The 72,089-nt window shown below is 33.3% G+C and overlaps 1 pseudogene; it reads left to right on the top strand.

Annotated features, from left to right (window-relative positions):
* Positions 1–6,315: 6,315 nt before the first annotated feature.
* On the top strand, positions 6,316–13,874 carry LOC109452036 (PC4 and SFRS1-interacting protein pseudogene; annotated as a pseudogene).
* Positions 13,875–72,089: the final 58,215 nt, after the last annotated feature.

Below are 72,089 nucleotides of genomic sequence, written 5' to 3' on the forward strand. Positions count from 1 at the left end.
GATCACAATGAGTATATATGAGAGTAAGAATATCTAAAAATAATTTTGGGAGTAAATTAATAGGAATTTATTCAGAACAAAGGAGAGATGTAAAACAAGACCTTTAAGGACACACGTCTTTATAGTTTTGTTAACTCCTCTTGAAAACTTACTTCAAAACATAATGTGTGGCTTATTAATTGGCATTTCAAACTATTACATACCCAAAGCATATGAAGTACTTTTTAAAGTAGAAGAAATGGAAGAAGAGAAAATGCGTATAAGTAAAATTAAGATTATAAGAGAGGAAAATTTTTGATACTAATGATGACAATATAGGAAATTCCATTTTAAAATAGTAGAATCCTACCATATTTAAATGTCAAATTTATTTCTCCCAAAAATTCCATGTATATATTAAAACTTATTGCAAAACTCAATTAGTCTGAGTTGCATATTGTACAAACAAGACCAAGACCAAGACGCTCTTAAAAGAGGAGGCATGGTTTTTCCTGTGCATGTCACAGAGAACTGTGAGCTGCACTTCTATCTGATTCCTCCACAGACAGTGGCTCAGACTAGCTCCTTCCCGATGATACTTTGCAAAGTAAAGGGAGATACACTTACCCTTCACAGACAGGCAGAATCCTGAACAGCAATAAATGCATTCCTCTTTGTCCTGTATACTCTGCTTAAGTGTTTGTGTGAGGAATAATTCCATTTACCTCTCCTCTTTGTCTTCCTCCTCCTCTTCCTCCTGTGCTTCTTATTGTTATGAGATATAATTAACTGTAATTCAACATTATATTTCTTGGTTATTACCGTATACAATCAGTTCTGACCAATAAATTCATGTTGATTCAAGAACAAATTAAAGAATTTGTCATCACCTTACTTGGTAGAAAATTCTGGAGCGACCAAATCATCGTTAAAGAATTCAATTTCAGTGATTTGATGATCAGCTATTCAAAAAACTTGAGTGTTATATGTAAACAATGGGCACTTAGATTTCATCACTATCTATATGACAGGCGGTAGAACCTTTCATCCACTTCGGTGTATATTCTCTAAGCTCTGTAATAACCTGTTGTGATTTCTCCTTCCTTCAAGTTCTTTAAAACCTGATGATACCTGGATAAAAACCTTGGTGTGGGCTGAAAGGAACTAAAAAAAGTACAGAGGGGAATTTTGATTGGCTCTAAGTTCTGTCTGGCATACTGTTTATAAATGTGAATTTTTTAAAAGAAGTTTAATCCTAAATCATATTTTAAAAATTCTACTCCTGCTGTGTAAGTTATAAAGCTGAAAGCAACAAAGGAACAAGACAAACAAATAAACTCATAGACACAGACAATAGTTTAGTGGTTACCAGAGGGTAAGTTGAGAGGGGGTATGGTAGAAAAGGGAAAAGGAGATCAAATATATGGTGATGTATTATAGAAATGTACACGTGAAACCTATATAATTTTATGAACCAATGTCACCCCAATAAATTTAATGAAAACTACTCCTGCATTAAAAATGAGATCAGACAAAACCCTCATGTTTCACATGGAATTACACATCAATAATAGGTAAAAATAAGGTCAAGAATGGTGGAAAAACAAAACTGAAGATCCAAGATAATAACATTGAAAAGAAAAAACGAAAAATTATAAATGCTTTAGTTGTCATTTAGTCATATGTGTTTTAAGTACCTAAATTCAGTTTTTTCCGCAGTGAAAACTGTTTTTTTATTTTAGTATAAGTTTGTATTTAGTGTAGATAAAATGAACTATATAGCTATCATCAGATGGAAATTGGTGTTTTATCACAAATTTCTATCTGATCTTGGTCTTGCTACTTAATTTTCTTCTATGAAAGATTTCTCATAATTTAAATAAAAAATTTAGTGTCATTTACAGCAGTGGTCTAAATATTCACAGAATTCAGAAGTATATTAAATCAGTGATTATGAATATAAACATTTTAGATAAATAATAGGTTACAATAAAGACAACCTTACAAATTTACAACTTATAAAAATTCAAATTTTATATATGAGGAACTATGTTCATCATCTATTTTTATATGAAGCTGAGAGACAGCTATTGTAAATAACCTGGCATACTCAGAATATTGTCCCTTGATTTTGAAAAAGGCTATAATTGAGTTACTCTTGAAATATGATTGTGTGATACAGACATTTTTCTATATTCATAAGAAGTTGACTCATAGTCGAAACACTTATACTTAGCCATATGGTCATGAGTAGCTTGCAGCTGGCTTTGGATTTTACATTGCAATCAGTAAGGACACATTTTTAAAGCCCTCTAGAGGAAATACTCACGATACATAACATTTTTAATTGTGATATGTCCAAATCCATATTTAAGTAACCATTAAGCTTTCATCATATTTCCAAATCCATATTTAAGAAAAAAATTAAGTTCTCATCACATACGTAGTATATGTTGTACTTTTCAACATGTCTAACCACAAAGAGGATAAGTTATTACTGAAAAAGGGATGATTGAGGGGTATTAAAGAAATAAAGTGCATTTTAATGTTATTTAAACATTATAATCCATAGAGACAAGACTAGGTCCTGTTTAAAATACATATGCATATATATTTATAAACCTTATTGTATGTGCATTGATTCTTTTTTCCTAAAGGTAGCACTTGGTATTATATTTCAAGAATAATTTGGGAAAAAATAATTCAATGGTTTTTCGTTTGAAACAATAGTGCTTAAATAAATGTGGTATAATATTTATTTTCCTCTTTATCATAGTTTTTAGGCCTATTATTACTGAAAGAAATGTTCTAATTAAATTTGGATAGAAGAAGTAGAAGTAGTAGGAAGGAAAGAGATTTGAAATTCTTGGAGAGGTGCATTAAAGATCTTCTAAAACAAAACACAGATAACTAAGAATTATGGCACTTTCCAAATTATTTTATCAAGTGGTTATGTGTTTATTTTACTTAGCTCAACTTCAAAATCTTATAAGAATTTCCAGAACTGGGGACAAATTTAATGGAAATACACTAAAACCAACAAATAATTTATAAAGTAATTACTAAAATATATTGAGTAATTAGGAGTAAATTTGACCTTAAGGAAACTTTCAGGTATACTAAAAACATACTGTTTTTTGTAATCATGTTATGGGTGGTACTGTTGGTTTTATTATCTGAGATTATAATATATTTCTTGCACAGAATAAACAAATGAATATGTTGGTGTCACTGAGAACAAAGATTTTTAACTTTGAATGGAGGAGATACAGTGGTAAGATAATTGAGATTAAGTAAAAATAATTCTGATAGTGAATTAGAAGCATCAGTATACTTATCTTAAAACTAAAGTGTGTTCTTTAGTTCTGTTTTCTAAAAAAAAAAAAAAAAGCAAATATAGTGATCAACTCAATAACAACGAGCATTCCTAGCATCAAGATTGTGCTCACTGTCATTTCTCATTAAAAAAATATAGCTCTTCCTAGAGAAATAGCTGATTTCAGGTCTGCAACAGAAAATGGAGAAACTGAGCTAGTCATATCAAATGGATTCATGAGGAAGTTATAAAAGGTTTCTATTAAAAGGATGCCTATTTTCACTGCAGCACTATTTGCAATAGCCAAGATATGGAAACAACTGAAATACCCATCAATAGGCAATTGGATAAAGAAATTGTGGTATACCAATATATATGTATAACATGATGGAATATTACTCTGCCATAAAAAGAATGAAATCTTACCATTTGCAACACTGTGGATGTACATAGAGGGTATATGCTAAGTAAAATAAGTCAGATTAAGAAAGACAAATACCGTGTGATCTCACTTATATGTGGAATCTAAAGAACAAAACAGATGAACAAAAAAAAGGGAAACAGACTCATAGATACAGAGAACAAACTGGTGGTTACTAGTGTAAGGGAGCTTGGGGGGCTGAATGAGAAAAGTGAAGGGATTAAGAAGTACAAATTTGTAGTTATAAAAGAGTCATGGAAATGTAAAGTACAGCATAAGGAATATAGTCAATAATATTGTAAAAACTATGCATAGGGTCAGATGGGTACTAGACTTATTAGGAGGATCACTTAATAAATTACATAAATGTCTAATCATTACACTTTACACATGAAACTAATATAAAATAATATTGAATGCCAACTATAATTTAAAAAATAGTCATGGGGATATATAATACAGCACAGGGAATATAGTCAATAATATTGTAATAACTATCAGTGTCAGATGAGTAATAGACTTACTGGGGTATCACTTTGTGAGGTCTATAAATATGTAATCACTATGTTGTTTCATACACCTGAAACTGATTAAACAAATAAAAGGACTCTAGGAGCTAACTTGAAGAGGTTCCCCACAGCTAAATTTGGGACAATTTGAACGCCTTAAGAATAATAACTGCAATTAACTGAAACACATCAAATACATTCATTTCAATCCATGAATTTATAATAAAAACATCCTCAATGGTCACCATTGAAAATGCTAGGAAACCACCTCATTATTTTGAAAGTATTCACTGGGATTTTTTTTGCTTTCTAATTGATTTTTTATTGCTTTTCTTATATGAACTGTGCCTTAGGATAATTGGTTAGAGATGTTTATTTTTATAGACATATTTTAACTAATAAAAGAAGTAATTATAGAATTAAAATAACACAATTTTGCAAACCCTAGTGAAGTAATGAATCTAGACAGTAATCACCAATGGATGGAAATACAAAAGAGAAGCAACAAGTCATTATGTGCCTCCTTAAGACCATGAACAAAGTATTTTTGCCAAAATATAAATATGATTCTGGATATAAGTGTGAATTTTACGGGTAGTACTGGGGCTAGAGACACTTTAAATTACATCACAAGGTTTCAACCAGCAAAATCTAGAATGTGGTAATTCTACAGTTAATCCAGTAAATGAATTGTGTGGAAAACAACAAATAGAGGGAAACCTATAGATCTAAAGACCCAAGAGTCATATTATCCAATTGCAGTATGTATTATAGATTTCACAGGAGAGTGATTGGAACACACTATAAAATTATGCAACAATCTATTATTAAACAAATACTGTCATTTTTGGTGTGATAAATGTATTATGTTCAAAAGAGTACTTATAGTTTATACATATAAACTGAAATATTTACAGAAAAAATATGTGTATTGAATTAATTTCAAAATAAGCAACAGTAAAGAACTATAGAAGTATAAAAAATGATGAATTTATAATTGCTCAAACTAGGAAATATATGTAGATGAAAGTTCATCATTATCCCCCTACTTTTATGTGCTTGAAATTTTCCATAAATGAATTTTAAGAATTCTAAAACAGAGTAATCACAAAACAATTCATTATCAGTTTTAAAAATTGAATGTGAATACCATCTTCAAGTTTCCTTCCATATAAAGTTAAATAATATTTACATCAATTCTGCCTGTAGAAAATAAATTAAAAAATAAGGATCAAAATAAATTGTTCACAAAAGTAAGAATAGCCTTGTTGATAACCTTAATAAACAATTAGAACATATAAAGCATAGAATTTCTAGCTATGCTATTGAAAATTTTCTGTGAAGGACAAGGTAGTAAATATTTTAGGCTTTGCAGATTATATGATCTTTGTTGACAACTGAATTTTGTTGTTATAATACAAAGCAATCACAGAGAGCACACAGATGAATGAATGTGACTGTGTTACAATAAAATTTTATTTACATAAATACGTGATGGGACAGATTTATTTTTTAAATCCATTCACTTTTTGTCATTTCTATCACCATCAACCTAGTCCAATCCTCTACCTTCTAGATTACTGCTATAGATGCTTGCCTTCCTCATGTAATGATGCAATCTCTTTTGAAATAAATTATTTCATTTTTAATGTCGCTGCATTAGACTTATGCTTGGTTAACTAATGTCATATATATGCTTTGAGGTAGAAACAGAATGAGAGGTAAGAATTAGAACTGTTGTGGTAGAAATGCAAGAGCAGAAAAAAAAATCAAAACCAGTCAATGCTTAGCTTTTATGGCCAATGAAAAAATTTAAAGAAAAAAATCCCTAGCAATATAATAGTGTCAAGTTGGAAGGTTTTCTAAATTTGTCAACCTCTTATTAACAAATTGTGAGTCAGTACTAGTGCCCTTGAATATCTGTTTCCCTGTATGCAAGAGATCTTAGAATATCATGTGGTGGGGGGTGGGGTGGTTTGGGGGGAATCCTGCCCTCAGAAGAAGGTAAAGGGCAAAGGATTCAACATCAGTGTCCTTACCCTACACCTCTGTATGAGGAAACTCAAGGTTATGTGTGCATATTTGTGCTCATGGTGGATGGACATGATGGTATTCGTGGATATTCAGTAGAAACTTCCAGAAGGGTAAGAGGAGAACACTGAAACTAGTGACCCAATTCCCTGGAAGAAACCCATTAAAGGCTCCATTTGGCCTTGTGCCATATTCTGCAATAGTACATATGGGTGGAGGCAGTGGCTACAGAGAAGAATCTTAGGTGACATACATGGCGTCTATTGGTTACACATGTTCTATAGAGGATCAGGATGCATTCTCATTTCCCAGGTGGCAATGGTGGAGTGGGAGTATTGTTAGGGATGGGACCTGGAACTGCTAAGAATATCTGTGGATCTAACAAAGGCTGCAATTGGAATAAGGAGCCACTGTGTCAGGTCAGTCTAGTCAGAGTTGGATAAGTGGTTTACAGCACAATAGAATCATTTGTATCTCAGTAGCTACTAGGCCAGGAACCTATGAGAGAAACCACCCTGCCACAGAGACCAGTGGGGACTCCAAGGGCAGTGTGGTTGCTTGAACCCAGATACCTTTTGGAGAGAAGTTGAGGGAGGGGAAAGAAAACCAAAGAGCAAACATTTAACCAGAATAAAGTGTTTTAACTGTTTTCAACTATTTTACGTTTCTAAAATGTATAAAAAAAAAAAAAATGGCAGTGTTGTGTGACTGAAATTATTATCTGTTCTACCACATTCGTTCTGGTTTCTTTCTAGTAATTCTTTGCTTTAAAGAAGGTAATCCTTTAAAATTAGAAATGTTCCCCTGTACCCTTATCTCCCTCACCCTCACGAATGCATACACATCACCTCTTCATTGAAAATGCTTGTTTTTTCCACTGCACTTATGATAAACAGCAAGACTCTCCATAAGGCCTGGACGGTGCCACAAAAACCAATCCTTACTTTTATGTCCAGTCTCCTCTTCCACCCTGCTACATATCTGCATTTCAGGCACACTGTCCTTTCTTATCAAGCACTCCGTATCTATGCCTGACCTTGGGTCTTTGCCCATGATATACCCTCACACTGAAATGCTCTTCCTTCTTTGCCTGGTTTCTCTTCCATCAAATCTTAATCTCCATCAGTCTACTCCCTCTGACACTCAAATTTCATTCATTTTGATGGCATCATCTTAGTATTTGATGTGACCATGTACCACTGCATAATACTTTCATGATTTTTTTATGCTATGTGTGTTGGACACCTGTATTACTTTGTATATAAATATCTCCCTACTAAATTAAAAAAAAAAAAAAAAAAACCCTTCAATTATTATACAAAAGAAAATTCACTTTACATGAGTACATATTTTCAAAATATTTTTTAAAATATTACTTGGACATAAAACACGATAGGGAAGTACATGGAAAGGGCTAAGAAGAAAGCATCATCAACAGCCCTCTCATAGAGTTAGAAACAAAACTCAAGTAAGTCACCCACAAATTTACTCAAGGCTTTATATCTCCTTTATGGTCTAACCCTAACCTTATGTTATATCAATTGGTTTTGCTTCATTCTTATTAAAATTATCAGATTCAAACTGTATTAATGTTACATTGTTTCCCTTATTTTATTATACTGTATTCTATGACTCTACTGCTATTCTTCATCTATCTTGATACCTCATACATTGCTCAAGAATTGTAAATAATGGATACACAATAGATATTTAAATATTTTAAGTTTAAAATTAGAATTATTTTTAGTTTCAGGTTTTTTAAAGAGATAATAGAATTTGTTTAGCATCATAAGAAAACACTTATATCTTAACAGCATTTTTATTTCAACCTTAATACCTCTTGTGTGCCATATGTGGAAAATACTAAGCATTTGATAAATACACCCTTTATGAATTAATGGCAATTCATTTGTTGCTTAACTGCAAAAATTCTTCAGTGGTTGTTATAATGACCAAAACAATTTCATGATAATCATAAGTCATGTCATTCACACAAAGTGCATATGAAAAGTAGAAATGATGTTTTGTGGAAGTAATTATAACCATGACAATACTGATCCTACTGATTATTCAAAGTTCAATTGTCTAAATTGCTTAATTTTAATACCACTATTACTCTAATGAAAAAATTAGCTTCTATTTCACACAATATACTCATAATTGTATTAATCAGGCAAAACTCTTATTTCTAATTAGCAAATACATAAGTAGAATACCATTTGGGAAAATTTCACAGTAGATTGCTTTGTCAAGAATTAATGGTCTGTCTGTAAAGTCTGATAAACATCAACACCTTTCTTTTATCAGAAAACCAAAGTAGTTTAGTAATATGCAGTACAGTCCACCACTTCTCCTCACTTTTAGCCATAAAAAATGTGAAATAAAGTCTACCCTTGTTGAAATCATGTCAAGACATCAAACATAGCACCTTAAAATCCACATAGTCATTATAACTAAGCATACATATTCGGAAACAGTTTATTAGATACAAACAGTGCAGTCTTTCAGGCACTGTTTATGTTTTCCTCTTGCATGGTATCAAGTTATATTATTATACCAATACAGGTTTATGAGCATATTTAATACATGTAATGGAGGTTTAGAACATAACGCAAAAGACCAAAATGATTTTTTTTCAAAATGATTTTTTAAAAATACATTCATCCTTAGTAGTAAGAATAAGAAGTACAATGAAAAAGTAAACACCCATTCTTTTCTTTATGCCTGCAAAGGAGCTGATTCCGACACAATGACAGATTTGACCTAATTATATAGCTCTGGAAAGGATCTTCTGTGTAAACTCTGATTCCTTTTAAAGAAGCCAAATTTGAAATCACGGAATTATTTAAATAATTAAAAAGGTAAAATCACCTTAACAATGTAGGTTTCCCTTATAAATTGTAGGAATTAAAAAAAAATGATCTTAAACTTACAGCAAAGTTGCACATGCCATACAGAGGACTTGTTTCCCCTTTAAACAATTTGAGACTAAATTGCAGAGCCAAAGCCCTCTCAGCCTGAAATACTTTCTTGCAAATAAGGACATTCTCATAAATAATCATATTACAACCATCAGGAGCAGGGAATTAATATTGATGCATCACTATCTTCTAAAAATCATCCCATTCAGGTTTCACCAATGTCACAATAATGTCTCTTAAAGCAAAAACTCCTAGTTCAGAATCACAAATTGATTTAAGCTGTCATGTCTCTTTAGTCTTTCTTTGTCTCTTGATTCCTCTGTCTTTCCTTGACTGCTTTGACCGTGAAGTGTTTGAAGATTACAAGGCACTTCCTTTGTGGAAGATCCCTCTATTGGTGTTTGTCTGATGTGTCCTCATAATTAGATTAGGTTATTTATCTTGGCAGGAATATTCCAAAAGTGATGCTGTATTCCCATTGCATACCATCAGTTGGCACATGATTCTGATTTTTTCCTATTTTTAATGATTTTGTTTGGATGAGTGCAGGCACCCTTGCCTTATTCTCCAATTGACAGGGAAAGTTTTCAACATTTCATCATTATGTATGGTATTTGCTCTAGTACCGGTATATGTGCACCTACGTAATTTTATACCTTTATAAGATTATGAAATTTTCACTCAATTTATAGCATGCTAAGCATTTTTTATCATGAGAGGATATTGGATTTTTCAAATACTTTTGCATATATTGAGTCCATGATTCTTTTCCTTCATTCTGTAGATATGGTGAATAATATTAATGGAGTTCACAAATGCTTAACTACATTTATATTACTGCAATAATCCCAAAGATTTGTGACCTGTTACCCTCCTTTATGTATTACTACAGTCAATTTGCTAATTTTTTTGTTTAGAATTTCTCACATCTATATTTGTGAGAGAGACTGGCCTGCTTTTTCTTTTAATCTCCTTGTCAGGCTTTGATGTCAAGGTTATGCTCACCTTATACAATGAGTTTGGAAGTTTTCCCTCTTTTCCTGTTCTCTAGGAGAATTTGTATATGATTAGTAGCATCTGCTTATGACACCATATGGCCTGAGGCTTTTTGTGAGAGGTTTTACTTTACAGATCCAAATTATGTGAAATGACATTGGACTGTTTTTCCCTGTATTGAAAAAGAAAAATAAATATATAAAAACAGATCCTGACACAAAGACTTAGAAGAAGGTAATTATCCCATAAAACAGGAGTGAGGAAATAAGAGACAGTGAGGAAAGTCAGGGTAGATTTGCTAACCAAGCTGTTTACTCTGAGTACATTGGGGTTGGATTCCCTAGAATCCAGTAAGTAGGTGTGAAGGCTGCTCCTCAGAATTGTTTATCCTAGTCCTGGAAATGAAAAATGTTTCTTCATTAGCTAATAGGCAATATTGGCCAAGGGTTACCCCAGGAGACGTTAACTTCCTCAAACTTACATTTCTAAGTTGTTTATACTTGGGAGCCTAAAAAAGGTCAATCAAGTGGAGGTGAGGCAGAGCAGAAGTGTTTAAAACAACGCTTTTCAGAAATTTATATTTATCTTAGGTCAGTTTTGCTATAGCGCAACCAAAAAAACCAAACATTTGATATTGTTATTTTTTTCTGTTGTACATGTATTTGGCATTCATTAATTTCGTCTTTTATTTTTATTATTGCCTCCCTTCTATTTCATAGTGTTTAATATTTGCTTTTCTCTGTTTTTCACACAGATGATTAGATCTGATTTTCAGTTTTCTTTGTCCTCATGTAGTCAGTAAAGATTACACAATTCCCTTTAACCCTACATTAGAGCTGATCCTTCTGTTTTAATGTGTTCCATTTTAACCATCATTCTTTTAAAAATACTTTCCATTTTCCATTATGATTTCCTTGTTGACTCATGGCTTTTGTTTCAAAGTATGTAACTTAGAGCGTTTTGGGTATTTTCTTGTTATATTTTGTTTCTGAGTTCAAACTTAATACAATTTTGGTAAGAAAACATACTCTGTACAATTTATTTAATATCTGTTGAGCCTTGTATTCTAGCTCAGCATTTGGTCAATTTTGGTAAATATTCCTTTCAGTGCTCTTGAAAAGAGTAGGCATTCGGCAGTTGCTTGGTGTAATGGTCTATATACATCAATAAGGTCAATGTGATTGATTTGCTCCTGAAATCTTTTGTATCCTAATTGATTTTTGTCAGTTTATGTCCTCAAATACAGAAGTAAAAAATGTTAATTTTTCCAATATGATTGTGGGTTTGTCTCCTTCTTTTTGTAAATTATGTCATTTTGTCTGCATTAGACATTTAATACTATGTTATTAGGCACATAATATTTTAAGCCCCGTTGCCATTATAACATATACTTCTTTATCACTATTAATTTATCACTATTTTGTTTAAAACCTATTTTTAGCTGATATTAATGTAGCTAACTCTTCCTTCTTTTGGTTGATATTTGCATGCTTTTTAACAAAGTTTTTATTTTAAATATTCCTATATTTTTGTATTTAAGGTGTGTCTATTGAAAGCAGCATATGTTTTAATCTTTTAAATCTGATAATCTTTGTCTTTTATTTGAAATATTTGGTTCACTTGCATTTCTTGTAGGTACTACTATATTTGTGTTTAAATTTAACATCTTATATTTTTGCTGTCTGATCTATCTGATTTGTATTCCTCTTTACCTCCTTTATTGCCTTTGTTGTATTAATTAACTTAGATTTCAGTTTCCTCTATCTTGATTTCTAAATATTGTTTAACTCTTTTAAATGGTTACACTAGACATTATATGTCATATCTCTGATTTATTCCAATTTAATATATAAATTGGTATTTTATCACTTCTTAGAGCATAGACATTGTAACATTTTACTTTTACTTATCTTTCCTTTTATCTTATTAAAATTATTTTGTGTATTTAAAATTTTTAATAGTCACTAAGAAATAGAAATAAACTATTCCCAGTTTTATTTATGTGAACTTCTGAATCTCAAAGTTGTGATACAATAAAGTGTTTTTGAATTTTGTTTTGTTTTTAATGCCGCAATACCTAACTGGCACAGATTTTGATACCAGAAGTGGTATGTTGCCGTGACAGAAATCTGAAACATGGGACATTAAGTTTGAGACTCAGTAATAAGGACAAGCTTCAAGGACCCCCAGGACAATTAGTGAATGCTGGAAGGAATTTCTTGGTGTACTTGAATGCATTATGAAAATATCACTAATATATAGGATTGTGACTAAAATCCCCATATACTTTGTTTTATTGTTGTCTACAAGGACTGTATTATCATTTCATTTAATTAACTGGTCCACATGAAACTGAACTTATTTTCAGTACCAAATCAGAATATACATTAGGCCTTGATCATCATGAAAAGACATAACTCTAAGTTGTCCACTAGTCCGATGGTATAATTTCAAGTTCATCAATTATCTGTTCTAACTCATAATTATTAAAATTATACCTTATTCACATTTATAACCTTTTAGTTTCCCCTTAAATAAATGAGATCAAATAATGCATAGATAAAGTTTCTGAGGAACTCTAAAGCTACCCACAAACAAACTACCCATTTTTGTTTGTTTGTTTGTTTTTTGGAACTCATGAGACTGCTTTTTTAGGTCCAAAGGATATAGTTCCTTACTCAGAAAAAAAAAAGGAAAAGTACGAAAACCAAATAAACAAAAAGGCTTTAATGAATGTTTCTGGGAGATAGATAACAATACAAAAGTGAAAATTTCAAGTCAGCAGCCATCAGCTAAGCAATCTAATGCATCATCTGATGTTCAAATTGAAGAAAAGGAAACTAATGTTTCAAAAGAAGATACTGACGATGAAGAAAAAGCCAGCAAGGAGGATGTGACTAAAGCAACTGACATAGCCACTCCAAAAGCTGCCAGAAGAGAGAGAAAGAGAAAGGCAGAAAAGCAAGTAGAAACCGAGGAGGCAGAGTAGTGACAACAGCATCAGTATCTGTTCATCTAAAAGCGAGTCCTCACAGAGGATGACTTGCAGCCACAGAAGTTAAGCCTCCAAAACCAAGAGGCAGAGCCAAAATGATAAAACAGACCTGTCCTTCTGAGAGTGACATGGTAATTGGAGAAGACAAAAGTAAGAAAAGGGGCCAAGAGGTAAAAACAACCTAAAATACAACTTTAAAAAATGAAGAAGGCCAGAAAGAAGATAAGCCAAGAAAAGAGCCAGACAAAAAAGGGCGGGGGGCGGGGGGGAAAAGAAGATGAATCAAAAAGGGAAAAAAAAAAGCTAAAACAGGGTTTACATTAACCTCTGATTCTGAAAAGGAAGAAGATGATCAAGAAGGAGAAAAGAAGAGAAAAGGTAGAAGAAACTTTCAGATTGCTCACTGAAGGAATATGCTGAAAGGCCAACATAAGAAAGAGGCAGCAGATAAAAAACTCAAGCAAGAGGAACAAATGAAACTGAGCAGCAAAATAAAGATGAAGGAAAGAAGCCAGAAGTTAAGAAAGTGGAGACATGAGAAACGACAATGGATTCTTGATTTCAAAGACTGCATGCTGAAATTTTTTTAAAAATCACTCAAATTTGATAATCTTGATGTGAACAGGTGTATTGAGGACTTGGATAAACTTGCTTCAGGTATAAGACAACAAGCTCAGAAACACACAGAGATGATTACAGCACTGGAAAAAAATATGGTGATTTAAAGTGAGTCAGATTATCATGGAAAAGTCTGCAATGTGCTATAACAAGTTTAAGAACATGGTTTTGGTTGGTGAAGAAGATTCTGTAATAAATCTCTTGCCAAAAAAAAAAAATATGTTTTTGGTCGATGAAGAAGATGCTGAATAAATCTCTTGCAAAAACCCCCACAAAACAACAACAACAACAACAAAACAGCAAGAGGAAGCAAATAAAACCAAAAATGAAGGGAAGAACAGGCCAAACAAAAAGCTACAAAAGGAACAGACAGGTTCAAAGACTCTAAATGGAGATTTGATGCTCAAGACTACACAACCACAACATAATGGAGATGGCAGTGAAGAAAGCAAAGGTGAGACCAGCAGTAAGAAAAAACCATCCTGTGAAGACAGAGACAGAATGATCTCTTTAGTGTTATGTTACATGCTAGATAAATAGGTTGACATACCTGAAATATAAAGAACATTTGAGAAGTTTGTAATGGTTTTCACATGAAATATTTAGACTGCTGAAAGTTTTAAAGTTTAATAAGCATAGATTTTGGCATTTAAAACTTGTTTTGAGGGAGAAAATCTCTTTATCTTTGTTTTAAAATAATTAAACATTGCTTAATTGTACTTGTGCAGTAATAACAGCTACATTATAAGGTAAATGTGAGGGAAAATTCATTTAGGAAATATTGAACTGCTTTTCCAGACATATTTTCAATTAGTGTCTATATGTTAATGTGAATTGATAATAGAAAGAAGTTACATTATTAAAACTGCTATTTGTATAAACCTTTGCTCTCTTCCCAAACTGGTGGGTTTTGTGCATAGTTTTTAAAAATCTTTGATATATCAGACTGTCTTTTCGCTGTTTGTGGGTTTTGTAGAAGTTATGCATGTTTATGGTGGATAAAATGTTACTTCTGTAAAAGTACTCACTTCTTCCGTCTGAAGTCAATCTCAAAGTCTACGTGGTGCTGCATTATCCTACTGAGTTGTAACAATGTGCAGTCTGTATGCCATTTTGTATGATAAGTAGATATCCAACTGACATTGAACTGACAATTTTACAAGGTATAAAGCTCATGTTAACTCTTGAAAGTAATTTAATTTTGTGGCTGGGAATTCAGTGAAGTCACATGACTTTCCTGCAGACAACAGGATAGGTATGTATAGGAATGAGCTGTATGTAGGGTTCAGTCATCTAAGATCCTTTACAGGCACCGGTAGCTGCAGCTGAAAACTAAATGATAAAAATTACTTTTTAAGACATTTCTGAATTTTTTAAAAAAGTCACACTCATTAAGGATGTCACTAACTGCTATTTTTTTAAATTGGAAAACAATTCATGATGCCTGCACAATACATAAAAGTAAATGTCATGTAAGGAAACTAACCTGTTTGAAAGCATGGCTATATCAGAAGGGAATTTTTATTTCTGTGGCATACACATGTGAGAGGATTGCAAAAAGTGGAACCGGTGCTCTGAGGCAGAAGGCAAAGTAAAGGAGTACTTTTTGAAATTCTGTATATTCATGTATGTGGACTAAAGTAGGGAGATCCAAGGATAACAAATAAAGTTTAGGGGTAACTTAAAAAACATTTCTAAGGTATTTTGATTAGGTCTGTTGGTGGCTTTTAGTAACTAAAAGACACTTGTCATGTTTTGAAACTGAAAATGGAAAAACGCTTTGAATACTTCAGTGTTTACATGTGACATGCATTGTATGTTATGACCTCTCAGATAATTGCTTTCATCTATAGATGAAAAGTTTGAATTATTTCAATAGTTTGGAGCTTTGCTTTTGAGGAGTCTTATAATGGAACCTAGGACCCACTGTTTTCAGGAAACTCTTGCTATTATATCTGTTTGGTCCATAGTACAATTAAAATTTGGACAGATTTAGTCTAGGAAGCCATAGGTGTCAACATGTAAACTTGTTTTGATTAAAGAATTGTTCTATTAAAAAAAATGGAACCTGAAACCCCTCTTAAATTAGATAAATATTTTTAAATTGTTTTGCAAGCACAGTATAAACACTTTTTAATTGTTTAGGGACCATGGTTTCTTTTCAAGAACTTAATGGATTCAGGTGTATACGTTAATAAGGTAATGAAAATACAGATAATTTCTATACAGACTCCTCACTGAATAGTGAGAAAGTTGTTTCTTGATAGACAAAACAAAACTGTAAAAGTAATAGCATTATTTTTAAAAAATGAAGCAAGTATTGCTTCAAAAGTTACAAGGTATCACAAAATTTTAAGTGGCGAGTCTATTAACAGTTTTAGAGGAAAGATGTATTGTTTAAGAAAGGAATCATGCTTTAAAAATTAGTTATCTTCCACTTTCTGAACAAATTTTATATAGTCTGTGTTGAATAACTTGGTGGTAAGACAAACCTTTGGCCTCTTCCCACTCTGTAAGTTTCTCTTGTGTAGTGACAATGAAGCAGAAATTCTAATTAAACTAATCAAAGTGCAGTTTGGGATGATGAATTTTGTTTATAGAAAAATTAGTGAAGCTGCACTGGTCAGAAAATGAATCATTGTCTAGTAAAAAATCCAAAAAATTAGTCAATAGGACAAATTTCTCTGCCCATAATATGCCGAACATATTTCAATAATTAAAGTTTCTTTCTTCCATTTCACAGGTTTTACATTTCTGCCATCTGTTTGAGGTAGACATAGTGTTGATGTCTAATCATGTCATGCACAGCATTTTTCACATGTAGATTTTCTGGAGTCATAAAGTGTCTTTAACCGACAGCTAAGTGGTTCACTTGCTGTTCAGACATCAGGCTTCAGGAGCAGTTCTCGGAAAAGAATTTGGTGGCTTGTGACAGTCATAATTGCTGTTCACTAAATATTCCCATCCCCCCGCCCCCACACTTTCCCTTTCAGGCCCATAGTAGGACTGCCTTTCTGTCTCTTGTGTTTGAGACAGCTTGATGCCTAGTTTTGGCCAATGAGTCATAGGCATTTAATTGATGAAACCAAAGCTTGGTAGAGCCTTCCTCTTGCCTCTGACATAGAAGCCAACATCATGCGCATCAGCAGCCACTCCATCATCCTGAATCCCTGAGTGACTGCAATCGCCAAGGTCCATGATGAGCACAGAACATAAACAAGAAGGAAATCTTTGTTGTTTTATGCCTCTCAGATACTAGGGGTTGTTTGCCATAGCAGAGACCCTCAGCCTTAGCCCATATCACCCATGATTTTCAAACGGGGTTTCAATCCGTAAGAATGAACACATTACTTTGTTTTGCAAAGACACAGTAGTGTATTAGTTTAATGGAGAAATATTTTGCGTGAAGGGCTCCAATGGCAGGTAAATTTACTGTCCAAAACACCTCCACATCTTTATTCATATTACTTCAGTTTCTCGTTTAATTGCATGAAAAAAAAAAGTTAAATTTTTGAATAATAGGTTTATCACAGTCTTGTTTTAAGTATGGTCTAACATCAACAGCACCACAATTAGTGAGTTTGCTTATTAAAATGTGGATTCCCTCAAACCTCATGCCAGCTATTGAATCTGAATTACAGGAGAATTGAGACTCTACAGAAAAAATCATCACTTTAAACAAGTTCTATTTCGAATATATTTCTAGTATATATTAATGTTTGAGACTCACAGCATTACAGAATATTTTTATACCAAAAATATGATCACGTGTATTTAGAGCACTGAAGTATCAGCCAACTCATGTAATTTCTAGTGTTAAGAGAACTGGTGATCAATACATTTGTAAAAATTGGTCAATAAACAGTACGTTAGACACCAAAGGGGGTTTTATTTTTGTCTTGGTCCTGAAAAACTAGGAATAGTTTTTGTGTCTGATTTAACTTTTTGCTTACAGATTAATTGTTAAACTGTACTTCAGTGTCTTCTTGTATCCAAATAATTCAAAATGGTGATGTGTATATTTATAAGAAAACATAATCAGATCTGTTGTAGAGTGATGACTCAAGTTTTCTTCACCTGTGAGTTGTCAAAAGACAATCCTACCATTTTCTTTGTATGAAATATATCATAATAATTTGCCCCTTTCTCAGAGGTATTTTAAAGACTACAGTATGAAGGCATTATCCAAATTGACATTGTTCTTCCATGGCAAAGTCTGGAAAATTATTTTGTTTTTTATAATATTGGGTTATGATTTTATCATAATTGTATTACACATTGGCAAACAGAAGCTACATTATTGGCAACTCAGACATCTTATTGGTCTCAAAGGTCATTATCAACTAGTATGAGTTTGACTAGTGAAAATTTTTGTGGGGAAAACAAATGTTTCCACACATACATTTTTGCAGTTTGGTTACGATGTTGTGATGGACACAGATATAGTTTATGTACATCTATTATATATTGCCATTCTAAGACATTTTAAAGAGAGAGAGATAATCAATAGCTAAATGAATGTATTTACCCAGATGAGAGAAGAACCAGCATGTATCTTAGGTTTCCTAAAATTTGGGTATGTAAGTTCAATTCATGTGAGTTGATACCACAACACAGCAGTTCAATAAAGAAGTTTTGGAACTAGATCTAAGGGTTTAAATTCTGGCTTGGCTATTTACTTATGTGGAAGGAAACCATTACTGCCAAGTTATTTAACCACTCTGGACTTATTCTTTTCTATTAAAATGAAGATAATAATGATATTTATGTCACAAGGTTGTTATAAGGACGATACTGTATGTAGAGGCAAAGCCCTTTAAAGTCTTGGGCACATAGTCAGTGCTTTACAAGTGCTGGCAGTACTTGCAAATTCCCACAACCCTGAAAAATAAAATCTTGAACCTAACAGATTAGAATTATGATCTTCCGGAGAATATTTTCATTTTAACTTAAACATCATTTAGTAGAATTATCTTTTACTATGTTGGGAGATTTACAGAAAAGTTTTTATTTTCTACAATTGTTTTGTAACTTTGTATGTTATCATTTGTCTTTAGTACTTTTAAAGTTTTATGTTCATGCACCTACCTTAAATTTATTGTTTTTTGAGGAAAAAAAGTGGTTGATCTCATCTATGGCCTGAAGGATTAAATGTTTAATGAAGGTAGTATTTATGGGACTAAGATATTTTATGATTGAGAAACAAATGGCTAGCTGAAAATAAAGTAATATATTAAAATCACTACAAAGTAAGGTGTTTGAGACAAGATACTGGATAAGTTAGCCTTTGAGCTTCTTTCCCTGATCTTAATATTAACACATTTCTTTTAAATAATTCAACCCAAATTTTATAAAGCAATTAAAATAAATCAAAGAGGTTTCTGAATTTCTTGTTCCCTTAGGTATCTTCCATATTTATGATTTTAAAAATGCATGAATCACTTGATCAGTGTTGACAGACATTCCATTAAGAAGTCTTAATATTTACAATAGGCATTTATATCTAGATTTTAAAAAATGTATTACAAAATATTATTTCCATTAGAATGTGTCTGTTTAATGAACCACTATATTTTATTTACTATATAACATACTTATTTTTTTTTTGGGGGGGGGATGGAGGTTCAGAGAAATTGAGAAATGACAGTCATAGTAAATGAAATTCATATTCCTATTGGAAAATTTGTAGATTTCATATAATAATACCATGACATATTACAAAATTATGCCATACTTTGACTAGGACTATAATATAATATTCTATATATTTCAAATGAATATAACTGTATTTATAATCTCAAGTGAACAATAGTTTTTGTAACAAAAATAATGGTTACTTTAATCTTAAGTTTTACTGTGTATCTTTGACTAATGGTGAAATATTGCTTTTATTTCTCTAACATTTAGAGTAGGAATTTATGAACCAGAGAATAAAAATAAAAGGCAACAAGCAGCCAGAATCAATAGTGAGTATGAAATGTTTAAAATGCTTTTGCTTTTTAAATGTTTCCAGGCAACATGACTTGAGCAATAATGGACAACTGTGTTAGTCAGGATGGCTTGCATTATTTCTTAAACTAATCACAGGGTGCAGTTTCTCTGAAAGCTCATAAAATAGATTAAAAAGTAAAAGTCTTGTTTTTTTTTTTTAATTTGTATTGGGGAATATTGGGGAACAGTGTGTTTTTCCAGGACCCATCAGCTGCATGTCAAGTTGTGGTTTTCAGTCTAGTTGTGGAGGGCGCGGCTCACTGGTCCACGTGGGAATCAAACCAGTGACCTTGATGTTATGAGCATTGCGCTCTAAACACCGAGCAAACTGACTGCCCCAGTAAAAAGTCTTATCGTTAGGTATTAGTACTACTTGTAGTGATTTGTGTCTCCTTTCTTATATTGTCCACTTGAAGTGCCATGAAGTATATTCATAAAGTAATGCAAGTGCTCTCTGTATATTCAGTCTCTCAGTTTATGAAAATGTGATTTGAAAATTATCAACTTGCAAACTAAGACATAGTCATCCCTTGGCTGGGGGTAGGAGGTAGTGGTGGAGGGAAGGTGCAGGATACCAGCCCCAATACCAAAATCCACCAATGCTCATGTCTCATATATGATGGTGTAGTATTTGCATATAACCTCTGCACATCCTCCTATATACTTTAAATCAGCTCTAGATTATAATACCCAATACAATGTAAATGCTATGTAAATAGTTGTTATACGCTATTGTTTAGGGAATGATGAAAAGAGAAATAGTCCGTACGTGTTCAGTGCAGATGCAACCATCCTAGGCCTGACTACATAGTACATGTCAGTAACAACGTAACATTTTTTCCCCAAGCATTTTCTATCTCTGGTTGGTTGAATTGGTGGATGTGGAAAAAGGATATGGAGAGTTGACTATATATTTAACTTTTTAAAGGATCCACCACAGATTTCCTTTATGTAGACAATGTTCTCTTTCAGCATTTAAATTAGAAATAATTTTTCTCTCCTTCCCTACCCCAATCAGTTTCCATGTAACTCTTCAGGGACATAATGGATTTTATTAACCAGTATAGATTCCAGCACTTAATACATCCAGACACAAAACTCAAGAGTTGATTACGATATCTTAATTCAGTTATTTCTGTGTGACATGCTTCATGACAACAAAATGAACACTGACTGAGGATGTGGGACATACAGATCCAGGATATTACGTCCAAAGTGCAAATCTGACAGACACGTCGCAGTGCGGCTCTGACAGGCAGCGTGCTATGTGGGGATCTGACAGAAGATGTTGTTCATCGTACATGACGATCTAATGGACTACGTGGACCACACGCACCCAGGAAATGACTTGGGAGGGTATGTCCCAGAGAGAGGACGATGCTGGCAGGCAGACCAAAGACTGCATTAGCAGGGCGCGCATGGTGCAGAGAATGTGCTCTTAGGTACTAACCGCTTGGCCCCGGGGTGGGAATAAGGTAAGGGCACGTGTACCTGCTTCAGGACCAACTGAAAATTGTCTGAGCCGCAAAGTGGCTGGAAGCGTGCTGTGAAAGAAACGTAAAAGACTTGCCACCTTTGCAACGAGCTAACTGAATGTGGCTCTGAGAGGGGCAGCTGTGGAAGCCACTCACCATTTCAGGTCTTTGAGAGCTGAGCAGGGGTAAAGTGCAAGCCACACACAGAAAGGGAGGGGAGGAGGAAGGCAAGGAGATGGGAAAGGCAAGGGAGGAGGGGAGGAAGACGTACTACAACCAAAAGGAGGATGAAGACCACACAGCAGAATAACAGTGCTGTGGATCAGAGGAACATCATGCCATAAAGTGGCATGTGGGTTCAAAGAATTGAATGATACACCACCTCTAGGAACAAGATTCAAGGATGGAATAAAAAAACAAAAGAATGAAAAATGAGTTGGTGGTGCCCAAGAACAAGGAGGAAGGAAAACAAAACATCAGAAAAAGTGAGGTCATATTAATTACAGAAAGAAAAAGTATATGGATGAAAACAGCTGGAAAATGTATTTGAAAAACAGACTGAAAAAAAAATTTTAAGAATTAAAAGGAAAATCATTGCTATGGAAGCAACAGGAGATACAAGGTATTTGTAGTTTGTGTATTTGACAAAGAGAAAAAAAGAAATGAAATAAAATAAAATATCCAGAGATGAAATTTAGGAGAGTCTTCCTGAAATCAAGGCAGAATTGAATCCACAGATTGCAAGGTATACTTTATTCCAGATAAAATCAATATAGATTAATCAACCCCAGCATATGTCTTAATTTTATGAAACTTCAAAGGGAAAGAAACACTCCTCTAAGTTTCAGGCATCAACAATGACAAAAACTGTAACAGCAACTATCAAGAGGAGAATTCAGACTTCCTTGGACTTTTGAAATGCAGGTGATTTTGTCTGAAGGGAAGTAAATTCAAGAGAGAGAAGTGAATTCAAAGGAGACCAGAGCCCAGATCATGTTGAGATTTTTAAGTTACAATGAGAAACTTAGCTTTTAGTTCTAAGTGCAATGAGAAGGACTTGGGAGATGCTCTTTCAGTGGTCCAGGTACAAGATGGTAGTGATGGGGACTAGATTGATAGCAAGGGATATGGGGAGAAACGTATGAATTCAGAACTTGTTTCAGGAGGGGCAACAGGACTTGGTGGCATACTATGTGTGGGTGGCAATAGGGAGAGCAGGTTAAGCGAAAGCATGGAAGTGAGCAGGTTGTTGATATGGCATAAGAAAAGATGAAATACTGCCATTTGCGACAACAGGGATGGATCTTGAGATTATCACGCTAAGCGAAATAAGTCAGAAAAAGTCAAGAACCATATGACTTCACTCGTATGTGGGATATGAAACTGAAAGCAACAAAGGAACAAGACAAAGAAACAAAAACTCATAGACACAGGCAACAGTTTAGTGGTTACTAGAGGGTAAGGGGGGAGGGGGTGGTAAAAGAGGAAAAGGAGGTGAAATGTATGGTGATGGAAGGAGAACCGACTCTGGGTGGTGAACACAATGCAATATATAGATGGTGTATTATAGAAATGTACACTTGAAACCTATACAATTTTACCAACCAATATCACCACAATAAATGTAATTTAAAAAAAAGAAAAAGAAATAGCTGATGTTCTCATAGGAACCTGTTAATGAGAGAGGCAAGTTTTCTAAACAGAACAGATATTATTCAGTATACATAATTGATTCAAATAACAGTACCAGTGTTGGAATTTCCTACTGGAAATCAGGGTGTTATATTTAGTAGGCACCGTGTTTTACATGGGGGAAACTCAGGAAAGAGATTAGGATTGAAACAAAACAAATGTATGGGTCATTGAAAGGAAACCATTGGTTTTGCAACATGGAAGTCCCTGGTGAATTTGCCAAGAGTAGTTTCAATAGGGAAATGGGGTTTAAGTATTTGGCTGAAGAAGGTATGAGGGAATATTGGAAATGAGGACACAGAGGCTGTCACTAGACAATTTGATGGAGAAGAGATAAGAAGTGGGATGGTAGCTGGAGAGAAATGAGGGATCAATGAGTGTTATCACTTTTTAAGATGGCAGGTTTCAAGGCATATTTGTGCACTGGTAATACTGATCCAATATAGAGGGATAAGCTAATGGTGTAATAGATAAGGAGAGCGTTACTAAAGAAGGGCTTTTGAGTAGGCAGGAGGAGGTGAGATGTAGGGAACAAGTGAGGAATTCGATTATGATAGGGGAAGGGATACATCAAATTGCACCAAGAGGGAAGGAAGAGGACATGGGTTCAGAGGTATGTAGGTTGAAGATTTGGTGGTAATACAAAGAAGGAAGGAAGGAAGGGAAGGAAGAAGGAAGGGAAGAAAAATTGTTTTCCTAGTGATGAGAACTCGTAGGATCTACTCTCTTAACACCATTCAATAGGGTTAACTATAGTCATCATGTGGTATGTTCCCTTTATTTAGTTATTCAGTGAACATTTAAAGGCATCAGTTTGGTGCCAGACACTGTTCTAGTAACAAGAGTTTCACAGTGGACAAGCTCTCACATGTCAGTAAAGAAAGACAGAATATGAATAACTAGATGATATAATTTCACATCGTGATAACTGCTGTTAAGACAGTTACATCTGTCTTTGATAAGACTCTAGGCTATTGAGCTATTGAGGAGCTCTATTAGATATGATTGTGCCTTTCTGAGTGGCATATATTTGGTTTGAAACCAGAATATTGGACAGAGAACAGGAAAGTGAAGAATAGAAGAGTAGGAACTTTCCAGAAAAAGAGACAACAAATAAAAAGGCCGAAAGCCAGAAGGAACTTTGTGGATCTATTTAAAACCAAGCACTTTGTGGTGAGTCCATAGGAATACCTTTATAGCTATACAAGTCTGTACTGTAGGGAGGGTGATTTCCTGCTTATAGGAGCTCAGACAATTTAGTTTGTGAACTCATCCTAGAAAAAGTGCTACATACTTCATTGCTGAATAGCACTACATCAGCTTTGAAGTACTCCCCTTGGAAATCTACGCACCAACACTAGCACCTACTTTACCCTTCAAAGCAATTTTGGACCTCTTTTTCTGGAATGGCCTTCAGAGCTGTCGTTGTATTACCCTTAATATCCTGAATTTTGTCAAAATGTCTTCCTTTCAATATTTCCTTTATCTTTGGGTAAAGAAAGAGGTCATTGGGGACCAGATCAGCTGGATAGGGAGGATGTTCCAATACAGTTATTTGTTTACTGTCTAAAAACTTCCTCACAGACAGGGCTGTATGAGCTGGTGCATGTCGTGATGCAAGAGCCATGAATTGCTGACGAAAAGTTCAGGTTTTTTTCTAACTTTTTCATGCAGCCTTTTCAGCACTTCCAAATAGTAAATTTGGTTAACTGTTTTTCCAGTTGGTGCAAACTCATAATAAATAATCCCTCTGATAGCAAAAAAAAGCTTAGCAACATCGGTGCAACAAGTTCACGAACTTCATTGTCAGACCTTGGACATATTATTCTCTGAAATTATAGGGAACTTTCTGAGACAATTATTGACAAACAATCATTAAACCAGGTATCTATTGACATCTTTTCTCCTCTGCAGTATTTTATTCACATGTGCACATTCTCTCTACTTCTATTCCTCTAGTTGCCATCATCTCTGTTCTCCAGATGGAACAATTACAAAGGTGCAATGGAACATCAAGTGGACAGCTTGGAAGACCGAAGTGTCATACCACACAGTCTATGAGAAACAATGAGATCCTAAGTGGAACAGATTAGTCAAATTATGTCTAGTTACAAAATTCACCTGAGAAAGGTGCACTCATTTATCTTTTTTTAATTTTTTTTTTTTTTATCACCATGAGTTATTAGAGAAAGTATAAAGACTTTTTATCTGGCATCTGCTGGCTCATGGTCATATAACTGATTTTAGGCTTCCACCAAAAAGTTGATAGGGGCAGAAAGTTGAAGTGCATTTCAAATTACTAAACGTAAAAAATGTAAAACTCTCTAGACTCTCCATTAAAAGGTTAGGTTGGTAAAGAGAGTTGAGTTATTTGCATAATGAAACATTAAGAATTTATTTTTGGGTTCAAACAGATTATGTTATTTTTGACCTCAATTAACATGACTAATCAAGAGTGAACTGCATTCCTTGTACATATCACACTTTACTGACAGTCTTTGTGGACATCAGTTACTGCCAATCATATTTTTTGCTCTGCAACAGGTCTGTAACTTTTTTTTCTGAGTGGTGAGTCCCATGAGTTAGAATTGTATTACTAAACATGGATAAATCTGCAGTTAAGGTAGGATTAGAGAGGAGGCCAACAGGTACCAGATGATTGGCACCTCTGTGAGATCTGTTTCTTAAAGGTTTTGGTCAATTTTTAAAGAGACAATTAGATGCTTCACACAACCTACACATGAAAGAGACTGCTTATAAACTAAAACCCAATGCATTTAATGGTGATTAGGAAAATAGAAATTTGAGAATGAAAGTATTTGTCTCTTCTCTTTAAGACTGCTTTTGACAGTGTCAAGGTCCCATGTTTGACAGGAACATAAACTCAGAAGCAAAGAGTTTTGAAATTGTTTAAATGAATTATTTCATCTGATGCAATAGCACTCCGAGAATTCTTCCTTTTCTTCCACAATGCCTATTTTTGTACTGAGAAGGACACATGTATTACTCAGTGCTCATCATACTTAGGCCATTCTGGATTAAACTTGACAAGAAATATAACAGATGTGCCAACAAAGAGTCAAATTACAACTTCCATCATCTATAATTCTTCTCCTTAGTATAATTAAGTTATATTGTTAATGCATGGAGGGTCACTGTGTAATTTTATCTTACTCATTAATATTTCGTAAAAATACTAATATTTGTTATCAGGATTAAAGTGCATAAACTTAAATTCTTCATATATTTTTATTAATTAAACATATATTACAAATATTAGATCCTATATTTATAGTATCTCTCTCTGAATCTAATTCTAGTGATTAAAAAACTAATGAAGAAATATATAGAGAATACCAATGTCATAATTTAAAAGCTTCTTTAATGAATTTATTAGGGTATATACACACACCAACACAAACACATATAGAATTATGAATCTAAGAAATAGAATACATAATATACATAGTACTTTCAAATATATTTATAGTATTTAGCATGTAGAAGTCAGCAAAATAAATCTCAATAAATTAAAAATATTGAATGCCACATATTTTCTTGCAAAAGGCAATAAAAAGAAATAGACTAAATGTATATAGTCAGTTTATTTTCCATTGGAAATGAAAGAATATATTTCTACCTATATCTTCAGTTAAAGAGGAATAAGTAGAATAATAAATTGTTTAAAATTGATTTATAATATATTAAATAGCAAAATGATACAATAGGCCAATACAGTTCTCAAAGAACAATATATATTCTTAAATTCAAGAATCTTAAAAATAATAACCAAAGTTGAAAAACAAACTCAAAAGACTAGAAGTAAGATAATACAGATAAATGTAATTGATAAAAGTTATGAAAAATGGTTGATATAGCCAAATGATTGGTAATGTTGTGTAAACTGACATAGACCATACAAAACTGCATGTGATATATTGTCATTTTATAAGGTTATTATTCCCTGATACCAAAACAGACAATCATAGAACGAAGAAAGTGTAGACCAATTTCATTTCTGAGTATAAAAACAAAAATCATATGTGATTTTAATTCTTCTCCCTATATCTCGTATTCTCATTCTCTTTGGGCCATGAGGTTAGCCAGAACATGTTTCTCTCACAGCAGAAGTAGAAATACATGAAGACAAATGAAAATAATGCATCTTAGACTCCAAAAAAGTACACTGACTCTCACCCACTTGTTAGTGGTCAAAACTAGTCACATACCCAGCTTAAAGTCAATAGGTGGTGAAATACACTTCTCCCGTAATGAGGCTACGGAAAGAGTGGATGTATGAGTATAAAGAATTGAAAGATCATACCAATTAATTCCATTAGCCAGAGAGCCTCATCATTAGAAAAATGTCTACATTAATAGATGAAAGTAGAACAGCACATGACCAACTAAATAAATTTTCAAAAGCATTTGCTAACATTTAACAGATATTTATAATAAAGTATTAACAGATTAATAATAGGAGTGTCAACTTCATAAATGATGCCTACCAAAAACCTATCACCAACACCCTACTTAATGTTGAAATATTAGAAACAGTCCTGTTAAAATTAAGAGAAAAGCAAGGGTATCTCCTACCACAGCTTTTAAACATTTTACTGGAGTTTAGCCAATACCATAAAAACAGCGAAAGCAAAAAGGAGTTTGCTTACCAATAATGGACAAAGATGTAACTATATTTTTAAAGTAATGTTTCAAATCAGTGGGAGAAAACACAGTCTATATAGTAAAAGGCGTAGAGCAGGCCTCTCCCCAGGTCAAGTCCTTCCTGTGTTGGCCAAGATACAATGACTGATTGATATTGACGCCAGACAACTCTGACGGTCCATTTCAGCTTCTGATCTCCCTGGTGGGACTGAATGAAACTTTTGGACTTGCATAGCAGCTCTGCTTCTCCTCCTGGACAGTTCTGCTTCCTTCCTTTGCATTTTACAAGTGACAATCCCTGATAAACATTCTGTACACAAACTTTTGCCTTAGAGTCTATTTTTTCAGGAAATATAACCTGCTAGATGCCATAGACCAGACTTACACCATATCAGGGATATTTTGTTAACATGAGGACAAGAGAACTAAAGTACGAAAGGCTTATGTAATTGGGAATAGCTCGACCATTTAACCTCATTTTATTAGATACATAACAAGACTGACATCTGATTGAAAAGATCTGGTACTCAATTCTTTATTCTAATATTCCACTTCATTCTTAATTGCTTTATATAAATGTCCTCAATGGATAGAAGTTCTAGTAGAAAACTATATTTAGTAACATGTATTTTACTTATATCAAAAGTTTTAGTTACAATAATTTGCATTAAATAATAATCTGAATGTTTTCCTGCCAAAGTCAACTTAGAAAATGGAGAACCAATTACAACTTTAAGTATGGAATAGCTATAGTATAGATATTATTATGCTTTGTTTTCTTTTTCTTTTTAGAAGAAAAGGGTTTTATATGTTTTTTTGGTCTGGTCTAGAATTAAAATATGCTTCCGATAATCTAATTTATGATTATCTTCCACACACTCTTCCTCCTCTTTAATAACAAGGGATGAAGGTCAAAAATCATTTAAGAGAATGCTTTTTAATTAGCCTGAAATGTGTGTGACTGGATGTACTGACCACTCTCAATTCAGAGATTTTAATAGGCTTATTCCAAGTCTCATTAACTCTAGGAGTAAAACATCAATATAACCTACCATCTCCTAGAATAGTTCTCACCAGTTTCTAAAGTATTTAATAGTGTGATATGCATTAAATTTATCAATAATGTGTCCAGAATGACAAACCTGCAGTAAGCTTATGCAATGTTGAGGAATTTCATGACTGCTAATTTAAAGACACTTCTGCTTTATATCAAGCTTCCCTGTGGAATGGTTCTGGAATTGAGGTTAGGCCGTCTGAGTCCATGTCCTGGATCTGCTCTTCATCAGACAGTGTAATCTTGGGTAACTCACGGAATCTATGCTTTATTTATGGAAATCTCCCTGGTTATAAAAAGTACTTTCAGTGATTTACAAAATATATATAAAATAAAAATAAGCTAAAAAAACAGTTTTATATTGGAAAAAAAAGGTTACAATATATGGGAATTACCTTGGGAAGACTACCAAATCTATAAAATGTTGATTATATCAGTACCTATATCATTGAGTGGTGGCAGGGATTAAATGAAAAAAACAACATTAAAAGCTCTTATAATAGTGCTCAGTAAAAGTTAGCTATCATTATTGTAAAGTCATAAGAGAAGGGGATTGTCTCTCTTAAAGAATGAATAAATGATTCCATTTCAGTCATCAGTAACCACCACCAAATCCCCCCACCCCAAATAAGGGTTAAGACAAAATAACTAGAAGAGTAAATTAGATTAAAGGAGATTAAAGGAAATTTAATGTACAAAAAAAATAATAATTGTATTCAGTACTACACTGTATGAACAGCTTTGTCGTCGAATCTCGCTGTGATTTTGTCTTAGTTCATTCAGGCTTTTGCAAACTGGTGGTTTATTAACAGCAGAAATTTATAACTCGCAGTTCTGGAGGCTGAAAGTCTGAAACTATTAGGATGCCATCATGATCAGGTGAGGGCCCTCCCCCAGGTCACAGTCTTCTTGTCATATCCTCACATGGTGGAAGGAGCTAGGGAACTCTGTAGGATCTCTTAGAAGAGCATTAACCCCATTCATGAGGGTTCCACCCTCATGACCTAGTCACCTGTTAAAGGACCCACCTTTAACAGCCTTAGGAGTTAGAATTTCAGTTAGAGTTTTAGGAGTTAGTTAAATACCATCGGCTTTAGGAGTTAGAATTTCAACCATGAATATTTTTTTTTGGGGGGGGGCACAAAAAATTCAGATCATAGCAGACTTCTGTAAAATTAAAAAGGTGGAGAGGATGGTTTCTAAAGTTTTTTCCAACATTCCTATATTCATGCACTCTCTTTTTCTCTAGGAGAATATAAAAGAAAGTGTTAGATAAAGAAACAGTTCATGATTCTTAAGATTAAATATAAAAGAACCAGAAGAGGAGAGGTACTGAATTATTTCACTGAAATAGATATACTTTATGTTTATATTTGTATATTTTAAATAAAAATAAACAAGCTTTTGGAATAGAAGTAAATGATGCTTTTGTGTGTGTGTGTGTGTGCAACTTACCAGAAAACAAACTCTGCCTAGCTTAACAAAAATAAAATATGTTACCCTGATAATTAGGAAAGTCATGAATGACAGTAGCAATGCAAATAAGCTTTTATTCACTGTGAAGACTTACCTGGCCTCTCATCTTTGATCCCCTCTACCTGTTGGCTTCTTCCTTGGAGACATGGCCATAGATGACTACATCCTGAAAACTCCCTTGTCAGAGAGGAAAGGGACTCACCAGCTCTAGTATGAAACAATTTGTGTGCTGTAATTCTGTGTTCCAGCAAGGGTCTTTGGCCAAGGGTCTTTTACCAGAGAAAGGCAATCAATGGCAGTAACAGCTATTTAGGGAATTATTGAGCAATCTCTCTTGTTACCTGTTTAGGGTGGATGAGTAAAATATCTTTAGGAATGAGGAAGGTAAATAAGTAGTGTGCTCGTGGACATTATTATTTAAACTGGGACACTACTGAGAATGAAAACGTTGGTATTTGAGAATGAAATGTTGTGACAAGTGTAAAACAAGACTGTACTGTGCCAGCAGGGAAATATATAGTTGCCTTTTGTGTGACTGAAAGAGGCTGACAATTGTTGTGAAGAACTAGAAAAAACATTTTCCACCTAAAAGAACTCCAAAGCAGCAATGTGGGTTCCTGATCTGATTTACAAAGAAAAGCTAGAACATTCAGCTGTTGAGTAGCAGTTTGCTGCCCCTAGCATAGTAAATAAGACAAAATTATTTGTACTCTTTCACTTCTTTACTCAGGAAAGTGTTTAATATCTCCAGTACTTCTGTCTAACTGTATCCTACATACATAATGACTTAAATCATAGTACGCACATAACTTTAATTCACAGAGATTTATTTTGTTGTACTGTATTATGGGCTAAAGTGTTGGATATTGACATGTCTGTCATGAAGCGATTTTTCCCCTGAGGCATACAATCTATCCTTCCCAAATAATATATGTCTAACTCACATGCTATAAATTATTTTTGAAATGCTGGATACATACACTCAAATGCATGGAGCTAAGTCTGCATGTGCATGGTACGGGATGAGGAGTGGGTGAGGTCTAAAGGGAAAGGAGATAGCCCTCGATTACAAAGCACATGAGCCCACGGTTCCTGATCTTGTGCTCTAATCTCATCCAGCTCTGATGATATCATAACTGTAAATGTGTGGGTGGAGCATTTAATAAAACAGAAGGGATCTCAAAATACCCACAGCCTTCTAAAAATTATTTTGATTTTGGAACTTTTTAAATAGCAAAGCTTTAGAACAAAGCTCTTTTTGTTCTATCCACAATATGTTTCCTAGAGAATAGCATTTCGCGCTTCAGTTAACACTTACAATCTATCCTTCCCAAATAATATATGTCTTACTGACACGCTATAAATTATTTTTGAAAGGGAAAGCTAAAGGTCTATGGATGGATGATGGAGGGAGCTGGAAGCCAGGTAACACACACACACGGATCATTTTATGAGTATTAGAGATAATTGTCAAGGCTCTGAGGCCAGGGCCCCAGTATGGAAAAATGAGTGTGGGGGTGAAGAGATAAGGCTGAAAATATGACTGTTTGAGTGATAAATTTGTTGAGCACTCAGGATTAATATTACGCATCATTAGCTGTCAATTATATTGTTAATTGATGGTGTTGTTGAGTTCAACTACATCCTTACTGATTTTCTGCCTGCTGTATCTGTCCCTATCTGAGAGAATAGTGTTGAAATCTCCAACTATGATATTGGATTCATCTATTTCTCTTTGCATTTCTACCATTTTTTGGCTCACATAGTATGGTGCTTTGTTGGTAGGTGCATACATATTAAAGATTGTTATTACCTTTGGAGGATTGACCCCTTTTACATTGCATAGTGCCCTTCTTTATCCCTGATAACTTCCTTGCTTTTTGTCTGCTTTGTCTGAAATTAATACAGCTACTCCTGCTTTCTTTTGATCAGTGTTAGAATGGTATATTTTTCTCCATCCATTGCTTTTAATCTATGTGTGTCCTTGTATTTAAAGTAGGTTTCTTATAAGCAACATACACTTGAGTCACGTTTTTGATCCATTCTGACAGTCTTTTAATTGTATTTAGACCATTGATGTGCAAAGTGATTATGAATATAGCTGAGTTAATAGCTACCACATATTTTTTACTGCTTTCTATTTGTTGTTCATGTTTTTTCAGTTTTGTTTTTTACCTGCCACTGTTTTTCTGTATTTTGTGTTTTCAATTGAGCATTTTTTATGATTCCATTTTCTTAGCCTATCAGATATACTTCTTTTTAAAATTTACTAGTGGTTGCCCTAAATATGCAATATGTATTTACAACTAATCCAAATCTATCTTCAAATAACACTATACCACTTCACAGGTAGTGTGAGTACCTTATAATAACAAAATATTCTTAATTCTTCTCTCCCCTCCTTATACCATTGGTATAATTCACTTTACTTATACCTAGGTATATACTAGGTATATATATATATATATATATATATATATATATATATACACACATACATACATATATACATATATATAAATATGTGTATACATACACACTTATGTATATATGCACATATATATGCACACTTAATTTATAGGCACACATAATTGAATACATATATGTTGCTATTATTATTTGAAGAAACTGTTATCTGTTATATCAATTAAGAAGAAAAATGAAAGTTTTTGTTTTACCTTCAATACCTTCTATGATGTTCTTACTTTCTCATATAGATGTTTCTGACCTATATAATTTTCCTTCTCTTTAAAGAACTTCTTTTAGCATTTTTTTCAAGTCAGGTCTACTGGCAATAAATTCCCTCAATTTTTGTTTAGAAAGTCTGTATTTCTCTTTCACTTTTGAAAGAATTTTGCATAATGCAGAATTGATGTGTGTTTTTTTTGTCTCAATGCTTTAAATATTTTACTCCATCCTCTTCTTGCCTTGCATGATTTCTGAGAACTCAGATATAATTCTTATCTTTTTCCTCTGTAACTAATTTTTTTCTTCTTGCTTCTGTCAGATTTTTACCTTTATCTTTGATTTTCTGTGGTTTAAAAATATTATGCCTAGGTATAATTTTTTGTTTGAGGTATTTATCCATCTTTGTATTTTCTAAGCTTCTTGGATATGTGGTTCTGTGTCTAACATTAATTTGGGGAAAATTTCCATCATTATTCTTTCAAATATTACTTCTATTTAAAAAAAAATATATTCTCTTCTCTTGCATTCCCATTAGATGTATGTTACATCCTTTGTAATTGTCCCACAGTCTTGGATATCTTGTTGTTGTTGTTGTTATTGTTGTTTTTTCATTCTTTGTTCTCTTTGCTTTTCAGTTTTGAAGATTTCTGTTCAGATACCTTCAAGCTCAGAAATTCTACTAATAAAACTGGCATTCTTGTTTTCTGTTATAATGTTTTTGATCTCTAGCATTTCTTTTTGGGTCTTTCTTAGGATTTCCATCTCTCTGCTTACATGACCTATTGGTTTTTGCAGGCTGTCTACTTTATTCATTAGATTCCTTAGCACCTTAATGATAGTTATTTTAAATTCCCAGTCTGATAATTTCAGCATCCTTGCCATGTATTATTCTGATGCTTGCTCTATCTCTTCAAATTGTGTTTTTTGCCTTGTGGTATGCTTTAAAATTTTTTTCTTGATAGCAGTACATATGTATCAGGTGAAAGGAACTACTGTAAATAGGCTTTAGGTATGTAGTAATAAGTTTGAGGGGAAGGTAAGCATTCTGTAGTCAAATGGTTAGGTCTTTGGTGATCTTTTGCCTCTGAACTATTAGCTTTATAAGTGTTTATCAGTTTTGTTTTGTTTTTCTCCCCTTAGGGGGACAGGATAGCTAAAGTGGGCTGGAGTTGGATATTTCTCTTTTCCCACATGAAGGCTGCAGATGACTGGAGTATTTACTTTCCCCCAGGTAAATTAGGCTGTAATAACACCCCAGCTTGTTAGGCTTTAGTTTATTAGTTTCTCCTGAGGGCAGGCTTTGTTAAGATTGGAGTGCTTCAGGGTATTTCAAAATGGTTCCCTTCCCTCTCCCTCTGCCAGAAGCATGAGGGGATTTTTCTCTGATGTGTACTGTGAGTACCTGGTCAAGTGGCTGGAGATAAATCTTACAAAATTGTGGGGGCCACCCTATGAGTGGATCCCCCTGGAGTTTTTAACTCTTAGAGTTGTTCATGCTGAACCTTCAGCAGTTAATCAATTAGTTTAGGTTTTCCTGCTTTGGCACTGATTCCTATTGCAGTTTCCGTTTATGAATCTCTGTTCTGGTAAGCCACGACCCCCTGTGTTCTCCTGTCTGTCTCTCCATCTTTGAGGGCTGCAATTTATACCATATCCTTACTTCTCTTAAAAATCCTGCAAGAGTTGTTGATTTTTTTTTTTTTTTTGGTCTGGTCTCTTTTTACTTGTTTGTGATAATGTAACTACTTTCAAGGTCTTTACATGTGGAACTAGAAGCTGAAGGTTCTCTTTCCTTGGGTTTTAACCTCTCTTTTTAAAAATTTCCTTAGATCTACTTTTTAGTTCATTAGTTTTATCTATCTAATATGAAGTTAACATAACAGATTAATTTTTACTTCAATATATTAATTATTTTTATTTCTAGATTTTATATTTCAAATTTACTGCTTTCAAATTTGCTTTTGTTTTCACATTTGTCTACGTTTTCAAATTTGCCTATTATAGCTTTTTATGGTTTTAATTTTTTATATTTGGTTATTTAAACATGTGTTTTGTATTTTCCTTAAGAATGTCCTATTTTTTTGAAATTCTTGTTGATTTAAACTTCTTATATGCTTTGTCTGCTGATTCTAATGGTGAATTGTTATTCATATGGTTTACGGTGTGAGAGATTGTGAGTTCATCAAATGAAGTTATACCTGTGAGAATTCTGTTCAAGTTTGCATGAGCTTCTGTCCCTCAATAGTATCATCTGGCAAATACCCTAGTTTGTCACAGACTGTCACCACTTTTATGCATATTTGTCAACTTCTGAGTTTGGAAACTACATGGATAATACGGATCCGACCTAAAACCAACTGGAGAAATGCTTTTCTCTCCCACAGCCCAGACATATATAGCAAACACATTCTTCCCCTTTCTTTCTTCACCAGAGGGATTCTTGTTTCTAGAACTCTGTTGATATAGCTTTTTAAAGTTTCTTCCTTTATATGGGGATCTCATTTCCAGTGATCACCCTGAGTGGAACCAAGAATATTTGTCCTGTGTTTGGATAGGCATGAAATAAACTCATGGTCTACCAAGCAGGACATATACTAAACATTCTCATATGTACTACACACACACAAACACCACACATGCATACAAATAGGCACACCCTCGGGCAGTTAAAATTTACTTTCTATCTCTGTTTATGATTCTTTGTTTTTGGAATCTAGGTAGACTACTTTATGCCTTGTGAGTGTGGTTTGATATATTTTAACCAGTATTGTAAGAGTTTCAACAAATGGTTTTCCAGGTGACTTAGTCCACCTAATTTCTTTATATTAAAAAATACTTATAAAGCAGTGTAAGCTTTAATAACCACCATATCACTTCCTCAAGCTTTTAGTCTTATTTATGTGAAGTGTAAAAAGGGTGCCGTTTTATGTATAATGATTTGTCCAGATTTTTCTGATTCTTGCTAAAGTTCTTTCTTCACCTGTTTCTATCAAGAGTGGACACTCTTGCTTTCATTTTGGAATCTTTTAAGGAGAGAAGAGACTCTGCAGAAGCTTTTAAGTTTGATATAGTCTCATTCATTTATTTTAGCTTTTACTTCCCTTGCCTTTGGAGTCAAATTCATAAAAAGCTCTTTGAATCCAAGGTTCATAAGTTTAGTACCTATGTTTTCTTCTATGTAGTTTATTGTTTCAGGTCTTATGCTTAGGTTGTTGATACATTTTGAATTAATTTTTGTACATGGTGACAGATAGCAATATAGTTTCATTCTTTGGCACCTGGCTTTCCAATTCTCCCAGCACCATTTATTGAAGAGGCTGTCTTTTCTCCATTGTATGTTTTTTCCTTCTTTGTCAAAAATTGTCTGTCCCTATTTATGTGAGTTTATTTCTGGGTTCTCAATTCTATTCCATTGGTCTGTGTGTCTGTTTTTCTGCCAATGCCATGCTGTTTTGATTATTGTTGCCCTGTAGTACAAGCTAAAGGCAGGGAATGTGATATCTCCAGCAATGTTCTTTTTTCTTAGGATTGCTTTGGCTATCCTGGGTCTTTTGTGGTTCCATACAAATCTGATGATTTTTTCCTTCTATTTCTTTAAAAAATGCCATTAGGATTTTGATGGGGATTGCATTAAATCTGTATATTGCTTTGGGTAATACGGCCACTTTACCTATGTTGATTCTTCCAATCCATGAGCACGGAATGTCTTTCCATTTCTTTTTGTCTTCTTCAATTTCTTTTAAAAATGTCTTATAGTTTTCAGCATACAGGTCTTTCACATCCTTGGTTAAGTTTATTCCTAGGTATTTTTTTCTCTTTGTTGCAATTGCAAAAGGAATTTTTTTTTTTTTTTTTTTTTAGTTCTTTTTCTGAGATTTCATTGTTAGTATATAGGAACGCAATGGACTTTTGTGCGTTGATTTTGTAGCCGGCAACTTTACTGTATTCGTTGATTGTTTCTAATAGCTTCTTGATGGAGTCTTTAGGGTTTTCTGTATATAGCATTATGTCATCTGCAAAGAGTGACAATTTAACTTCTTCATTCCCAATTTGGATGCCTTTTGTTTCTTTGTCTTGCCTGATTGCTCTGGTGAGAACTTCCAACACTGTGTTGAAAAGCAGAGGCGATAGGGTACAGCCCTGTCGTGTTCCTGTATATAAAGGGCTTTAGTTTTTCACCGTTAATTATGATACTAGTTGAGGGTTTTCCATATATGGCCTTTAGTATGTTAAGGTACTTTCCTTCTATACCTATTTTATTAAGTGTTTTAATCATAAATGGATGTTGTATCTTGTCAAATGCTTTTTCTGCATCAACTGATATAATCATATGATTTTTGTCCTTTATTTTGTTTATGTGATGTATTACATTGATGGATTTGCATATGGTGAACCATCCTTGTGCCCCTGGGATTAACCCAGCTTGGTTGTGATGAATAATCTTTTTAATGCATTGTTGCATTTGATTTGCTAGAATTTTGTTTAGAATTTTTGTATCTGTATTCATCAGAGATATTAGTCTGTAGTTTTTGTGTGTATGTGTTATCCTTACCAAGTTTTGGTATCAGGGTAATGTTGGCCTCATAAAGTGAGTTAGGGAGTATTGTCTATTCTTCAATTTTTTGGGAAGAGTTTGAGTAGGACAGGTACAATTTTATTTAAAGATTTATTATTACCATTACCCTTGTCAGTTTTGCACATTAGCTTAATTTTCTGGTGATTCCTTATACCTCCCTGAAGCACACTGTGTTTGTACTAATCCACACAAACTTACCTTGATACTTCCACGCCTTTACTAATGTAATTTATTTCTTCATCTTAAGTGGTCCTTTTTTCTTTTTCTTTCTGGAAAACATCTAGGTATATTTCAAGGACCAGGCCAAATATCACTTTCTCTATGCATTTGCAAAGATTAAAACTGCTAGTGAAAAATATTAAACAATAAATAAAAACATGTTACCAAACAAAGACGTATCACCACATACCAATAACGTATTATAAAGAGATAAGATTGATAGATTTCTGTAGAATAATATTGGGCATATTATGACCAAATTGGGCAATGCGAATAGGTGCATGAGAAATATATAAATTTTAATACATTTTTTTCATTTGTATCTAATCAAAATGAGTATGCGGAATGGGAAAATAATGTACACATAGGTTGCTCATTAATATACTACAAAATCTCCATTTTGTATTTGGAGAAGGAGAAAAAGTCATGATCTGTATCAACTGAGAGCACAAGGACCACAAACAGCTGCTTCTGGCCCTATGGTGCCCTTCAACTTTCTTACTTCAGGAGCTTCAGTAAGATGAATGAGGTAGGGACTTAGAGTTTGCCAATTTTTAGTGAGTCATTATAAAAATTGTCTCTACAACATATTCATAAATCATGATAAATGTGCTGGCAATTCACTTTGCAGTATAATCAGACACATTTTAGCTGAGAGGTGTACATGAGCCTATATATATTTTACTTCTCTGAGTCCATATTTGAAAGTCATTAGTCATCCTAATCTTCAACTTTAATTAACCTCATGTTTAAAGCAGAAAATTGTGAGATAAAACATTGTATTTAATTCCTAAGAATAAGATTTTATTACTTTGATAATATATTTAAGTTTGCAACAATCTGTGAGAATTGTAAATGATTCACTATTATCTCGAAGGATATTTTTAAGCATTACATAGTTGTCAAATATCAAATACCATATGTACTGCTCTGTATTTTTTCCCTAACAAACAAAACAAATGCTTTGTCTTAAAATGCTTTTGTAGAACATTGAAACAACTGAAAAATGGATAGTGAAAATTGACATTTCAATGATATGAAACAGAGAATAGCCACATTGGAATGGATTACAAAAAATCATGAACAGTTTTTAGTGATTTAAGACTGTCACCCAACAGCACACAGAAGAGAGAAATAGATTAGTATGAAATCTAAACACAAAAATCTGGTTAATCTGATGATGTATTATGGGAGCATAAGAAGGGTATTTAGTCCCGAGTCCAAATCAGGCTCAAACACTAATTGGCTGCTTGCCCTTGAATGTGTTGGAGTTCATTCTTGGTACGTATATATTTCCCATTTGAGAAAAACATATCTCCAACAGTTGTAGAGGACTGAAATGAGATCATATGCACTAAATGGAATCTCAATCCCTGGAACTTCTTAAGTCTCAACCAAACTTATTTCCATTTCCCCCTTTTCCTGAACTTTTGGCTAGGAATGTAACTAATGTTTTGTGTGCTAGCAACAGGGTAAGATGGATTTATTCATGACAAAAATAAGGAACTGTAATATGGATGATCCATATATTGTTAATTAACAAAGCTCTAGCTTGTTTACTTTATATATAAGATGAATCTTTTGCAAAATATATCTGACTTTGGCAAAGTTATATTACATATTTTCAATCGGAATAAGATATACAGAATAGTACCTACCTTACAGAGTTACTGTATCAAATGAACCTTATATATGTTTTTCTTTAAAAAAAACAGAACAAAGGCCTAGAGCATAGTAAGTGCCCATAAGTGACACCTTTGATTGGACTGTTCATATTGTTGTTGATTATGACAATATTGATGATGATGAAGATTAAGTTATTTCTATATTTTAATTTTGAATAGATCATATTTTATTTTTAATGTGTTTGCTCTTGTAGGGGAGAAAAATCTTTTGATGATGAGTAAGCATTTATACATTTATTAAGGCATTTCAGTAGTTTGTCACTAGATTCTATTTTCCTTTTTTATTTTAATGTGAATATAAATAATCACAATCATCAGGTAGATTAGAATTTGTTGTTGACAGAGTTAGTGTAAATACTGAAACATAGGAGCAAACATCCTTACTACATCAAGATTGGATATTTAGCACCAGCTTTATGCTGTTGGCAAAATTGCTAATGTTTAATTGTCAGTTGGGAGAGAATGCTACTTATGGAATGCACTAACAATGATTCCACTGGAACCAAATGAGTTCTTGTGTCAGATTAATCCCTGAGACTGAAACCATGCTCCGCTTAACTTCTCTCCTTCTCTCATGTACCTTTCAACATATTACATAAAACATGTCTCCATGGAAACAAAAAGCATTTCCTGTGGAAGACAATAGGTGAATGATTCTTGCCTAATCCTATCTTTATTCTTCAGAGACTATTTTATTACAGAAAGCGTCAACAGCAGTCTGTACTTTGCAATTAGGAGTAGGGCAGTTTAATCCTTGTAATAAGGCTGAACCAGCAACAGCTAAGAAGTATTTTATTAACTTTCTAGAGGATTTGTGGCTGTACAACATTAAAAGGTGCCTCACAGTAAACTAAATTCTGGGAAAAAAACAGTGTATTTCAACCACATATGAAAGGTCAGAAAAGCCCCTAAGGAGTTTATGAAATATTTGATCTTCTAAGTACCTTTCAACAAAATGACACCATGTCATATCTGTGTTTGCCACAGGCTGACTCTCTATACCAATTCTTATTTGTTTAAGATTGATTTTTTTAAGATTGATTTTTTAAGATTAATAAAAAAATGCGCATAATGATTTATAGCTTTTGGTTACTTTGTGCTAAAATTTTACATATCAGGGCCACAATCCTTCTTAAAATACATGAAGCTTTTGCACATTCTTAGTTTCATTATTGTTTTCATGTGTCTCATTAATAAGTTTACATTATGATTTGTAATCATAATATAAAATATTACATCTCTATCCTTTCAAAAAAAAATCATACAAAAATAGCCAAAGATCTATTTCATGTCTCTTATCTAAATGTTTAGATGTTCATATGTTTTTATAAGCAGTTACCTATTTTCTACCTTCCTTTATTGTCTCTTAAAAATGTTTACATTCGTGTTCAGCAACTATGTTTTGCAGCAGATGTGAGAAGTTTAACATGCCCTTTAGAAATAAATCCACAAAAATAACAAACAGGAGCACTTCATGCAGACAGATATCAAAAACTTCACAAATTAGTACATTAGACTATTGGAGTTTTGAGAAGCTGTGAATGCCTTTAGGAGTAGAGAAGTAATATGAGTGAATTTGTGTATGCTTGCGTGTGTGTGTCTGTGTGTGTGTGTAGTATGCATATATGTATATATGTATGTATACATATGTATATAGTGTGTATATATATGTATACATATATATAGTGTGTATGTGTGTGTATGTGTCTGATATAGTTGATTAAGGTATTTTCTCTGGACTTATTCAACATGATTAATTTTAATTAAAATTAGAAGGATAATACAAAGAAAAGTTTTTGGTTTCTTCCAATGCAATTGTTTACAACTTAACCTATTACATTTTCTTCTTTGGTAAAATGAATTGATTGTGTTGCACTTTCTTTTATTTTTTAAGAGTCTCAATACCGTGATTAATTTATTTTTTTAAAATCAAAGGCTGCAAGTTAAAAGCAATGTGACAGAATAAATGGTTATGAACAAATTAATGGACAGACACTGCTACAAGCTGAAAGATGTGCACTCTAAAGTACTTTACCTGAGGTTATACAGTTTACCCCATATATGGCTCAGGACTAGAATCTTGATCACGTAAATCTCTACAAATGGAACAAGATGTTCCCTCAAGTGCTAAAGGAGCTGATTATAGTCATGAGACTTGCTATAATCTATCTTGCTTTAGTAATGGATCCTTACATTTTAGCTGGATGCTGGGCTACCTGGAATAAACATTAGAGTCCCAGATGGTTTTGCAGCAGTTCAGGACATATGACTAATTCTAACTAATGTAGTGCTACTAGAAGTAATGGATGCGTGACCTTGAAATGAAAGAGTGTTCCTTCATAGTGACTTTCACCTCTTCTCACTGGCTTGAACACGGCTTTAGCTGTGATTCCTTGTGGACCGTGTAGATTTGGGTAATGCCGTGAAATGACAAAGCAATAAGTCAGAAGGAACTTGAATCCTTGACATATTGCTATTCACTATATCCCAGGCCATTGTTATTCTGATTGTTTGCTGCAGCAGCTGAACTTGTGTTCTCATTAACGCAGAAGATAGCCTTATATGTGAGTGCTAATATTAATTCATTCACTCTATTAACCAATACTTATTAAGAGTCAACTATATGCCAACAACAGATTCTTTCATGGTAATTATATTTGTATGTGATTGCAGATAATAAATACAATATAAATAAATAGAAATTAAAATCAGGTTGCAGTAAAGAGGGGCTCTTCATGCAGATAGTCTCTACTTTGGTTTCACAAATTGGAACACCAAGAGATTGGAGTTTTGAGAAGGTGCAAATTCCTTTAAGAGTAGAAAATGCTAATGATAAATAAGAATATATAATATTTCAAGGGAATAACTTATTGAAGATATGGTATTTTCAGGAAAGAATAGTCAGAAATTGAAAATGACTGAAGGACACTCAACAGCTACAGATTGGTGATAATAACTTTCTTGTGGTATGGGAGATAATCGGAAAGTGGTATACATATTTATAAACGTGTATAAATAAATATACAACTTACATTAGGAAGCAACTAACATGTAATATCAAGGCAATTTAAATATATTATATAATCTTAAAACATAATACTTAAAAATGATAAAACCATAAGAAAATACAAAATATACTCCTTAATGAAGGAATAGGAAATTCAAATTAATTAGACAAGGGTGAACATATATAACCGTTATGTTTTTTGACCAAATGTGAAATTTATTATCTAAAGATAAAAACAGAGCAATATGGTATTCCAGGAAAATATTTGCCTACATCTCTTTTAAAGCAATATGTATTTATTTTATATTCAATTTTAACTCTGGACAATATCATATTATTTTTTTTGAAAATTGTCCTTTGACTACAGCTTAAAATTTTATCTAATATGTGTGTGTGTGTGTGTGTGTGTGTGTGTGTGTGTGTGCTTTAGTCCTTTCAAAAATAAGTTTTGACTGTTATGCCTTGGAGAGATGCCTGAATATTTAGTGGATCAGTTCATAGCATATACAAAATGAAAATAAAACATTGAGATCTTTTTAAAGAGCAAAAATTACCTTGAAGGATATTCTGACTCATTAAGAAATCAGACATTAAATCATATCATACATGTAGATTATCTCTGCAATAAGTGCCTTAAAACCTATCTTTTTAATTCATGCTTTAAATCTTTTAATTTAAAGATACCTTTTTGCGAATTCTTGTCACTCTTGAAATTATGAGTTAAATTCTTTCATTTCTAGTAGCCTAGTCTAGTCAAAAACTCAAAGCAATTATAAACAGATGTGAAATCCAACGACCTCTAATTAGCCTTACTTTAGTTCATACCCTTGACAAAGAGCAGTGCCTACTCAGGGAAAAATTAAAGGATGTACCACATACTTGGTAAATACTTGTTGAATGGGTCATTTCAATGTAAGTGTCATGTCTAAACATTGAAGCAGTTTAACTATACTCAGCTGAATGTTACATTGTTGAGATGGTCTTGTTGCTGCCTTTATAAGGATTATGAGTAAAATATTTTATATACAGTTATTATTTGCATTAAATTAGAAATAGATTTGAATACATAGAAACAAAATTTAAGACTTCTAGTTGTGTACTTAATTATAGAATTATAAAAATTATCGTATTAAGTTGATCTTATCGAAAGCCAATCCCTTCACTTGTTCACTACATCTCATCATCCTCTCTTCCCTACTCAAGAATTTTGGTTCTACAATTTTCCTTTCTCTTGCATCATACATTTTCCCTTCCATACTGGATCATACCCAGTGACAAACAAGATATTACTCACTTCTTCTTTAAAAAAAAAACAATAACCAAAATTTTGTTGTATTTTGTTGCTTCTCTTTGAAGCATTTTCCTCAAATGAATTCTCTGCATTTTCAGTGTCTAATAGCTCTCCTCCCATTTCTCTCTTTAATCACAAAAAAAAAAAGAAAAAAAAAATGTGTTTTCCCTCTTTACCCCCAATGAAACTACTCTTGATCTCTGCATTACCAGTGGTTGATACTTTGTACTCATTTAGTTTATTGTGTGATTTATCTTTTTTATAGTTTCTTCACTTGGCTTCTAGAAAACCACGTTTCATTGCTTTTGTTCCTCCTTCACTGGGAGGACTTTTATTTATTTATTTATTTTTTTAAATTATATCTTACTGATTCTTTCTCTTCTCCTGGAACTCTTAATGTTGGAGTGATCCAGGCCTCAGTTCGCTTTTTTCTGTGCTAACTTCATTCTCTCCTTTGCCGATTTCATCAGTCTCCTCCTATTGTATACAGTTCCTATGCAAATATTTCCACATTTGTATCTTCAGTCTAGATCATTTTCTGTAGCTTCGGTCTCCTATATCCATTGCCTACTTGATAAAACTAATTAGCATATGAAACACAACAGGCCTGAAAACAAACACTTGTGATATTTCCCTACGCTAAACCTGTTCCTACCACAACCTTCCCTATTTCAGTGATGACAACTCAATCGTGTAAGTTAAAAGACAAACACCTTCGTGTCATTCTTGACTCCACTTTTTGTCTGACATAACACATCCGGTTTGTTATGAAATCGTATTTGCTCTCCCTTCAAAATGTATCTAGAATTAGACCCCTTTATACCCTCTCTACTTTGTTCAAGCTCACCATCACCTTCTACTTGAATTGGTTTATTAGCTTCCCAACTGGTCTCCCACGTCCCAATTTGCCTCCTTATTTTTTGTTATTAACATAATACTCACTGTGATTTTGATAGAATACATATATCGAGTGATGTTACTCCACTGCTGGAAAATCTTTAAAGGGCTCCCCATTTCACTAGCTGCAGGTATTGAAGTTCTGCAAAGCCCTTATGAGCTGGGCTCTTGCTTCCTCTCTCACCCCATCTCCTATTTCTCTCCCTCTCACCCACTTTTCTCCAGTCATACTGACCTTTTTGTTCATCACGTATACCAGGACAATAGGCAAATTGCTAAGTGCCCGTGCTGCAGTAATTTCCTCTGCCTGGAACTCCCTTCTCTGGTAGTCAGTCTGATTTACTATCTCATCATATTGAATCTTTGTTCAAACATCACCTGTTCATTGATGCTTACCCTGGCCATGATATATAAAATTGCTACCTAGTATCCCTCCCTTCACCATATTTTTGTCACTCCTCACTGGCACTGCCCAGTTTTCTTCCTTTTCCAATAGTACATTTTACCGTTCAACATTATTTATTATGCTTATATGTTTATATGATGTTTATATTATATTTATTTATTATGTTTATAAACTATATGTTTATAGTTCAGAGTCACTCATTTCTGGCTATCAAGTTAACTCCAAAAAAACAGGAATATGTATCTGTTGTATTCATTGAGAAATCTTAAGTGCCTAGAACAGTGCCATACTAAACACTAAATAAATAGTTGTTGACTGGATGAATATTTATGTTAAATCACTTCAGCTTATATTATATAGAAATAACAAAATTTATATCACATGCATTTAATAATTATTGAATTTAATATTATTTGAATATTGTCAAATGGCTGCCCAGTGGTGTATGATAATGTTCTTTTATTTAATCCGCATCACACTACAGTGTTTATGATATCATAGAAATAGAGAAGCTTATACTTAGAGTACTTTGAAATTTCTACTTTGAAATTTCTGCTTGATACCACTTATCAAGAGATTATAGGAAGTCTAATGACTATAATCACTTCCTTTAGCACTTACTGAAACACTTCCATTTATAGGGATTTACGTGATCAAGATTCTATAGCCCTGGGTCATGTACGGGATAACTGTATGACCTTGGGGAAAGTATATTTGAGTACACATCTTTCACTTTGAAGTAGAGGAAATACTTGCTCTGCAATTTTTATAGGATGGTTGGAAATATCAAGAAGTTATATAAGAGAAAAAAATTATAAACACATATAAATATTCTTGGTATAATAAATTATTTTAATTGCATAAATTATATACACATTTCGGTTTTTGACATTGACTTCTGATGTATCTGTTTGTAGGAGTTTCTAAATTTGGATATGTCCTGTGGTATGAAACAATAATAAGCTATGAAGACTTTAATGATTTAGAAATATTTAGGGACATTTTCAAGTACAGTACATGTATTTTAAATCCCATTGGAACTTTCTTAATAATTGTTTAACTTCAAAATTCCATTCTCAACAGAATTGTTCAAAACCATAAAAGAAGTGATGCAAATTTATCTTCAAATTCATTCCAAATGTGTTTATAACATAAATTGATATGAGTTTCTTTTACTGATATTATAGTAATGGAAAGAACAAACTTCAATGCAAATTAGTTCCTAGCAGATTATCAAATGTTTATCTTATCAAATTAAAATGCAAAGGTTTATAATATACAGATAATAGCTATATAGTAATAATAATTTGTAGTTATATAATTTATTATATATGTATATATATATGAGTTTAGTTATATTTAGAGTCATAAAAATAATCCACACTATTCAAAATTTAATTTTAGTTTAATTTCCACTAACATTTATTGAGGTCCTTAAAATTTACAAATCTTTTTCATATATGTTATCTTCTTGTATTCTCACAACTGTTGATGAAAAATGTATATTAATTTTATTTTATGGAAGAATGTTTTAGTGACATCTCACAATAGCCAAGTCAATGACTATATTTTTCTATCCTATATCTATACCATGCTTCCTTATTCTCTACATTCTTTCTTATTGCGTAAAATTTATATGTGTTTGTGTGTATATCTCCAACCTATATATTTAAGAAAACTAATGTATGCATAGAAAAGAAAACACCAAGATAATTGATAATTACCACAAGTAAAATTATTAACCTGATGAAATCATGAAAAGTATATAATTCATACTTTTAAAGATTAGAATAAATAAGCCACTACTGGAATATACTGAGAAAATAGGAAAAATAATTAAACAAAAATAAATGATAAGCTATAACATTTTAAAAAGTCAAAATAATGTCACATGGTGGAAACAGCACATACTTCTCACCATGTTAATTTGAATTTCAGTGACAATGAGCAAGTTATATTATTTCCCTAAGCTTTGATTTCCTCATACGTAAAATGGGAAAAGTAGTATTTACATCATATGCCCTTATATTTTTTGAAGGAACACATTAAAACTCAAATTAAATACATATGTTCAAATTGTAAGTACAGTGTAGTACCAAAAATATGATTGTAATATCTTGATAATTATTAATCTAGTTATATATGCATATGCAAATATATGTGCTATAATTATATATGTGTACACATATACATAATATAGAAGCATTCACATGCACACATGCACACACACACATTTATAACTTCAGTGCTTCCATGCTGTTCGAGTAATGATCATACTCACTCTAAATTCTTAATTGTATCTAAATTTTCAAAAATATCATTTAGTGAATTTTTATATCAAGTATACTTAATTTTTTAAAATTAGAGTTTGACATATATAACTTTCAACCAACTCATTTACCATAACAATTTCTAAAAGGTTTCAAATAATAAATTACGTTTCTCTTTAACTTTTTTTTTTTTAAAGAAACACATTTACATTTGTACTTTCATTTCATTCCCAGGATAATTCTGTGAGCAATATACTATAAATATCATTGTTACATGTCACCCAATAGGTTTAAAGTGTGGGGAAATTTGAGACAGTTTTTAAAATAAACATTGTGTTTTACATACCATCTTAGATTAATAAGAAAGTTTTTAAAAAGCAAGTGAAAATTGAACATAGATAATTTCTGTTCTCATCATTTGGTAAATCTAAAACTCCAATTAATCACCATTTCTTGTTGGTCAGACAGGAGTGAAAATCATCTTTAGGGATTTTACGCCAAAGGTCTTAACATAAGACATTCACCTCAATCTATTCTATTGCTGTCTCATAGGCTGTGCTGAGAAAGGTAACATGGAAGCACTGCAAGATTTTTAATCATTAAAAATGCCTCATGATGTCCAGTGCAACTTACCAATAAAGAACAGAAGCAGGGTTAAGATATTTAAAAAGATTTTCCTCATCTGAAACAAACATGCATTTTTTAAAAAGTTAAAGCATTTCAGTTATATCATTCATCATCCATTTAAAGAGCAAACTGGCTAATTAGGTTTTTATTATAAAAGGAATATTCTGGAATACTGTAGTAATTGAAATAGCAGTATGTCATATAAATAAATTTTGGTGCATTTGCCAAATTATTTTAAAATAAAAATTTTAGATGTAGAATTTACTCTATAGCTTTAGAATGAGATGCTAGTAATTAATTGTATAGCTTTATAATGATATTAGCAATTGATGTGTGCAAATAAAAATTGATGTACATCATGTAAAGACAAGCAAATGTGGATTTAGGGAAAGGATTGACACCACAGAAGGATCTAGTAGGAGTTTAAGAGGCTATTCCATGTCTTATTTACTAATTCTATTTTTTTCATTTTCATTGAGAAATAATTGACATACATCATTATATAAGTTTAAGCTGCACAGCATGATGGATTGATTTACATATATTGTGAAATGATTACCACAGTGGGTTAAGTTAACATTCATTACCTCTTATTGATGCAATAAAAAAGAAAACCAAAAAATTTGTCCTTGCGGTGAGAACTCTTAGAGCCTATTTTCTTAACAGCTAGTAATTCTTCTTAAAGACAGTCCCGGAAATTACCAAAAGAAAGACTGATCCACCCACGTGGTAGCATTACCTGCAGCTACCTCATCTTCAATGTTTCTAAACACCATTGTAACAAAATTACATTTCTTGTATGAATTATTTATACTACTTCTACATCCATAAAGGAATGGAGGCTGATTACCATTATAAATCTATTATACATTAGAAAAAGAGGCAAGAGGCTAAAAGTTAGTGATTTGATTTTTATTAAATTTAAGAAAGTAAGATGCAATAATAGGCTCTCTCTAATATATGATGCCTAACATTTCTAAAGTAAAAAAAAAGTTTAAAATTATTTTATTAGATAAAATAATTCATTTTAATTCAGTGACTTCATTATAATTCAGTAATTTTTGTTTGTTTGGAAAACTTATTGCATGTAACATGTTAAAACCATAATAAAAATTGTACTTCTCATTTTAAGCACCATTGTGCTACGCATTCATTAATGTGAAAAATACACATTTTAATCTTTCTATAAAACCAATGTAGGAATTAATACATACAACCCAGATGGCCTTTGTACATATTATAAAAGAATATACCACAAATAAATAGTTGAAATGCAGTCTATGAAGCCGTTATCCCTTTTTCTGCCTTTACTAGTTGAGTCTTTGGGCAAATTTCTTATTCTCCCTTTTCACAGTTTTCTCACTTGTAAAATCATATTAATAATAATACTTGCCTTATGTGAAAGACCTAAGCCTGATACTTGACACAGAACAGCAATTTAATTCATCTTTTTTCTCCTCCCTCCCTCATTTGTAAAATGGGGATTTTTTTATACCTACACATAATATTATTGCTCAGGGTAAGAATATATACTATGACAGCATTTGTATACTATTAGTACATGCTTTTAACGAATTATTAATATTACTTAGAATGTTTAAAACTTCAAATGTTTAATTAATAAGAACTAGCATTAATTGATTATTCAGGATACTTTTCAGTACTTTGCATGTATTATCTTATGTAAATTTTATAAGAGTGTCCTGGAACAGGTACTATTATTAACTAATTTTTACAGATGAGGAAGCTGTAGTCCCAACTGCTATTTAACTTGACCAATTAAGCCGTGATGTCAGTATTAACATTCAGGCACTATGACTACAGAGCTCATTCTCCTTACAAGTGTGCCATGCCACCTAATAACCACTGCATTTGTCATCATGTCACTCACTGCGGTGATGATGGCCACTTCCTATTGTTCCGAAAGCTTAGGCAACAGGTTTGTACCTAACAGCACATAGACAAGTAAAATTTAATGAAAAATGTTAATAGATTTCTTATGTAAGAAATCAGAATGAAAATATAATATTTCATTATGTATCTTGAAAATACCTATATAATTGAAATTGGTGGGTTATAATATCTCTAAGGAAGATTTTAAGTAATTTGGTATATAATAGTGTTAGTAAAATATGTATGGTAGTTGTGGCTAAAGAAGGATGCAAATAAACTTAATTTTACTTGAAATAGTTTTGATTAAGATATATTTTTGTAAATTTTATTTTGCTACTGGAAATTTCATACTTTACTGAATTAGAAACAGTACTGGAGACACATATTCATAGATTAACAAGTCAATAAACAAATAGATATGCTTTGCACATAGTATTGAGCCATTGTACTTTAAAATGCAATTCAATGCAATTATTTAACTAACATGAACTACAAAGGAAAAAAAGTACACACCAATTAAGTGGTTTTCACAACTATCAACATTCTAAATGAACAGTTTCCAAATTATATTCAATTTTATTTTAATGTGTTTTAAAAGATCTTTATTTCTTTAAAAGATCTTTATTTCTTCATTGCACATAACTTTCCTGCTTCAATAAATCTCTACTTCTTTTGCCTTTTGGACAAGCACATTCTGCTACACTTCTATATTTCATTCCTGTTCATTTTTATCTCGTTTAAAAAAGTCAACCTCAGATTTTTTTCAAATCCCTTAATTATGCTGCTTCAGTAAAGGCCCCTGATAGTAATTTCTATCAAAGCAGGATAATGAATAGAGGAAGAAAGCAGGTTTAATACAGAAGATGAGAGCACAGCTGAAGGCACGCATAACTTATATACCTGTATGGAATAGACATATTTAGGAATGTCAGCAAGCATTGTTTTCTAGTGTTTTCCAGTTGGTTATGTTATTTAATCACCTGGCTAGTGATTACTCCAAAGTTAGATAAGTGTCTCTAAACAAACTTCCATGGAATTTTTGGACTTATGACTAGAGTGATTACAGTCATCTCTCTCTAATGCTTGAAGGTTTCAAGCTCAAAGGCTTTTTGAAGCCATGTTTACTACCATTTCATCTAGAAAGTCAGAAAAAAGCTGGGTTTCTGAGTGAGAGAAGCTGGAATCAACTGCTTACAGCTAGAGACTGGTGAAACAGAAGGTTTCTGAAGACCGGTCTCTGCTTGTTCCTGAGGCCTACCAACATTCTTTTTTGATTTCGTGAAGATTTCCAGGATCCATTCAGTGATTCCTGTTCATGCCTAACTGGGTTGCATTACGATTTTGGCAGCACATCCAAAAAAGAGCACAAATAATATGTGGGCCATCATGTTTGTGTAGGTTAGGCAGTTTAAATGTTCAAGAAACACATGTCATCAGGTTACTTCAGTTAATGGGGAGTTATTTTAAGGAGAAATCAGATAATAAGAAAAAATAAATATTCTCAGGAGTCCAGAGCCAGGCATGGAGAAGCAGTGCCTTATTCATCCACATTCAGAGAATAGCTTTGGTCATCTATCCATAGTACGCGTGTTGAGTTCAGACCCACTGCTTCTGCTTCTCTAGAAGTTTCTTTTTTTGATTTCTCAAGCAACTTCCAATAGCACAGAAATAAAAACTAGTGATATATTTATAGAACTTCAGTGGCTTGTGGTTATAATGTAAAACTAGGTGGAACATAGCATTGTTTTTTATCAGAAAGAAACCACTGACGGGCTGTGGGTAAGCCTGGAATTTTGAGTCCTTCTAGAAATGGATGTGGAAGGTGAGGAAGAGGTGGTGTAACTAATAGATCCTTAGAGGACCTGTATAACACTCTTCTTTTTGGCTCTTCTTCAGCTACTCTTTGAGTGCTAATGCACTCTTGGGTTCTATCCTTTGCTGAGTTTATTCACTTTATCTGAATGATCAAAAGTAATTATATAGCTTATTGTTACCATCTCTGGCAATTCTGATATATGTACCTTCAGATCAGACTTTGACAGAGTTGTTGCACTATATACATAAGGCATCTAACTGAATTTCTATTCCTGGATATTTCGGTATCTCTAATTCAGCCTGTTTAATTTTGAGCAAATTAAAAGCTTTAAACCAAACTCTTTATCTTCTTGTGTACTCACTATTCATATAATCACCACTGCTTATAACCTGAGGAACATTGCAGACATCCTGTCTTTAACTTGAGATTAATCACTGCGTCCTATCAGTGGAATGGTTTTGGCTTTCCATTGCTGCACACCATTGCTGCTGTCATAAGCAGGTCTTAGATAATCTCTCATTTACATTTTTAAGAATCAAACAATATAGTTCTGTAAAATAGAACAAAATATCATAGTACCTACCTCACAGGCTTACAGTGATAGATATAAATACATTTGAAGTGCTTAGGATATTTTCTGACAGTTGAGTAAGGGCTTCATTAATTTTGATTTTGACTTTTTATTCCTCTTCATGATTCCATCTCCAGTCTTTTCAATTCTTCTTCCACATTGCTACTGTAATTATCAATCCAAAATCAAAACTTGGCCTTCTCAAAACTCTTTAATTTATCTTCATTATATATATAATAATATCCTGAGCCTACTGTGTGGCATCCAGTGTCCTTCATGGTTTGACCCAGGCCTGCTAATCCAACATTAGCTCTCAAGAAATGATACACTGGTACAATGATCTAGCAATGCTTTCCTGTACATATCTTGCTGTGTCTTATCTGGTGCTTTTCTTTGCGTGTATTCCACTTCCTTTCCTTGTCTCTCTGTTGAATTTCTTCTTTCTATTAATCAATCTTTCATATTGACTTATTCACTATTTCTTCAACTATACTTTGTTCATTTCTTCCTTTGATTTTGTATCTCTTTCCTGATTGCCTGTCGAAAAAGACCCATATTTCAATACTTCCTGGATTAATTGATTTTTGAATTAGCCCTTGAATTATGGTTCTGTATCAAGACAGGGATCTGTAAACTGAGCAATTTTGTTTTGTTTAGCTGTAATCAGTGGGACGTTATTGAGGGATTTGGAGCAGCAAAGAATCATATTGACATGACATTTTAGGAAAATGTATACATGAAGGAAATGTGGGGTAGACTAGAGCAGAGATCCCCAAACAGTTCAAGGTCCTTGTATGTCTTGGGAATTTTTTAAGGCCCTGTGGGGCCAAAAAATACCTAACAGTTCTGTTTATTAAGTAGTTATGTCCAAGCCACGGAACAGTAATAGTTCATATAGCCTCCAACAAATGTTATCATATTTCCCTTAAAAATTTAAAATATCCTGAGGGGCACTTCAGTGAATTAAATGTGGTGTCTCAATGCACCACGGCTCATATGTCTTAACCACAAGATTGGAAGTATGTAAACAGGGAGACTGGAGGCAGGGAGACCAGTTGAAACAGGTTTGACAAACTAGGACTACTGGGCCCAATCTGACTCACTGCCTGTTTTGGTAAATAAAGTTTTATTGAAATGTAGCCATGTTTATTCATTTATGTACAATTTTTGTGCTAGAACAGCAGAGTTGAGTATTTGAGAAGAGACCATATGGCCCACAAAGCTGAAATTATATACTACATGGCCCTTGAGTTGAGTATTTGAGAAGAGACCGTATGGCCCACAAAGCTGAAAATATATACTACATGGCCCTAGTAAAAGCTTTGATAGCCCATGCTTTAGAAGGTCAGTCCATTATTAGTTTGTGATGTGATAAGAGCCTAAACAAAAGAGGCAGCCCTAGAAATTCAATTTTGTTGTATTTAAGTCACAAACATTTCAATACCTATTATATGTCAGTCACTCTGAGGAACCTATGAAAGATTTGTCATTAAGTTTAAATCCCATAGATTAAAATTTGAGATCATGGCAGTTTTAGATATTTAATATATTTTTCTTAAGATAACTTATTAAAGTGTGTCAGGAGATTGTATTTCCACCAAGGGTCAATTCCTTAATCATCACCATCCTTTTTATAGCTAATGAGTAATTAATGTAATTTTGATATACGTTCCTTTCAGGTATTAAAAAGCAAAGCAAAGTTGATGTGTTGATGTCTTCAAGAAACCTAGATTGTACCCATGTTCATTAATAAGATTACCAATACAGTTTTAAGTAATGGATATAGAAAGATAGATCAAATATATATTCTGATATTCTTGTTCCCCGAACAACCTATAATGATATATTCAAATTAACTTAGGAGAAATTTTTTCTAGGAAGCACACTTCTTTAGCACATTCAGACATAATTGAAATCATCCCTTTTCTCTGCTAAAGATAATTGTAGAGATTGCAGATTAACAGAAGCAGCCCATAGAGCTGTCATTCATCCCCACCTAAAAGGCCCATGTCATTTAACACTCTTTTAACATTCGTACTCACTTCTGGGTTTCAAAAGCACTCTGCAAATAATGCATTCAAATTCACAAATATAATCTTGGGGGTTTGTCTGCAATCATTTTTGTAGGACTAGGCTGACACCTGAGTTAGATATAAGTATAAATTATTTGATGTGATAGATAAAATTTAAATTTGAACCCTATTCCTTTATGGGAAATGTCTATATTTTAGTGTGTGTGTGTGTGTGTGTGTGTGTGTGTGTGTGTGTATGTGTGTGTATGTGTGTATGCGATGGAGAGGGATTGAGAATGAGATTAGTGCCAGACTGCATATAGCTATGAAAGTAACTATAATAAGGAATTTTGTATTTTTGCTGCAAAAAAATTAAAATTACGTCTCTTAAAAATTCAATAATTTACATTAAGAAATCAATGACATTTCTCTAAAACCATGTTCAGCAAGATATCCATTAGTAGTTTTAGATAGGGTCGTTTACTTCTTGAAGGATTTGCTTGTTTATTGTGGGAATGTTTTTAGCAAAAAAAAAGACACCTTAAAACCTTTTACTTTTTATGGACAAAACAGTATTTTTATTTCTAACATTTATTAATAGGTACTGTAATATTTCTAATATGGTTCTAGATGCAGTCCAATGACAAAGTTTCTTGTTGGAAATTTCAATATATTTTTTGGACAATGGTGAATGGAATACTTCTAGACTCTGGTTCCTTGGAGGGTCCATTAGTTCTGCCTACACAGGCCACTCTTCCCTCACTTGCACTTTTCCAGTCTCCCATCATCCCATACATTTTTATTTCTTCTTCCTAAGCAAACCTGCATCCTCTCTTCCAGTTACCAAAACTGACTCCAAAGTTATCTTTCTTCCATTTTCTCATCTCCTGCATCTCCCCAAACATTGAGATATTCTAGGTAAATTGTGCCTTAGGACACTGTTATCTCTTAGCTGCAATTGCTTTTACACCCCTGCTAGCAACGTTGTCATCTGGTGTCCTTTCAGCATCCTTACAGCCCTCTCAGCTCCCATTGCCATACCATAGCTGCTAGGACTTCAACTACCATATCGTTTCTACCCTCTACCAATGCTACCACTTCTGACTAATACAGCCAAAAAGACAGGTTGATCCTTCCTTTGTCCAAATCCCATAGGTTTCAAACATTATGCATCTGAGATTACATATATATATATATATATATATATATATATATATATATATATATATATATGTCTCCAGAGGATTTTTTTAGGAAGATATTATTGATCCTGCAGTTCAAGAAATCTGTTTTGTTTTTTGTTATTATTCTTTTTACAATTCTTTGTATGGTAGGCCATTTTTAAAGCACAACCTGAGGACATCACTAAACAGAATTATTACTCAAAATTGTAAAGTGCCTTTACAAGTAATTTTCTATCACTACAAACTACATTATTCAACTTTCATAAAACAAAATAGCAAATACTGAAAACTCATTTAATCAAAAAACACAAAATCTTTTCAATATCATCTTGAAAATTGAGAACTGTAAGATACATATTAGTGAATAATCTTGTGTATACATTTTACATTAGAAGACATACCCAAATATATTTTCAGTTGGATTTTATGACTGTGAATTAGAAAATTCTAGGACATAATCATCATTCCTATAATATATGCCAAAGTGGGAGCATCATTTAACTAAAAATTGTTCAATTATCTTGAATCTTTCGGTACACTAAACCTTGGGTTTCTTTAAACAGACTTATAATCAGTGTTTCTTTCATGCGGATATGAGTAAGACATGAATAAGTTAAAAATATATTAAAGGTATTTTACTTTAAGAGAAAAATACCACTGTATATCATATGAAATATATTAGGATTTCAGTTTTTAATTGAATTCTGGGATGAATATGTGAAAGTGACTGACTTTTTACCAGTATCTATACTTGTGGCAGAAGGTTCATTTACAAAGCTTTCCAGCCACATCTTTGAAATCAAGGACTCATAGACTCTCTTTTGAGAAAATTCTTCTGATTCCATCTTAGATAGAAGAATGTGCACAGGTTCACTCAATTTGTTTTGACAAAAATCACACTCGATACTTGTTTTCAGGATAAACCTATTGAGTTTTTCTGTTTCTTTTCATTCACTCTGTTGTCATTCTGCTTTTACTCCTATTCCCTTTCCTGTTGTATTATATGTTTAGCACGTGTATGCACATGTGCACACACTTACACCCGCACTTAACGTTTGCTGTTTCAAGCTATTATTATTTCATGTCCAATTGGTTTTTTTCTGAGTTATACAGATGGGAGGGAGAAGTTGTCTTTTTCACCAGAGAAATTGCCCTGATTTTAATTAACAAAGTAATACGACTTACAGGGTAAACAGTAGACATCTCTGCAGCTTAAAATATGGCCAAAATATTAAATCATTGCCCATTACTTATTAATATTTCCTAGGTATTAAAAAAAAAACAGTTTCACAGGCTTGTTCTGTTCAATGAATTGGGAAGTTTTGACTTCCAGTTTATTGGTAGGAAACTACAAGAATGATCTAAACAAAGAAATGTTTAGCATTGTTGTTGTCAGGAAATATAAATACATGTCATTTCACAAAGAGTAATCAGCTTCCCAGTGCCTGCTCTCAGCTTGAGTCAAGAAATCAGACTGGGCCCTGAGTAGCTGCACAACAGTAGCATCAAGAGATGTGGGAAGCAGTGCTTACTGATACCCCAAACGTTGTTAGTCACCATATGTTGATCTCTCAAAGATGAATGTATTTTTTTGTTAACAAAAGTCCTTTTATTTGAGAATAATTGGTCTTGGTTTTCCTTAGTGGAAAAATTAATGCTGCAGTAAATACAATAACAGTTACCTTCTCTATTTTTTTTTTTTGCAGTCTCTTTTTTGTTATAAGCTATGTATTGCCATGAAACTACTTTTATTATATTTTACATATGTCATGCTGTTATCCTCTGTAAGGACTTTTGATGACTCTCCTTTCCTTACTAGATAATGTCAAATCATTGGACTTAATATCTAAGACTCCAAAACATGGCTCAAACCCTAACAAGCTTATTTCAGACATTTTATCCTTAAACATTATTACTAAAAAAAGACACTCACTGCCTTTTTCCCTTCATAAAATTCTATAAAAATTCTCATTGTATCAAAATTGATTAGCCACTCTTTTTTTCACATTCCCACTTTCTTCTGATTAGTACTTGTTTAAAACTTGCTTTTCTCTAGGAATATAGTCTGCCTTCTTCTGAACTCATCAAAAACCCAAAACCTTCTCAGGGTCCAGTTTATCTCATCTTTATAAAGCCCTCCCTAGACTGTTTCAGAAAAGAATAAGTTGTCTCGCTTCTGAATTCATCATCATTAATGATCAATTAATATGTTAAAAAACAACATTTGGAAGTGTGACTTTATGGAATAGGAGGTCATAATATGAGTCCTAGTAACTTATAAAACAATATTTATCCAGCAACAATTCGGTGAGCACATATTCTGTGTGGAGCACTGCTCTAATGTTGGGTATAAAGGGATGGCCAAAGCAGACCAAAAGCCTTGCTTTCATGATAATTATGTTCTAGTAAGATGGGTAGTCCAAAAACACATAAGATAAATGAGTTCCATAACGTATTAGAACCTGTCAGGGAAGGAGGATATGATGGCTAATTTTATGTGTCACCTTGAGTGGACCATTGGAGTGCCTAGACATTTATCCAAACATTATTGTGGGTATGTCTATAAGGATGTTTCTGGATGACATGTCTTCCTCATAAGCATAATCATTTCCAGCTTTTGATTTAAACTGAGAGATGTGCGACTCTTCCTTCCATTTGAATCCTTAGAGGTCATTGCAGGATTATTAGTTAGCCTAAGTTCAATATTGTGTCTCAGGGAATAGGAAGGCCCAAGGAGAGGAAGAAAGAGAACAGCCAGTTGGTGGAGCAGTCAGAACACACACGTCATTTATGGGTTAGGTTTACTGTCTTACATGAGTGTGGTTTGTGGTACCCCAAGACAATTACAATAGTAATATCAAAGTCACTGATCACAGATCACCATAACAAGTATAATAATAATGAAAAATTATGAAATATTATGAGAATTACGAAAATGTGATTTAGAGACATAAAGTCAGCAAATGTTGTTGAAAAAATGGTGCCTATAGACTTGTTCGATGCAGGGTTGCCACAATCTTCAATTTTTAAAAAGAAAATGCAATGTCTGCGAAGTGCAATAAAGTGAAGCCCTATAGAATGAGATATGATTTCAATATTACCACCCTGGAGAGTGGTTATGAGGAGTTGATGAGCTTTTGTGGAAGTAATGCTTAACACATTGTTTCAAACAATGACCAAGAGAGGTTATCTATAATGTGAAAAAAAAAAAAAAAAAGAACAAAAAGCAAAATCATAGTGTTCTGAATTTCAAGACTTTCAACTTCTTGGGCAAGTTTTCTATTGTCCATAAACATAAACAAACATAATTCTACTTGCTTAAGGATGTAATCAAATCGTTTCTCTGTGCTTAATCCATTTCTATATTATCAAAACCTTAAATATATAAGGGAGTGTGACAATTTTAAAAGTATACAATGCAACAGCTAGGGAAATTTTGTCACAAGAACATTTGGCTTACTTTACACCAGTTTATATATATTTATGGAAAATGCCAGGGCCTTTTTGCTTACTTTGTTTCATAAAATGAATGCAATTGAAGAATTTGTATTGTGTTTTCAGCAAAAGTAGAACAGATTTTAAAATTCAAAATGAATGCGTTATAGGCAATAAGCACTACTTATTTATATCTAAAATACGTCATATCATTTTATGTACAATTTGAACATTTGGAAAAAAACAAAACAAAAAAAAAACAACAAAAAAGCAACTGCCCATATCACCAAGAATAAAATAGGTACAATCTAATATATATTGAAAAAATTTTAATATTTGTGTAAAATAATTGTCTAATGAGACTATTTCTACGGGGATTAAAAAGATTCAAGGCATCTCATAAACCTGAAAAAAATAATTTTTTTAATGTTTTTTAATTTCATGAACAACACTTCAACATACCAGGCCCTCTTGTTCTTTTTAAAATAGACATGAGACTATAGTTGATTTTGATTCTTTCTCTAATTTGTTCCTTTCTTTTCATTACCAGGTAAAATTTAGATTTTTCTTTTTTATATCTGGAAATGAAATCCATTGTTTGCAAACTATCTTAATTTCAGACTTGACTATAGCAAAGCATTTAAAGGGATTCTTTTTAAAAGGTGCTGACACTGAATCAGAAGGTATTTTCATCTAGGTAGACAAAATTAGACCCATTAACTTCAATTGGAATTGAACAGCCACCCTGGGAAAGCTTGTCCAAGTGAAAATGAGTATAGTCAAATTTAAGGCAAGGTGTATGAGAACATCTAAAAGTAAAATATGATGCAAAGTATTTCAGTGTGACCTATTACTAACACCTAGAAGCCTGTTTTAAATGTCTAGACATAATAAGAAAATAGCTACCAGGGACAATAAAGAGAGATTCTAGTTACCCACAGGATTTTCCTGCAGTGTGAAAATGATTTAAACTAATTATAAACCACCCTCCACTATCAACTAACTTTAAGATGAGTTAACATTAGTGGAAAAATCATTCTTAAATATTTTCTTAAAATGTGCCCAGATTATTCCTCAGAGCCTTATGGCTTTACTGTGCTGTAGACAAGAAACATTAAAAACAAAACAGACAAAAAACCTAAGCCCCTATTTTAAATACTCTAGGGGAACTTGTCATTTAAAGAGACTACTTTTTCCAGTCTTGGACACAAATCATTGATCTCTCATTGTAACTTATGCAAATCCAGAACTTTATGTGTATATTTTATAATTGTTTTTTCTACCTTTTGGGAGAGGTGTTTCTTATATCCAGGTTATATAGCTATCCATCTCTGTAGGCATACATGCATATATGCATGTATCTGTGAATCTGCCCATCAATATATATGTGGAAGCTAATTTTTGGAAAGGGTTATGTTAAACGGTAAATGGAGAAACATTAAATTTTCAGGAATTTATCTGAGCATGCATTTATTTCAACTGGGCAGCACCAAACCAAATGTGACTAGGAAGAGTCCACTGACAGTGTAACCAAGCTCAGGTTTGGCTGCTTGCCACTCGTGAGCCAATTATCAAGAGACAAGGGTTGGTGGAAAGAAAAGCAGGTTTATTCTTAATGCTGGCATTCCAGGAAGATGGCAGACTGCTCTCTCAAAGGCCATTTTCCCCATTCTGAAAATCCCCTGAGGGTTTTACAGGCATGTACGAAGAAGCAGGACAAAGGAAATGGGGAGTTAGGTGATTGCTAAGTGCTGACGTCCAGAAAAAGCCTCCTGAAGTCTGTTTTTTTCCGAGATAAGGTTTGCTCAGACCTAGTCTTAGAGGTGTTTTGTGCGTCATCTTTCAGACTAGTTGCTGGCACCTAGATATATAAGGGCTGAAACAGTTTCTCTCAGGTCAGTGTTCTGGCGATTAATTAGATTTACAAGGTATAAATGTAACTTCAGGTAAACAGAGCAATTGAATAAGGTAGGAGAGGAAGGGAACAAAGAAAAATATAAAAAAGAAAAATAGGGGCAGCCTGATGGCTCAGTTGGTTAGAGTGCGAGCTCTGAACAGCAGGGTTGCCAGTTCGATTCCCACATGGGCCAGTGAGCTGTGCCCCTGCAACTAAGGTTGAAAAACGACAACTGCACTTGGAGCTGAGCTGTGCCCTCCACAACTAGATTGAAGGACAATGACTTGGAGCTGATGGACCCTGGAGAAACACACTATTCCCCCTTAAAATAAAATAAAATAAAGAAAAATAAACTAGATTGTTAATCTTGAAAAGCAGACCATCACCCTTAGAACAGGCGTTGGGTGAGGGGGAGGATTTATACAGTAGATGAAGCATCAAAGTAAGGAAATTATTTGATTGGCCATAGCTTAAGCAGTTGACTTATTTGGGAAAGCTGGCTGTTTGTGATTGGTTGTTCCTAAATTTGGTTTTCTCAGATTCGAGTGCATTGATTCTGGCTTAGGTTTTGTTTGCTTATGTAGGCCACCAAGGCATTAGAACCATCTCAGTCGAATAGACTCCTTGTTTAACTACTTTAACAGTTAAAAGAATGGAAGCAATGTTTCTGTGCCTGTAATCTCTTTCCATTTCTTGCCATATGGGGATTAAGGCATACTTGGTTCCCCGGCAGAGTATAATAGATTCTTTTAAAACGGATTTATTTAATTTCTACTAAACACAGTTATCCCCAGGATCAGCGGAAGAAGTAATCTGAATCTTAGAGAAGCATGAAATTGAGCTAAGTGTGCTAATAATGTGGGGAGTGGAGCAAATCATGGAACTATAAGAAAGAACCTGGCCAATTCTTACTTTGACATCTCTACCTCACTTGTTGTATTCTATACTTGTGTTTGCAAAAAATTGTCATTCCATGAAGATAAAACTCCAGGGAAAACTGAAAGAGATTAATTTGTGAAGTCAGACTAGGAACATAAAACCCGTGAAACTTAATAGCAAAAATGATTCAAGATAAATGCAAGAAGTTATTTTAAGCTAAGGATTTGAGATTTGGAAAGTATCCAGACAATACAACTACAAACATCAAGGTTATACTTTAGAATCAGATGCTCAGTCTGAAGAATTACAGAAATCAAACAAAGGTTTGGTTATGGCAATAATTACTACAACAGTATCAGTGTTTTGACCAAAGATGTTGCCTATGACTTGAAGGACAAGTCACAAGAAGAGCACCAGCCTCTTTCTAGTACGGCAGCACCTGACCACTAGGATGTGTTATTATAGCAATTTTATCAAAAAAACATAAAAATGATTAATGAGGCTTATGTAGTTCTCTGTGTAGCCAATCACCAGTCAAATTTACTTGATTGATCTGACAATGTAGATAGAGTTGTTACAAGACGCTCACTAGTCCTAGATGGTTTGGGGTTCACTAGTGATTTATATCAAGCATTGAAGGAAGAAATTATACAGATTTTTCATTATCTAGAAAATATGTACATTATGTAATGCCCCTCTGACCTTATCCCTGATACAATTCCTTGTTCTTAAGTCACCTTTGTCTCAAATTAATAGTTACTCCAGCTTTATTTTGATTAGTTTAGCATTACATATCTTTCTTTATCCATTTACCCTTAACTGATCTGTGTCTTAATTTTTATAGTGGACTTCTTGTAGACAGCATATAGTTGGGTATTGAGTTTTACTTACTCTGACATTCTCTTAATTGGTCTTTTAATTAGTGTATTTAGGCCATGCATATTTAAATTGTTATTGATATATTTTTTTATTTAATACCTGCTATATTTAGAATTGTTTTTATGCATTGCATTTATTTTTTGTTTCTTTTTTCTACATCTTTTTCTGCCTTCTCTTGTATATGATTTCATTCTGTCTCTTCTTTTATGATAATTATACTCTTCCTTTGTAAAAAAGATAGTGGTTGCTCTCAAATTTACAATACACAGTTTTAGCTAATCTAAACCCACTTTCAATTAACGCCATATCAATTCATACATATTGAGGTATTCCTAGTTCCACTTTCTCATCTCATGACATTGCTGTCATTCATTTTACTTATTCCTATATTTGCCATATATTATAGTTTGTTATGGCTCTAAACAGTTATCTCTTAGATCAATTAATAATAAGCAAAATAAGACATTTTATTTTTCATTAGTTCTTCTCCAACATTTTTTCTTTCTTCATGTAGATTTCAGTTTATGCTCTATGTCAGAAACCTAAAGAAATTCTTTTACCATCTTTCAGAGTCGGTCTACTGGAGATTAATCACCTTAGTTTTTTGTTTTACTGAGAAATTCTTTATTTCTCTTTTCACTTTTCAAAGATAATTTTGCTGGATATGCAATTCTAGGCTGGTGATTTTCTTTTCTTTTAATACTTTAAATCCATATTTCGATCCACTCTTTTCTTTCTTGCACGTTTTCTGATTTGTAATTCTTGCCCTTGTTCCTCTGCAGGCATGCTCTTTTGTTCTCTAGCATCTTTCAAAATTTCATTTTTGTCTTCTGTTTCTCCAGCTTGAATATAATATATCTATGAATATGTGTGGGGTGTGTGTGTGTGCACATTGGTGTTATTTCTTGATGTTCTTTGGGCTTTCTGGAGTCTGTCATTAACTTGGAAAGTTTTCAAACATTATTACTTCAGATATTTCTTCTGCTCCATTCTCTGTCTTTTCTCCTTCTGGTATTCTAATTCTGTATTATGTTACATAGTGTGCTATTTTTCCAGTTTTTGGTTATATTGTTTTGTTTTCATTCCTTTTCTCTTTGCATTTCAGTTTGGGAGGATTTTATAGACCTAACATCAAGCGATTTTGAGTCTACTGATGATCCCATTGAAGGCGTTCTTCATTTCTCCTACAGTAAGTTAAATTTCTACTCTTTCCTTTTGATTATTTTTATTGAGTTTCCATCCTTCTGCTTACATTTCAATGTCTTCACCCACCCCATTAGAATCCTTAATGTACGAATTATAGTTATTTTAAATTATTTCTGATAATTCCAATATCCATGGCATATCTAAGTCTGGTTCTTATGTTTGCTTTGTCTCTACAGCTTATTTTTCTTGCCTTTAATTCGTAATTTTTTAATTGAAAGATGAACATGTATCAGATGCTAGTGTATGAGATAAATAGGACTTTAATGTGACGTTTTATGTTAATTTGGATAGCTATTGAATTCTGTTTAATATGTCTTAAGCTGTAAACACTGGAAGCTTCACGTTTCTTTAGTGTCCTGTTTTTGTCTCCCTGTTTTTGTGGCTTCCCTTTATCCTCCTCCTCAGTGAATTTTGTGTCTTGCAGTTCTTTCAGCCTTAATCTACTGCTGTTATATTTGAGTTCTTTTGGTAAGATGTGGAGTTATGGGTGAGAGGTCATTCTATAACCTTCTGATGAAAACTCAGTCTTTTAGTGGGCCTGTGCGTTCGGGATGTGACCTTCACAAGCATTTCGCAAGTGACATACCCCCACCTCTGCTACCTCCCCTCCCTCCCTCCCCCGCACCCCCACCAGAATCTCCTATTCCCTTCCCTGGCTGCAGAGTTCTAATTAATATTACTTGAAGTCTTGACCCTTGTTTGTGATTTTTTTCCCCTCGTAGATATGAGAGGAAGGCTTGGGTGCACTGGAGTCAGAGGAATTCTAGCTATATCTCAGTTGAGATAAGGCTCTGGCAAAGACTCCTCCCCTAGAATGTGGGCCTATGTTATGGAGAAAATTTTGGGCTTATTTCACAGTGATAATTCTTACCCTCTCTTGCCAGAGCCAACTAGGAGATCTCTGAGATCTCCTTCACTGTGAGAATCTTGTGTGGTTCAGGAATGTGTATGTTTTCCCCAAAGACTGCAGCCCCAAAGTTTTTCTCTCTCACATTCTTCCTCATGTGACTTCTTGCTCTTAATTCATCTTACTAGTATCCTTCCTAATTACTAATATCCTCCCCTTCTTTGGGAATATTTATTGTTTTTGAGTTTTCTGTTTTAGTTACTTTTTTTTTTTTGCAATATACACATTTCTGTTTATTGTCATTTTCCATAGTAGTGATATAAAACAAGTATGTAATATTTTTGTCTAGGATCTTATTCTCCCCTTGATATTTTACTTAAGGTGAAGCTGGATAAGGTTATCAGGAGGGGATACTGAAGCCCAGACTGTAATTTGTACCCTACGTGTGAGAAAAGTTGAGGGTTATGTCCTGGGGTAGAGTGCTCTAGATACTGAAGTGCTCATACCGCTGCCACCCTATTTTGCTATTTCTATCCTCAGAGAACTCTGCAACTACACCCTCAGAGTATTCTCTTAGATTTCAAAAAGTATAGCAGTCTAAGACAATAATCTCCTTTGATTTGAATTCACTTTCCCTAGGAATAGAAGGTCGGAGGGAGGAAAAAGGTATTAATTTTCAGGTTTATCTGCTCTACCTGTACCATATTCCTTCCCTGACCATATTTGGTGTTTTGATGTCAGTCCAACAAAACCTGGCTGTTTTTGGCTGTGGTAACTAGTTTTTGTTATATAGTTGCAAAAGGTTAAACAATAACATGCCCAAGGTAACATGCTTTAAACTGCACCCAGCATATCCCCTGACTGCAGTGCCCTTTGCTTTAGACTGCACCTTTTCCTTTCCCAGAAGGGTTTCTCAGAGTTTAGCACTAATTTTTTAAAATTCCCCTTCTCTGTTTCTCTTTTATAATTTCTCCAGCGTTAAGCTTGAGGTAGGGGGCCAACAGCATGGGCTGTTTCCACATATTCCAAATGTCAGTTTAAATTTGTTGAAATGTAAATGAAATGCTTTGCTTGAACTGCCTCCCAATTGAACTTTGCCTCTGTTACCAGTATGGATTTCCTGTTAGAACCTTTGTAGCTAAACAAAATCTACCTTGAATAACACAATTGTATATTTAAGGGGATGTTGGCTTATTGAAGCAATCTTTTTCTGAAATGGAGAGTAGTCTGCTGTTCAAGATTATCAAGTATTTTCTATAGAAATGTATTCAGTAATTCTAGGAAATGAAGGAAGAAAATATAAAAGAACTATTCTCATCTGGAAAACCACCGTCAAAGAATCTTGTGCTCATTGTCATGTAGCACTTCAAGGATAAATTTAAACAATTTATATACACTATGTTGCGATTTATTGTACAGAAGACACTGAAAACAATTTTTGTTTCCAAACATGATGTATAGTTAAGTAAATTCCTCTAGTCATTAATATAAAGATATCAGTAAAAACCTTAGTTTAATTATAAATGTCATTAAGAATGTGATAAACACCCCAAAAAATTCTAACAATAAAAATCAGGTAAAATAATTTTTCTGAACTTGAAAATCGCTTTAATAATCTCTCAAAAATCTTAGATACCCATAAACTTTTTAAAAACTGTATATTCGTATAAGCTATAATTAAATATTCTATTATTAACAAATATAATAAAATCACAGTTTTAATAGACTTCTGGTACACATGTTTGCGTATGTTTATAGCATTTTATTGCTTGCAGTAAAAGACGGCTCTGGGATATCAATTATGATAAACTTTATATTTTTTCCTTCTGTATTTTTCATATCCATTGTTGGTCAGGAAATGCAAATGTTCCAGTTAATGGGGGGAAAATGTCAAAACAAACATGTAAACTTAATAATGTTTGAAAGCTCCAGGGTTTAAAAAATGTATATTATGGTGTCTTAAGATCATAGTTTTCTCATTATTTACAAAGATCACTCACCTATTTCTCAGAGAAAGCAACTTCAGAAAATAAATCCACTGCTAATTTTCCCTAATGACTCTGCCAGATTCACTACTATAAATCCATATATTTAAGCATGTCTTTTATAGATGATCCTATAAAGTCAAAGACTTATGGAAGATTAGATCATTATCAAAAATTTTGAAACAGTTTTAACAGTTAATATTCATAATTCAAAGAAGGATGGATACTGAGTAGAAAAGAAAAGAATAATATGTTTATCAGCAAATCTTTTAAACTGGTTTTATATAGCTTAATTTTCACATTAATATAAAATAGTCCAACCAAAGAAAAAAAAGGCCACAAAATTCAACATACAAAATAAACATTGTGGATTAGACTCATTTCCTTTAGCTAAGGAACTCAATTAGCTATGGTTTTATTATGGTTATGATTTAGTGGTAAGATATATATTACCTATGACCATTCATATCTTTCCTTTTTCTTCCCCATAAACAGATATTTATTAATATCTCAGATAAAACTTGGCAATTTAAAAAAGAATAAATCAAAGCCCTTGAAGTTTATAGAGTCAAATTGATAATATTTAAATAAATATAAATTATATGAAAATATGGCCTTACTACATAATAGATCATGCTCATGTTAATAGATAAAAGTATTTCTCCTATGTACATAAAGTTTCATAGTTATCCTCTGTGTTTGGGTGACTACTTTCTTGCCAATGCTGGTTCTAACCCACTTTGATACTTCTGAATCGAGATTCTGAGATACTCAATACTAAACTGCCCTTACATTATAACAGAAAAGATCAAGACCTGATCTGTGCAAACCTTAGCCTCTTCTCAGAAACATTTATTGCTAGCCCAGCCTTTGCGAAAATTCTTTCCCACCTTTAACCCAGAGGACCACAGTGTACCCCGATGAATAACTTACGTTGTTGCCACGTGTTAATAAACTTACTTATTTGGACTACAGATTGCTCTTCATGGTTTTTATTGTGTGTTACATGCCATTGAGTTGGCTCCCACTCCTGTTGACCCAATGTCCACAGATTCCTGTGCTGAACTGCCCTGCTCAGCTCCTGTAGGCTCATGCCTATGGCTTCCTTTATGGAGTCAATCCATCTCATATTTGGTCTTCCTCCTTTCCTACTGCCTCCTATTTTCCCCAGCATTATTGTCGTTTCCAAAGAACCCTGCCTTCTCCTGATGTGCCCGAAGTAGGACAATTTCAGTTTTGTCTTTTTTTTTTTTTTTTTTTGTCTCTAGCAATTTCAGGCTTAATTTGCTCTAGGACCTACTTGTTCATCTTCCTGGTGATCCAGAGTTATCCGTAGAGCTCTTCTACAACACCATATTTCAAATGAATCAATTTTTTCTTCCGGTGGTCAGCCCTTTTTAATTTCCAACTTTCACATCATGCAAAGTAATTGAAAATATGAGGGAGTTAGATGTTGTTAGCCTTGGTCTTTAATGACACATCTTGGTGATCTTTCTTAATTCTTCCATCACTGTCCTTTTGAGTTTCAACCTGATATTATTTTATTTATTTATTTATTTATTTATTTATTTATTTATCTTGTGTTACATTTTATTGTCACCTAAAAATAAATTTCATCTTCAGAAGCCAAACAAAAAATTCATTTATCCCTTTTAAAATAATATGTAAAATTAACTTAGGTAAATTAATATGTATATGCATGTTTATATAAAAACATATCCACTCCTTAGATCACAATTGTTTTTTTAGCATTCTTTCCATATGTGTTTGTTTATATGTGTCTTTGATTTTTTTCTTTAATCCAAAAGTGTATTTTATTTTATTTTTAAATTACAGTTCATATTCACTGTTATTTTATATTAGTTACAGATGCACAGTGTAGTGGTTAGACATTAAAACAAGTTATGAAGTGATTCCCCTGATAAGTCTAGTACTTACATGGCACTATATATAGTTATTACAATATTACAATATCATTGACTATATTCCCTATGCTGTAGTTTATACCCATGACTATTTTGTAATTACCAATTTGTACTTCTTAATCCTTTCACCTTTTTCACCCAGCCCCCTCCCATCTGATAACCATGAGTTTATTCTCTGTATCTGTGAGTCTATTTGTTTGTTTATTTTGTTCTTTAGATTCCACACATGGCTGAGATCATATGATATTTATCTCTCTCTGTCTGACTTATTTCACTTAGCATAATACCCTCTAGGTGTATCTATGTTGTTGCAAATGTGAAGATTTCATCTTACGTGGCTGAGTAATAGTCCATCACATATATGTACCACATCTTTCTTATCTAATTGTCTATTAATGGGCTTGCTTCCATATCTTGGCTGTTATAAATAAAGCTGCAATGGACATAGGGGTTCATATCTCTTTTTGAATTAGTATTTTGGATTCCTTCAGATAAATACCCAGAAGGGGAATTGCTGGGACACAAGTAGTTCTATTTTTAATTTTTTGAGGACCCTCCAAACTGTTTTCCACAGTGACTGCACCAATTTGCAATCCCACCAACAGTGCACACGGGTTCCCTTTTCTCCACATCCTCACCAACAGTTTTGTTGATTTATTGATGACAGCCGTTCTGACAGGTGTGAGGTGATATCTCATGGCTTTAATTTGCATTTCTCTGGTGATTAATGATTTTGAGAATATTTTCATATGTCTATTGGCCATTTGTATGTCCTTTTTGGAGAAATGTCTATTCAGGTCCTCTGCACATTTTTTAATTGGGTTGTATTTTTTGTTGTTGTTCTGTTTTTGCTATTGAGTTGTATGAGTTCTTTATAAGTTTTGGATATTAACCCTTATCAGGTGTATCATTGGTGAATATCTTCTCTCATTCACTATGTTGTCTTTTCATATTGCTGATGGTTTCCTTTGCTGTTCAAAATTTTTTTTAGTTTCATATCATCTTATTGCTGTGTTTATTCCCTTGCCCGAGGAGATATATCAAAAAAATATTAATAAGAGCAAGGTCAGAGTTTTCTCCTTAGGAGTTTTATGGTTTAGGGCATTACATTTAAGTGTTTAATCCATTTTGAGATCATCCTTGTATATAGCATAACAAGTTGGCCTAGTGTCATTTTTTGGAATGTAGCTGTCCAGTTTTTACAACACCATTTATTGAAAACTCTGTTTTTGTCCCTTTGTGTATTCTTGCCTCTTTTGTCACAGGTTAAATGACCCTATAAGCACAGGCTTATTTCTGAGCTCTTGATTCTCCTCCATTGATTCATGTGTCTGTTTTTTATGCTGTTTTGATTACTATGGCCTTGTAGTGTAGTTTTGATTTCAGGTAGCATGATACCTTCTACTCACTTTGAACTTTGCTTGCTGTTCTTTTTTTCAATTCCATTAAATGTAAGGTTAAGTTGTTTATTTGAGATTTTTCTTGTTTCTCGAGATAGGTTTGTATTGCTATGAATTTCCCTCTCAGGACTGATTTTGCTGTGTCCCATAGATTTTGGGTTGTTGTGGTTTCATTTATCTCAAGGTGTCTTTTGATGTCTTCCTTGATCTCACTGTTAACCTATTCATTGTTTAGTAGAATGTTCTTTAGCCTCCATGTATTTGTTTGTTTTTCAGTTTTATTTTCTTGTAATTGATTTCTAGTTTCATACCATTGGGGTCAGAGAAGATGCTTGATAAGATTTCAGTCTTTTTCAATTTATTGAGACTTGTTTTGTGACCTAGCATGTGGTCTGTCCTGGAAAATGTTCCATGTGCACTTGAAAAGAATGTACATTCTGCTGTTTTGGGGTGGAATGCTCCAAAAATATCAATTAAATCTATCCGATCTAGTGAGTCATTTAAGGTGCTGTTTCCTTCTTGATTTTCTGTTCGGAAGATCTGCCCATTGATGTCAATGAGGTGTTAAATTCCCCTGCTACAACTGTATTACTCTTAATCTCTCCCTTTATATCTGTCAGTGTTTGCATTATATATTGAGGTATTCATGTGTTAAGTTCATGGATGTTTACTAGGGTTACATACTCTTGTTGGATTGATCCCTTTTGATTTTGTAATTCCCTTTTTTTTTAGATTGCTTTTTCATTTAATAAAATAATATTGACAACTTTCCATGTCAGTAAATATTGGTCTACAATTCTAAATCATCTTAGGTAGTTTATTTTTGACAAACCTAGATGTAAGTGTAAGATTTACATAATCTGGTTGTATTTATATATACTGCTATGTAGCAAGTTTTTTTTTTTTTTTTTAATTAGTTTCAGGTGCACAAGACAAAGTAATACTTAGAGGTTTATCTTTTATATCCCTCACATTGTGTGAACCCCCTCCCCACATCCACTAACCCTCTGACATCGCACAGAGCCATTACATTTCCACTGTCTCTATTCCTAATGCTGTACTCCGTTTCTTGTAAGTACATACATATACACATATATACATACATATACATACAAACTTGTAGATGACATTCATTATTGTTCAGCTTCAGCTTCAGGTGTACAATGCAGTGATCAGGCATCTACATCATCCCTGAGGTCGTCTCTCTAATGAGACAAGTGTCCATCGGATACCCTACAAAATCTTTACAACATTATTGATTACATTCCCCAAATTAATTTTCAGAACCCCATGGCCATCTTGTGGTTACTGTTTTCTAATCCCCTCACCTTCCCCCTTATCCCCACCCCCCCACCCATCTAGCAACCCTCAGTTTTTCCTCTATGTCTCCAAAACTGTTTCTGATTAGTTCACTCACTTACCTTTTCTTTAGATTCCACATATAAGTGAGATCATATGGTATTTGTCTTTCTCTGTCTGACTTATTTCACTTAACATAATGTTCTCTAGGTCCATCCATGTTGTTGCAAATGGTAAGATTTCTTTCTGCTTTATGGCTGAGTAATACTTCATTGTATAAATGTACCACAGTTTCTTAATCCACTCATCTACCGATGAGCATTTTGGTTGTTTCCATGTCTAGGCTATTGTGTATAGTGCTGCAATAAATATGGGGGGGGCATAAAGTTTTTTGAATTAGAGTTTTGGATTTCTGCAGATAAATACCTAGGAGTGGAATTGCTGGATCATAAGGTAGTTCCATTTTCAGATTTTTGAGATACCTCCATACTGTTTTCAATAGTGGCTGCACCAATCTGCAACCTCACCAACAGTGCCCAAGGGTTCCCTTTTCTCCACATCTGCACCAACACTTGTTGTTTGTTGATTTATTGATGATAGCCATTTTGACTGGGGTGAGGTGGTATCTCATTGTGGTTTTTATTTGCATTTCTCTAATGATTAGTGAGTTTGAACATTTTTTTTCATATATCTGTTTGCCATCTGTATGTCCTTTTTAGAAATATGTTTCTTCATGTCCTATGCCCATTTGTAAATGGGGTTGTTTGTTTTTTTGGAGTTGAGTTGAGTGAGTTTTTTATAAATTTGAGATATTAACCCCTTATCAGATGTATCATTGGCAAATATATTTTGCCATTCAGTAGGGTCCCTTTTTGTTTTATTGATGGTTTCCTTTGCTGTAAAAAAAACTTTTCAGTTTGATGTAATCCCACATGTTTATTTTTTTTTCTTACTTCCCTTGCACAAGGAGATATATCAGTAAAAATCTCACTCCGGGTAATGTCTGTAAAGTTTCTTCCTATATTTTCTTCTAGGAAGTTTATGGTTTCAGATCTT

This window comes from Rhinolophus sinicus, chromosome 17 (genome assembly GCF_057876585.1).
Source record: "Rhinolophus sinicus isolate RSI-liver-muscle chromosome 17, RSI-T2T, whole genome shotgun sequence".
In the NCBI taxonomy this organism is placed as follows: Eukaryota; Metazoa; Chordata; class Mammalia; order Chiroptera; family Rhinolophidae; genus Rhinolophus; species Rhinolophus sinicus.